Raw genomic sequence first — 72,089 nt, forward strand, 5'->3', positions numbered from 1 at the left:
CGGTGCAGTACTGGTCTTGAACCTCAGCCTTTCCAGAGCTGAACATTCTAGGTAAAATGCGTCCAGATGTGGTCCTTGGGGGGGGGGGGGCGGGGGGGACTAGGTGTGATACATTTGGCTCAGAATTACTGGCTGTAGCCGAATCGCTTTGCTAAAATGATTCCAAAAGCCAGTCCTCCTGGATTGTATCATGTAGGGGGTCCGTCTGGTTCTGAGTGAAATGCATTTTCTAAAAGAACTGCCATGTCCACAAACAAAGTGCTACCGATCTGTTCTGAACCCGAAAAAGTTTTGCACTTTTGTGGAGGTGCTTGATAAAGGGAGAAAAAAAAAAATCCTAATTTGATTCTGTTCAAGTGAAGCACGAGAATAGCCAGTTTCGGACCCCAAGCAGCTGAATAGTGGCGTCTCCGCTATAACTGATGTCTCTGCTCGTTAAGTCACGCTCTCCTTTGTACTCACGCCCGCACGTCGAATTGACACTGTTTTACCAGCGGCTGTGTAGTGACGTGGGAGAAGAGGAGCCGAAAACAGCACACGCCTTGCGCTCCACGTGCTTCTCGCGGAACAGCCCCATTAGTTCGACCCCTGCTCATTTGCATTGCAGCGCGAGAAACAACGTGGGCACGTGGCTCAGGCGCTGCACGAGCTCCCCCGCACACTGGGGGAGGCGGGCGACTCAAAGTGTAGAATTAAATTTGAGAAGAAGAAGAAGAAAAGACCAAAAAAAAAACTATTCAGTCAAAAATATGGGCTTTTTCTCGTGTTTTATAGGAAAGAGCGCATCCGGACTGCTCCAAATGAAGCGCAAGAAGTTGGTGAATTGCATTAAAAGTGTTTCTTCTGGCATTAAAAACATGATTTTTCGTGATCAAGTGATAACAGGTGAGGCGCTCTGTGGAGGAAATGACTGGTGTGACGTTCCTTTGTGTCCCCAAACCCCCCGCAGAATTTTGGGACGACAGAGGCCGAGTGCGAATAAAAATAATAATAAATAATTTCATCCTAACCCAAACAAAATAAATCCGTCTTCCAGGATAAATATATATATATATATATATATATATATATATATGCATATAAATAGAAAACAAGGATGAAAATAAATAAATACATATAAAAAGACTTGAAGGAGAACAATTTTTAAAGGAGGTTTGTAAGGTGGGGGGCGCGGTGGGTTGGATCGGGTCCTGCTCTCCAGTGGGTCTGGGGTTCGAGTCCCACTTGGGGTGCCTTGCGATGGACTGGTATCCCGTCCGGGGTAAGTCCCCCCCTCCCCCTTCAGCCTTACGACCTGTGTTGTCAGGTTAGGCTCCGGCTCCCCGGGACCCCATGTGGGACAAGAGGTTTCAGATGATGTGTGTGTGTGTGTGTGTTTTGTAACGTAATGTCTCGTGACCGTTGACCTGGAGAACGGTTGGGTTGCGCACAACTGTTATTAAATGAGGTTATTCATCACACAATTACCGCTATGTTTGGGGGCGCGTGGCAGCGGTAAAGGGTTAGGCGCGTCACGCGCTGGGCGATCAAAGGAGATTTGCGGATGAAAGAGATGAAGGAGGGAGGGGGAGGAGCCCTAAGTGACAAGGCTGCGGTGCTCAGATAAGCACAGTGGTGTGTGTGTGTGTGTGTGTGTGTGTGTGTGTGTATTTATTCTATAATGAGACTGCAATAAGGAAGGCATTATAAGTATTGTATTGTACCATCATTAATATTTGTATTATAAATTTACAGTTTACTGTTTTACAACATAAAATTATTTGTACAATTATTAAAAAAAAGCATAATTAAAAGAACGTCATATCATTTCTTTGAAAAATAAAAAAAAGCAATAATAAAAACATCATTGAGTGTTAAGGTTTATTTAAAATTTCATTTGCTACCACCTGATGCTGTGTCCCACACCACTCAGAAACGAACCAACACAGAGAAACATTGTAATATTTTCTAGGATCACTTCAGTATTACATTACACACACACACACACACACATTTTCAGAACCGCTTGTCCCATACGGGGTCACGGGGAACCGGAGCCTACCCGGTAACACAGGGCGTAAGGCCAGAACTTCATTTGTATTTTTTTCTTCAAATTAAAACAGGGGCTTTTGTCATTTTTTTCATTTAATTAAGAAGGTTTTTTTGTGTTTCAAAAGAGGGGGTTTTGCCTGGACCCCGTGTATATGGGGGGGGGGGGGTCGCAGGACGGCCCCAGTTTCTTAGTCGTGGACCCGATCGGAGTCCAGCTACCCGCCCACTTGTTTCACCTGTAGCCCGAGCCTTTACCTGTAGCTCGGCAAACCCTTCATTTGTGCCCATGTTTCCTACTTCCCTCCAGAAGTTTGGCTCAATCCCAGAATTCACCTGGTACCAGCAGACCCAGGAGAAACGTTTACCTTTTACACTTCGGTCGATTACGTTAAACAGGTGAATGCGCGTGACGCCCTGTGACGACATCCCCCATTAACCACGTGGTACCATAGTGCTTAGAGCTGCTGCCTTCGGACCCAGAGGTTACAGGTACGAATCCCATTTCCGGCTGTAGGACCCTTCAGCAAGGTACTTAACCTGGATTGCTCCAGTCAAACTACCTGGCTGTATAAATCGGGCGGCACAGCGAAAAGTGTTACTGTCTCACAACGCCTGGGTGGTGTGAGAGAACGTGGTTTTGATCCCCACTCAGTCTGTGTGGAGTTTGCATATCTCCGTGTGTCTGGGTGCTCTGGTTTCCTCCCACAGTCCAAAGACATGCTGTTCAGGTTTACCCATGGTGTGTGAGTGACAGAGAGAGTGTGTTCCACTGATGTATGGATGAGTGACCCAGTCTAAGTAGTATATCTAGCAGTGTAAGCCTTGTGGGTGCTCTGGTTTCCTCCCACACTCCAAAGACATGCTGTTTGGGTTCCCCCATAGTGTGTGAATGACAGAGAGTGTGTGTGTGTTCCACTGATGTATGGATGAGTGACGCAGTGTAAGTAGTGTATCTAGCAGTGTAAGTCACCGCGGTGAATAAGTTGTGTGGGCTGATAACACTACATAGAGTTCATTGGAAGTCGCTTTGGAGACAAGTGTCTGATAAATAAATAAATAAAATAACTGGAAAATATAAATAAATAAATAAAATAAAATGGAAAATAACTGTAAGTTGCTTTGGAAAAAAAGTGTTATATAAATGTAGATATGTGTGCTGTTTGAATGCTTTTAAAACATAAAGAAAAAAAACAGATTAAATGTCGAACTGCAGATTTAATCGAGCAAAGTGGGGCGAAGGCCTTTGTCATGATCGCAGACGGGAGGTAGGGTTTGGATCCAAGTGCAGGTGCTGATGTTTCAGGGTCAAAAACACGGGAACAATCAGAGACGGTGGTCGGGGACAGGCGAGGATCTTCCGAGGGACGAACGTCGTTTCGGGGCGAAGCAAAACTCAGGAAACCAGTGAAGAAGCCAAGGTCAAAAAAGCCAGGAGAAGCAGGATGTTACACGGAGAATAGGCTACTGGAAAAGAAGATGCTGACTGCACAAGCCAGCTGGCGGGCGTTGTAGATTCCACACCCGTTGCCGTGACGGCGCTGCCTTTATCCTGCGCCGTGCGAATCGGCAACAGGTGCTGTTGCTGAGCTTGTGGATGTGGGCGTGACAGCCTTTGACCCTTCCTCTGTGCTTATTGAGCCACTTTTGTCTCTGGTTTCTCCAGGCCCTTTAAATGCATCTTCCAGGAATGACCGTCGTTTTACAGGTGTGTTCGAAGGGCGGAATTCCACACGGGGAAACGTGTAAAGAGCTTAAATATCAAAGCAGACAATTTGTGTCGATCCCCAGGAGACCGCATGCAATAACCAGGGTACCCTCGCCAAGGCCAGAGATGCTGTTCCGGATATTTTTCCTTTGACCACGGTCACCGTTTTGGTTGAAACAATACAGAAATTGGTCGTCGAAACGTATCATTCATTTGCACTAGTAAGATCATTTCCTTTTTTTGTTTTGTTTCAGAGTTCCAGTGTTGAGTGACACACGGAACAAAAGAAATTCCATTGACGTGATTCTGGCATCGACGTGTCCCGGTTGTGTCCAGCAATCGCTGGATTTGCGAAAAATATAATGAGTGCAAGATGAGCTGCTCTGTGACGAAGTGTGACTTTCCCAGTCATTTTTCATAAGAAAAAGGACGTTCCCGTAATGTGCTCTTTCATCTTTTGCAGCGGACGCCCCCCAACCCTCCCACCTTACTTGTGCGGGAAGCTTACGCAGCAAAACCCCTTTAAGAATTTGCCATCCGAAGCAAAGGAAAACACAGAAAACATCTCCGCCGGTTTGTGTTCCACATGTGATCACAGGGTCCTTGCCTCCTTCAGCGAACCCCAGGGGGACACAATTTTGGAAAAGTGTAAAAGATCAGGAGGCGCGTTCCTTTTGCACATTTTCTGCTCGGACGCAGGAGGCTGCGGGAACGCGAAGCGATGCCGTCGCACCCCATCGTTGTGTGCATCTAGGGTCCCGAGAGCTTCGGCTTCGAATGTTTCGATCCACCCAATGCTGGGACGTTCCTTTCCGAGCAAGGTACTTTTTATCACTATATCATCCCCATCCCTAGCTTCATGTCGAAAGGAGTTGAGCGGAGCCGGAAGAGGGTCTGGGGGTAACTGGCACTTCGACGATCCAACGACTCAACGCAGGCTTGGTGACGCCCCTGTGTTTAAAGGACGGCTCTGTTGGCAAACATGTCAATTACATGTTGGCTACATTACAATTATTTACCCATTTATACAGCTGGGTTATTTTACTGGAGCAGTTTAGGGTAAGTACTTTGTTCAAGGGTACTAACAGCTTGAGGGGGGATTCGAACCCGTGACCTTTGGGTCCAAAGACAGCAACTCAAGACCGCCTGTCCGTGTTACAGTGTAACGGCGCCCACGATTTCCATTTCAGAACGAAAAGCCCTGTAGAACATGTGATATAAGGCAATTAAAAATTAAAGTGCAACAGAGGTACCAAGAGGCATCCAAACCTATGTATGTACATGGTATGTGTGGAAAGGCCCTCCAGTGTCCTGTAAGCATCGGGGACCCTGGGGACAGCTGATAGTGTAGTGGTTAGCGCTCCTGCCTTTAGACCCAGCGGTTGGAGGTTTGCGTTTCACCTCTGGATTGAGTACCTTTGACTAAGATATTTACTCTAAAATTGTTTTAGTAAAAAGGACCCAGCTGTATAAATGGGTAAGCAATTGTAAAAGTAGCTTAACACTGTAGATCACTTTTATATTTCCATTTATTTATTTATTTATTTAGACACTTGTCTCCAAAGCGACTTCCAATGAACTCTATGTAGTGTTATCAGCCCACACACCTTATTCACCGCGGTGACTTACACTGCTAGATACACTACTTACAATGGGTCACTTATCCATACATCATACTTTTGGAGGAAAGCATCCGCTAAATGAGTAAATTTAAACAACAGCCATACCTGTTTATTTACATTAATTTGACACTTTTCTCCAAAGCGACTGGTTAGGCTTCTTAGGCTGGATAATTATCCATCTGTGAAAATGAAAGTATAGCTAACAGATGATGATGATGATTCTGATGAATATGCCAGCAAGTCACCCCTAACTCATCGCAACCACTCATGTGGATTACAAAGCAAGGGAGGAATGGAACTGGTTTGTTAGCTGGCAGAAACATCCTCCAAGACATGTTTTTTTGGACTGGGGGACCAGAACAGTTGGAGGAAACTCATGCAAACTGCTCACTCAGGGAGGCTGGTTCAAACCCAGGTCCAAACCCAAAGATCAGGAATGACAGGCTCCACCATTACCTCTCTTATTATAGTGTTTTTACACATGATTTTCTGATTTGTATGATTTGTAGGCATGATTTAGGCATGATTTAGAAACCTAAGAAGGCAAGGTCCATATTTCTGTTTTTATAGCCCCCTCTCTGCATCCCACCTGTATTTCTGTGTGTGCTGGACTGAAAGAATTTAAAAGTTTTAAAGAAATAATTACACACACACAGTTTCTGAACCGCTTGTCCCATTTGGGGTCACGGGGAGCCAGAGCCTAACCTGGCCACGCAGGGCGTAAGGCTGAAGAGGACACACCCAGGACAGGACGCCCGTCTGTCACAAGGCACCCCAAGGGGGACTCGAACCCCAGACCCACAAGAGAGCAGGACCCAGTCCAACCCACTGCGCCACTGCGCCCCCCAAGAAATAATTATAATTAAAGAAAGTTAAATAGCTCTATAGTGGTGTAAGGGTAAAAGAAGGACATTTGTTACCTTTCTGGTCTCACAGCACCAAGAATTGATTTTGTTGTCCTGCAGCTGGACTGGCAGCTATTGGGAAATGAAAGTTTCAACTCTGGCGCCACCTACAGGAGAAACTTGAAACTTTTAAGAAGTTCAGGAGAAATTGCACACACACACACACACACACACACACACACACACACACACACACACACACACACGCATTGATACTAATTCAGGTATCAGTGTGCTACATTGTTTATTATTATCTGTTTATTTAGTTCTCTATTTTTTGTTCTATGTTTATTACCACATATATTACCACATTTAATTTTTTTTACATTTTACAAATCTTATGTTTTTCAAATCTTTTACAAATCTGGTCCACTTTCAAAGGGCTGGACCGACAAGTTTATGCAATCCTTCCCCTCATTGCCTGTAAGCCTGCCTAGCTCTTTACTGTATTTTAATGTATACTTTTGCTTTTATTTATTTTTTCTAACAAAACGTTGTGCGCAAAATTGTTCGGTCACTGCTTTGGAAGTACAACCATATGACATTTGTAATGCCAATAAAACAAAATGAGTTTGAGAGTGGATTTTGCATCAGTGGATTGTCCAGTGACCTAAACCTGAAGTTACACTGAATGAAATGCTGTCATTTTTATCCTGAAAGTTTCTAGTCGCAAGAAGGTACAATGAAAGCATGTCTCAAAGATGTTTTATATTGTAAACGTTCATTAATTTGGCTGACACTTTTCTTCAAAGAGAGTTAAAGTGTTAAGCTACAATTATTTACCCATTTGTACAGCTGGGTAATTTTACTGGAGCAATTCATGGTACATTTATTTATTTAGCAGACACTTTTCTCTGAAGCGACTTCCAATGAACTCTACGTAGTGTTATGATCCCACACACCTTATTCACCGCGGTGATTTACACTGCTAGATACACTACTTACACTGGGTCACTCATCCATACATCAGTGGAACACCCTCTGTCACACACACACTATGGGGGAACCTGAACAGCATGTCTTTGGACTGTGGGAGGAAACCAGAGCACCTAGAGGAAGCCCATGCAGACATGGGGAGAACATGCAAACTCCACAGGGATTGAACCCACATCCTCTCACACCACCCAGGTGCCTTGAGATAGCAGTACCACCACACCACCCCAATAAATGGTAAATACTCATACGGTAAATACCTTACTCAAGGATACTACAGCTAGAGGTGGGATTTGAACCTACGACCTTTGGGTCCCAGTACAGCAGCATTAACCCATTACACTACCAGCTATCTCACAATGCTTCTCTATAAAGATGTTCCTTTGCATGACGTTATATTGCCAAAGATATCAGTTTTTAATTGAAAAATGTTCCAACTGCTAGGGGGGTGTGGTGGTGCAGTGGGTTGGACCTGGTCCTGCTCTCCACTGGGTCCGGGGTTCAAGTCCTGGGTGTGTCCCCTCCCCCTCCGGCCTTACGCCCTGTGTTGCTGGGTAGGCTCCGGTTCCCTGTGACTCCGTATGGGACAAGCAGTTCCGAAAGAGTGCGTGCGTGTGCGTGTGTGTGTGTTTTCCAACTGCTTTGCACTCTGGTGGAATAAAGGCTCTTACTGTGTGTTTGCTGAATAAGTGACAGTGCTTGGGGTGGATGTTGTTCAGGATGTTACTGTTCTCCAGTACATGAGGGGGTGATTTTCGCAGAGGATGCTGCGGCAGATGGAAGTTATTTAGCTACGTTCCTGGCTTCTTGTCTGAATTATGCCGATGGTCCATCTGCTCCATCCAAGTTCTCCGAGCCAGAGCCGTACAGGAAAACCAGCTGGAAATGATTCTCAAGAGCTTTTTGTTGCCATCTATTCATTCTTTACCAATAGCTACGGTGCGGAATTATTTGCGGTTCAACCGTAAACCTGTTCGTTTTGTGATTTCGGGGCTAATGGGACAAACATCGCCGGATTTACTTTCAGATCTCCTAAGGTGCAAATACGGACGCACCTGGAACTTGTAAAGACTGCGTTTTCAAACTCCTGGTCTTATTAGCGAAGTGGTAAAATATCGAAAGTGTACTTAATACGAGAAGCTTTGATACGGTGCTGAAAGTGTAAAGTGACTAAATGGGCCATCAGCACCCCACTAAGCCCATAAAAGATGGTAACAATAAGACCAGCCTGTCTTCAAGGTGAATTTTACAGCGTAGAAGGTGATACTTTTGGTAAAGTACACGGTTGAGCAGCGACCGAAAGAATGCGCAGTGTACCGTTTCGGGGAAATGACGACTGTCGAGATACAGACATCGGGCATTCTGGACAGTTTGATTGCTGTGCTCCTGCTGCTGCCTCTGTCCAAAGGAGCTGCGTGCGATTCCCTTTGCCCACCAGCTCCACAGGAGGTGCGTTGAGCCCATTACACCGACCCCCACCGCCGGCACCGCGTCCTCGGCGAGTTCGCTGTGAGCGAGGCCTCGGATCGGCTGCATTTCCACACGTCTAATTTTCCCTTCATTTCTATACTGTACTGACGCGTTGTGCCTCTGTATATGTAACCAATCTAAACAAACATGTATAAGAGTCCACCTCTGTTATTTTCACATATGTTCCATTATTTTATAAATACCTTTCTGTATTATTACACATAAAGCGAGATGGTCGTTCAGGGTGCGGGGGGTTCTGGGCACGGGGGAGATCAGGCCCAGTTTGGCCCATTTCGGTGGGAATTTAAGATTACCTCCAATTAGCTATCGGGAATATACAGTATGCTATTACATCGTATTAGAAATAAATCACTGTTCACATTAATTTTCTCATGAAATTATTCATTAAAAAAAAAAAATCATTCTTGCTATTCCTGCAACTCTGCACCGGACTGTATGAAGGCCAGTAACCGGGAAGGTAACTGAGGCAGCTATTCCACCGTCTGCAGCTCACCGAGCAGCGGCTACGACCCCAATGTTTACTGTAGCACAAGTCTGGGGGATGGGTGGCAGGGACTGGAGGGGACAGAAGTGCCTACCCACACAGCAAGGTCATCTTCTTGACCCACCAGGGTTTAAGGATTCTCTGTCAGCCCCCTCGGGGGCTCTTTCCCAAGGTTCGGAGGAAGGACTACACAGCAATGGAGGACAGTCTTCGCAGGAACCAACCAAAACGAAGAGTAGTGCTTCAACCATGGAACTGCAGGGCATCTGAGAACTTCTGGAAAAGGGTTCCAAGCACCAAATATTCCAGTACCTTTTAGAATCTGATACTTTCTGGAATGTTCTAGTGCCTTTTATAATCTTCCAATGGCTGCAAGATTCTGTGGCTAAAGACTGAGCAAAAAAATAATAATTCGGTAAGCGATCATAATCAGCGCAAAAATTGACATAACTAAGGACTTTCACTTTTCAATGCTGGTGCCATTAGTGAAAGGATTGCGCGGTGTGTATGGTGACTTTTTAACTTTTCGTACCAGGCATCTCAAAAAAAGAAAGAGCAGATGGGTTTTCCAGAACATTCCATACCCCATGAGGGCTGAGGCTGCCAATCATTGGCTCACATAGGTTCCCCCAAGGTGCTGAAGAACAACTGGTATTTGACCGCGGTGTGAATTCAACCAGCCTCGAAGGGGCTGTGAGTCTCTGGTGGGGTGAGGGTCTGATCTGACTCATATGAGCCTTTGTAGCGCTTGAAATATCCATGCTATAGAGAAGCCAAGAGCTAATTGAATCTGTGAGAAAATTCTTGGCCTTTCTGGCCACAGGGGCTGTTGAGTTTTCCTGGAGACACAGAGTGACTTGGCTCCTTAGCCCTAGTATTTGATTTAATAAGTCAGTGCAGAGCCCATTGCCTTTAGACCCATCTTCCCAAAAGGTACCAGGCTCTTTGTACAGTTCTGGCTCAGGCTTTGCAGAAGCTGGCTTCTACTCCTATGATGTAGTCATTTTAATTTTTGGTTGTGGCTCTTAACGTTAACTTTGAATGCACTGGTCAGAGGTGTGTTTTTTTTTTTTTAAATACATATTTAAGTGTGCGCAGGACATTTACTACTAATCGATTTGTAAAAGCTGTGTCTTTCTACACATTTCTAGCAGAATGTAAATATGTGTCAGACCAAAACCATAGTAGAAATAAATGCAGTTTTTAAAAAAAAAAAAAAAGTTTTGACATGAGGCACATCATGAAATATTCATACCCTTACACACACCCCAGCTCCAGCCTGAACAGTACATGCAGTCAGCTCAAATATGCTTTTATTTTACAGCCAAAACTTTAAGAACCCAATCGTTAAAAGTATAAAATTAATAAATAACTCATTGTAGACATTGCTCCATCCATCCACCTCGCTGTTGAGGCTATTTGTGTAGTTGTGTTCTGTTACCACCGCGCACACACACCATGTCACTAACTAGGTGACAATATAATTATACACACCATCTTAAAGACATATTTTTAAAAAAAAAAAAAAAAAAAAAGTGATTCTAGAATCAATGACACTTGTAGCCTATAACCATTATTAATTAATATGCCTCAAACAACCCACATAAAACTAAATGGTTAAGTTCGGTTGTAACAGAATTCAGGCCCAAGGTTGGTAAACCTTACTCATGTGCATACATTACACAAAGGTATTAAGTGACTTTTTTTGCACCTGTGGTTAAGGAATGTCAGTCCCAGAACAGGCATGGAAGAACACTGTGGAGCACAATATTAAACTGTAGAACCAGAGTAAATAACTTAAGGAGGAAGATTTCCCATGCTAGCAACTCCAGTGTGCGGATAGAGCAGATTGTTCCAGGTCTTCTGTTGACTGGTTCCTGCTTCTATCAGGAAGGAATAAAATCATTTACAGAAACCATTCCGTGCTGTGGGGGTCATTTGTTCAACCAGTCTGAGGTTCGCGACCTTGTGGACCTCTTCTCACTCAGCTACAGTAGATCCCTCACCAGCTTTGAGTCATTCATCTTTAGAGATGCTACTCAACCCATGAGCACAGTCCAAGTTCAGAGAACTTTTTTTGAGCACTCTAGGGTCTGCACCTCCAAAAACACACCCCTTGAAAGCACCAGTGCAGAAGAAGGAAGTGAACTGTCCACTCGTGGTGACCACTGCCCCTCGGGTCATGAGATCCTGGTGCAGTTTTGCCTATTGGTTACTCCTATTTACTTTCAGATACCCAGAACATGACTTCCAGAGGGTTGATGGATCTGCAGAAATGCTGGTCATCACACCCAGCTCTCAGTGTCCTACCAAAGGGCTGAGGTCCCCCTGATGACTCTTGAGTTTCTTCTTGAAGAAGGAGATGGTTGATGGCCGATACAAAATGACCCACGGGTCAGAGGCTACATTTTGACCACAGGTGTCAGGCGCCTCGAGGGTGGGGTAAGCAGTGGACCTGAGGGAGGACCAATGGAAGGTCAGACACAGCTGAACTCCTGCATGAGTGTTCCTTTGCCTAGCAGTAACTGGCTTCACCAATAACTCTTAGCACATGCTAATGCAGTTCCATTATCATTAGACCTACATGTCTCAGTTGAGCTCAGTCAAAATGCCCCTCCAAACCACAAGGGCTGAAAAGCACTTACCTCATCACCACATGCAGCAAGAACTTTGTGACTGTTGCTATGACAACCAATGTCAGAAGGGCAGCCATGGCATACACAGTCCAGGCTGTAGGAAGAGGGAAATGAAGAATTTCATCATAGTACCAGCCAGATGTGTGTCCACGTGTCAAGAACATCAACCTACTCATTTCACCTTCACCACTGTGACAAAAGTATGCCATGAGCCCTTTCACCTTAGCTTGATAAAAGGTAAAAGTCTCCCGTCATCAAATTAGATTCTTGATCCTTGCATGAACACATTTTGAACGAAAAGTTTAAAACCCTCCACCAGATCTTACCCCAAATTCACAAAAACCAAAAACAATTGTGATATTATTCATATGGTGACGATGTAAGATTTATACACACTATGCACAATTATTTACCCATTTATACAGCCCGGTAATTTTTTTTTAACTGGAGCAATGGAGGGCAAGTACTATGCTCAGGGGTACAACAAGATGCGATTCAAATCCAGCTCTTCCAACTACAAGGCAATAGCTCAATCCACTACATCACCTGCTGGCCTCATATAATAACATAGTGCGCTTGCTAAGCCGCTGCACACTCCCAGCATATTACCAGCCAGCCAAAATGGCACAAATCACTGACCTGGGACTTTGCGGTCCACTTCACTGGGTGTGGAGGTGATGACGTAGAGGACCTGGTTGGAATTCTGGCTCAGGCTGTCATTGGACCACTCTGTGGTGGCCTCCAGGTCCGATTCAGGTTCAGACTCAGGGTCAGTCGCGCTACTGTCCTCCTCTGGCTCCTCTTCTGTGGGCTGCCCTACAAAACTGCCTCCTGCACTTTTCAGTGCTGAGGTGTCGATAAAGAGAACACAGCTAAGAACTGGGGAAAAAACAACGTGAGTCTACATGACAGATTCTGTACACACATACAAATAAATGTTCAATTAAGTGGATAAATTATACAGATGACACAATCATGGAGTTTTTAAATTTCATTTGATTTGCATGGCAACCCTATTGGACCGTGGAATAGTTCCTCCTCTGGAAGTTATTAAAAAAGCCCTGAATGATCATACCTGTGATATACTGTAACATTCTGACAGGGAGCCCTTGCTCTATATGTAGTCATGTCTGCATTTTGTCGGGGACAGTAGGTGTAGGGGTTACAGCTGCTGTCCAAAGGCTCAAATCTACCTCTGGCTGCAGTACCCTTCAGCAAGGTACTTGCCCTAAATTGTACCAGTAAAATTAGCCAGCTGTATATATGGGTAAATAAGTGTAGGGAGATTAACACTGCAAGTCGCTTTGGAGAAAAAGCATCAGCTATACAAATAAATGTAATGTGAACGTCGGCGTACAGTTTCCATCTGTATACTGCTATTACCCTGTGCTGTTTACAAATCAATTTTAAAAAAGTGGGAAGATTACTTTAAAAAAAGAGATGACAGATTTAATACAAAACATTAATCCAATTTAAATATGAACATCAGGTCTACTGTATTAATTAAAACTACTTTGCAGCAAGACTCATTTAACACACTCTCCTCAACGCATCCAACATCCCAGCAGCCCACTGCCCCACCCCTGTACAGCGTTTTTTCGCTTAACTTTTGTCATCTCACAACGTGTCCTTGCTTTTGTGACGCAGCAGCACAGATGTTGTTTACAAGGGATTAAGCTGCGAGGGTCTCGTGGGAGGACCACAATGGGTTCTTAAGTATCCGCAGCGCAGCTGATGGTGGCTGGCTTTCTTCTGCGCCGCAGCACAGATACAGTAAAAATGTGTAAGCAATTTGACGTGGGATGAGAGCAGTCATTATGCGTACGCAATTTAACACGAGATGAGAGAACAGAGTCGTTCGTCAAGCGCGGAGACGTTTGTTTTCGCAGTTCTCCCTGCAGCATGGGGTTCTTAGCAACAGGAGGTCCACATCTGCCTGGGAAAGTGACCCGCAGTTCCCATGACAGCACGTGTGTGTGTGCATAATTTGATCTGGAGGCCTGAATTTTCCCATCATACATCACACTCATGCTTCATTGTTTCAGCAATGTGCTACTGCACACTGGTTTGACACCATATGCAGGTCCAGTTCCATGCCTTGGGGGTGTCCAGTATTTTCTGAACCCCAGAGTTCTCCATAAGTAGTCTTATCTGTGGTTTCTACACATAAATTTTGTCAAGTGACCATCTGCTGTATTCTTCTATACTTATAGAAAACTTGATTCCAAATGAGACTAAATGAATACTAAAGTTGTGTCATACCTTGGTACCGAACAGCGAAGCCACGAGCCTCATTGGTTCGGTCTGAATAGAAGTAGAGGATTGCGAAATCGGTGGTGACATTAACCGTGTTCCCAGGTGGGTTACCCCCATCGAAGCGGGCTACCACCTGGTTGGTGTAGCCATCCAGCAGCTCTACCATATCTGCCCAGTCTGGGACATCAAATATGGTAAAGTCAAAGAGTATGGCTGTCGCTCCGTGCACCTGGATGGTCCAGTAGCAAACTCGGCCCGGACCATAGCGATCTGGGTAGTCTGGAGAGTACAGAACTCCTGATGGAGAGGTATAGTTACCCCCACAGGATCCAACCCGTGCTGAAGGTCAAACACAGGACACATATTAGTACCACGAGGCACAAAAGTAACATCAGCATGATTGGTGAAAGGAGACTGTAGATCCTTTCATACAGAACACGGAAGACATTAGGTCTCAGGAATGCCCATCAATATCCTCTATAGCAGGACCCAAGAGTGTCAGCAGGAAACGCTTCAGTGCTACTTTTGGTCACCGGAAGTGGCTTCAACAGGCATGTTCACTCACTGTCAAATATGACAATGCGTCCGTCTCCCCCGCAGGGCTGGGTGTGGTCGCCAAAGCAGACGTGGTTGCACTCGGTGCTGGGAGACTGCCCATGGAGGCTGTGATCAAGGTGGTTACCGCAGAAACAGGCATAACCTGCCTCCATCCCTGCAAGCTAAGGGTGGAACAATGAGGTTGTATCTGTGGTAAGGCTGTCTTGTCATCTAAGGCAGACAGTGAGAAGTGCTCTTTCTGGCTCATTTTTAGTCATTTCAAGAAAGAGCTTGATTTTGTAAATATAGAATGTTAAAATCTATAGCAAGTCCAGCCACTGTTAAACCACGTCACTGACACCCCGGTCACTCCATGAACCCAAAAGTCCCGGCGTGTCACAATATCACAATTTAAAACATTATACTAGACACGGCAGAATACAGGAAAACCAGTAATGAGCACAGACCTGCTAAATGACCACAAGTCAACATGGCTGCAGAATGCCACTTGAAGGGTGTACTACAGCTTACTTTGTTCAGTTTTACATGTATTTCCTGAACATTTACATTTATTCACTTAGCAGACGCTTTTGTCCAAAGCGACTTACAACAGATACTATGTAGTGTTACTAGTCCACACCTTATTCACCAAGGTGACTACACTGCAAGATACACTACTTACAAGGGGTTACTCATCCATGCATCAGTGAAACACACTCACTCTGCGACACACACACACACACACACACACACACACAGTATGGGGGAACCTGAACAGCATGTCTTTGGACTGTGGGAGGAAACCCACGCAGACACAGGGAGAATATGCAAACTCCACACAGACTGAGCAGGGATCGAGCCCATGTTTTCTCACACCACCCAGGCGCTGCAAGACAGCAGCGCTACTCGCTGTGCCACTGTGCCGCCCATGAACCTGATTGTAAGGTTGAAGTGCATGCGAGCAATGAACTCAAGCGATAAACATATACCCTACATTGCTGCATATTTTATTCTATAATATTGAGAAAATCGGTAAGTACAGTTTTCACATATTTAAGGCTGCAAAACATGTACAGAAGTGAAGGTCACCACATTTCTGAACATGGCCATAAGGTGACAGGAGTGGGGGTTACCTGGTACCTCCGTTCTCTGCAATAGCTGATGCAACGCTCAATGGTCAGCCTGTTCGAGGTCTCGCTGCTGCCAGTCAGAGTAGGAGGGTCGCCCGTGTCCATGAAGCAGCCAAGGTTCCCGGGCACTAGCAGGGGAATAGGGTAAGCACTGCAAGTTTGAAACTGGAGCCACAGACATTTGGGACTGTATAATGTACGGCTGCTCCACAAGATAAGGGCAGCAGGCCTGCTAAACTATAAAGGGGCAGATGAAATATCCACTTTGGTATTAAGAGCACAAGTCAGCTTTCCATGAGCTCAGCCAGTATGCAATGCCTCACACACACACTTTAAAATTAAATTTCCACATCTATTGCAGACATGGATTTAAATTAAATCTGAATTAAGGGAGATGGGACACAAAAAAAAAAAAAATTGGTCAGCATAAACTATTTTCTTGGTTATGCTGATAGAGCAAATACAGTCTACTTTCTAGGGGAAGAGAGGAAAAACTGTTGATACATTTCCTGAAATGCAGCCTTAAAAAAACCTTTATAATCTTCAAGTAAATACACATTGCCAGCTGATGAGCAGCAGGGGCAGGTTGGACAAATGGAAAGTACATATACAAAATACTTTTTAAAAAAAAAAAGTTTAACAAAGACAAACTCAACTGGACACGATTTCCAGCAATGAAACGCAGCTCTAAGATCACAACTGTGACATACACGTAACAGGCTGTACGATGCAAATCATGTTCCTTGTTTTTCCCTCAACTCTCTTTAAAGATTATCAATGCAAAACATGAGGAAGGTCTTCAAAGAGCCAACAAGCTTTTGAAATGTAAAATTGTAAATCACGCTGCACGAGCAGCAAAACAAGCTGAAAAGTTAAGTGACTGCTTTTAAGATTTAGCAACACAAATATGGGATTTAAAAAGAAAGTTCAATTTTGTTTCAGTTCAATATTATTTTATTGGCAGATTATTTTATTCAAGAGGCTCTTTGGCAAAGCAGCTCTTATCTACAGATTTTAACCTTTCAAGCAATTTTAACAAAAACAATACATCTGTACAGATACCTTCGTTGTGGTTCCCTGTCATTAAAACCAACATGACCCATGCTGAGACTGTTTAGGGCAGATGGCTTGAGGCTTTGAACTGAAAGGTGACCAACAAGAAGGAAGTGAACACTCAAGTGGGTTGTACCCTTTTTCCCCAGGGGTTTGCTTTCCTTTCATGCAGGTATGTAAAAAGGAGAGCAGGGCCTTTCAGAGGTCAAGAGCAAGGGAGGGATCACACTATAATGAACATCATATAGAGAGTGATGGAACTGCGCCTAAAAAAAAAAAAAAAACACCCCCAACATGGCACCACAAAGTGGCAGAAGTCCAGGCAGTAAAAGTAGAAAAGATCACAAAGCACAGCACAGGCAGCTTCATCTCCTTGGACCGTGATAAAGCGAAGTTTCATCTCAGCAGATCAATGTTTCCACCTCAGGCTTTAAGAAAGTCAGTGAAATGGTCTAATTAAAGGAGTTTGCTGGGAGGAGGGTTTCCCCCACTGCTTTTTGGTCCACCAGGTGTGGATTCTACACCACCTGGCCAAAAAAAAAGAAAAAAGAAAAAGCAAAATAGAACAGTTCTCAAATTAAAAACAAGATTTTTTAACGATATTACTGAATAATAATAATAAAAAAAAAAACCTTGTAACCCACGTTACAAACATCTGAGTTAGACATTGTCAAATTATTCTGCATTAATAATAACTATTGATTATTGCATTATCAAATTACAGATTGTCACATAGTGGATGGACTTACAAATCATTAAAATACCCTTTAGGGTCTAAACTGTACTTGTAGGAAAGGCATTTCTCTTTTACCTCAATTTACATCTGTCAAAAAAGAATTTTAGGAATTTTTCACATGCCATTGTAAAAGGAATAATAGTCACTTTGAGACACAAACAGCCATCTGTTTCATTATGCATCCTAAGGCAGCAACCTTGCAGGAATGACCCAGCTCAATCACAATGAACCATTTGGACCTGGTGGCAGGAATAATGAATTCAATACATTATATTTTTTCCCCATGAATACCACTATATTCACAGACAATCTGCAGCTGTGTGCGCCTCTAAAATGCCCAGAGGTGCATTGAAGTCCTGTGGAGTGAAGAAAAAGCCTCATGGAGGTTCCTCTTTGCCTTTCAATTAGTCATTTGCTGAGCCCCGCTCAGACAAGAGCCCTTTGTTTATCGTTATGTGCTGTCACTTCCCATGCTAGACACTGATTCTCCATCACACAGTACACTGCTGACGAATCACACTGTAATCGTGATGTACTACATACGTACATGTAGAACAATAACCCCTCATTGGGCAATATTCCTGGAAGACCCTGTGAGTCAATGTACAAGAAATTCTACCAATTGAAGACATAAAAAGACTGGATGGACTGGCCTCCAATCCAGGGTGTACCTCCCCCACTCCACCGCTTTGCACCCTGAGATTCTAGGATAGGCTTTGGACTGCCCCGACCCTGACAGGAAAAGCGGTTTACGAAAGCCAATGAGGCAGATACATGGCAGACTGGACAGTGCGAGCTGCACGCAGTCACACACCAACACGATTTCATAGCTTTAGTTCAAGAGTGCATAACAAATGCTGTTGTAGAACTAGTTGACCTACCAAAATCAATATGCTTGTGAGAATCTTTGGAATGACATGAATGGGTATGCCATGTGGGAGACTGTCCAGTCTACTTACTCCTGCATGTAGGGACATCACAGTACTTCCAGTAGACCCCATCCTCATGGTCATCGACGTAGCACCAAGGTCCAACGTCACCATCTGGGTTCCTTCAAATATGCATCATAACACTATCATCATCCATAAAACCAGTTGCACAAGCAGAGTCAGCACTGTTCCAGCTTTGGGCTGGAAGTTTCCAGGTTTTGAATCCCAGACATATCCTTTGAAGGAAGAGCTGAATCTGTACCACCGCATTCCAAGACCAATTGTAAAACACAAGTAAGGAGGTAAAGGTATGGATCCAACAAGTAGGGAAGGTTTTGTTTCCAGTCTGGAGATTTGCATTGCTGCTTCATTGATTTTTCTCTGGAAGACAAAAATTTCTCTTTATGCTTTAATTCTGAAACTGGGTCCTGCTGAAGGAAGAAGAAGAAAGGAAAAAAAAAAAAAAAAAAAAAAAAAAGCAGATACTTTTAAATGTGTAGCTTCTCTATTTTCCCTCTTTTGAAAAGATGAGACAAGGTGGTTTAATTTGGTCATAAGCATCTATTAAGGGCAGCGGGATAATCTTCTTCTGAAAAGCAGTGAGAATCTTTTGATCATCGTCCCCCAGTCTCGTGACAAGTCTCTTTGATAACGACCACTCACCTTGTCCCTCAACCACAACTTTGGATCCTCACCTCTGTTCAGTTTGTCGACCAACCATTTGCCCGTCCCTGACCACGAGCACACGTCTAGTCCTTTGATTCTGAATAAACGATCCTGCACTTGGGTCCAGCCTCCTCTGTATCCCCTGCTTATCATGACAGCAGTAACATTTATACTGTACATTGCTACATCTATCATTACATTGTATATTGTTACTGTATTGTTGCATTAAAGGCGGGGACATGGTGGTGCGGCAGAGCTGGGGTTCGAGCCCTGCAATGGATTGGCGTTCCGTCCCGGGTGTGTCCTCCTCCCCCTTTGGCCTTGTGCCCTGCGTTGCCAGGTAGGCGCCAGTTTGCCATGACCCCGCTTAGGGCAAGCGGTTGTTGACAATGGATGGATGGATGTTATATTAAAGATGTTTTAGTGTATCCAGATATATGTTTTTTATGCATAGAAAGTATATCATGTACTTAAGACAAACATTTGAGTAACTGAGACACAAACCGTACCTAACTGTTCCGACTTGCATACAGAACCGACTTAGACTGAGGAATGCAACTTGTTCGTAATCCGGAGACTGCCTATAAATACCTTTTAACAAAGCATCCTTTTAGTCCCCCCCCAGCAGAACTCAGCTCCAGAATTAATAAAGCATTACAAGAAACATTCCTCTTCCAGAGGGAATCAATGGAGCAGCAATGCAAACGTCCAGACTGGAAATAAAACCCTCCCTCATTGGTCACTTTTGTTTAATGTAGCCTTGAATGACCAGCACTTCTGCTCCATATTCAGAAGTCAATATCGCCAGTAAAAACAGTTATATAACAGGAAGCCAGTAAAAACAGATCTGGAACAGTAGGCATAGTTCAGCCCCATCCAGCCAACCCTCAGGTTTGGCGTTGGTCTCACCTGCAGTAGTTGTGTGGGCCTAGCCCTCTCTCCCCATTGGGAAATTTCAGGGTGTTATAGGGGTGCTGGAGAGTTTCGTTCCAGTAGAGACAGGGCAGGCCTCCCCGAAGACTGGTCTGGTTCTGGCGCCCTCGGTAGTCCTCCCCATTGGCTGAATAGCATTCTGAAATAAAAAGCATCTTTAAAATCTGGGTCCCCCTGCAGTCATCCAGCAAAAACCCCAAGACTAGAATCAAACTCAACTCTGGTCGGTCATTTTTCTCCACACACACTTTACCATTACAAGAGCCATGGGCTTGTCATGAGATCGTCCACCACAAAGAAACTAAAGAGAGGCTACTTGAGTGAAACATACAAAGTCATCTGGGGTTGACTCAATGGGGTTGAAGCTGATGCTTCTGTTGGCTCACATCATTTCCAAGCAGAAGAGGAAATGAAACACAACCAGGCTTCAAAGATTGCCCTGTTAAACTCAATCAAATCAGCGAGCGCATCGCCCAACATCTGCCTGCATTTTTGGCCACTTTATTGAGGGTCTTGGTGCCCTGGACTTTTGGCACCTGAAGGCAAGTTGAGGCCAAGCCGGCTAAGAGAATGTTGAAAAAACAGGAAGTGTAAAACTACTGAAAAACCACAAGCCAGGACCTCAGAGCAGATGTGGTCTGTCTGTGAGAGCAGCGAGAAGAGAAGAGGGACGAGATGGAGGACGTCAGACAGACAAGGAAACTGGATGAAGATCAGATCTGTGCATGCTCTTCAAAGGCTGGCTTCCTGGAAGTTGCACTGAGGCTGTCCCAGAGACCATGCAAATGAGGCTTTTTTTCGCACCCGGTCAGTGACTGTGCCACCTCCCCCCACCTCCCCTCCAAACATTCCCACTGGTCACAATTTGACAGCTTTATTGTGGTTTCATGAGAAGCCCTTATTGAAACCACAGCTCGAGGGCCCACAGGACTGCTTTGATGAGCTCGTACAACTGAAATGGAAAACAAAGCTGTGGTTCAAAACTCAGACGTGTATTATTATATTGAGTATGAACGCTCCATGGCAGAATACCGCAAAGGTCAAGTCCCAGAAAGGCACCTAAACTGTGTGGACAATAGTTCCATGTGGATAAATGCTTTGCTGCGGACAGCACGACATTATAGAGTCTGCTATCCCACCCATAGAAAGAAAGAAAGAAAGAAAGAAGAAAAAAAAAAAAACCCTACAACACAACTTCTCCAAGGAACAAGCTGTGTGGAACTTCAGGACACACCATGGCAACCACACCCTACACAGTTTACGACACAGTACAGAGTGCAAGATACTTCCAAAAAATGAGCCAAGACACCTGTTCTCCACTAAGGACTGGAGCCTTTTTTTTTTTTTCCTTTTTAAATTAAAAACAAGACTTTTCTGCTTCATAGTCCAACACGTGGCTGAACAACACTGCCTACAAGGGGAAAAATGGAAGCACTCTCTTGGTCATCTGCCCTGGGTTTGACGGCATGAGAGGAACGTTAATGAGTTTGTGGTTCGGAGCAAGTGCACCACACATTGCGGGGAGGGGGCAAAAGGGTGGTTCCCAATGAAGGGCCTTCAGAGACCCTGTGTAGAAAAGGTCCAAGGACCAGTCATAACCAAACCCCTTCAGAAGAGTGGAGAAGGTTTTCAATACTTCCACTTCTGAGAATGAAATTCACAACAGCAACATCACCGGTCACTGCAGAAAACAACTTCATACAAATACACTATTAGCAAAAAATCTATTACAGAAGAGAAAGACAAACGTAAAAGTTGGAGGCACTCCAAGGAAAATTCTTTAAAGTTATTTTGTCTTTCGCAAGACAGAATCTTCAGCAAGGGCCAACATAAATCACCCACAATGAGGCTTGTTAGGGAACAGGGAACACGAGAGAAAGTAAACAGTTTTTGCAGTTTCTTAAAGTGAATTTCAGTAGTTTCTTTAAAAACAACTACCCTGAATTGTTGAGTGACAGTGTGTGGAGGTTTCAATCTACTCCAGCACCTACACTAACAGATTAGCCAGTACAAACTGATTTCACCTTCCTGCTGGATTCTAAGCTTGGTAAAGAGCTGGAGAACCAGCATACACTACGGTTCATTAGCAGCAGAGGTAAAAAATGTGTGTTCATGGCAGATTCAGTTCCGCACCAGCCTCAATGTGGGGATGAGCGTGCAAGAGAACCCTGCGGGTGACCTGTGCCTTCCATCGCAACTGCATTAGCCTGTGGACTCGCTGACCAGCAGCCTGCCCGTGGTGCCAAGGAAAACTAAGATCCTACGGCTACACAATTACAGGCTTGCGTAAAGATTTAAATGTAGGACTCATTTAACAAACTTGGAAAACAATTTTCATCCTTGTTTAGATGACGGTCCTGGACGCTCTGAAACATTTAAAATATACACAGTGTTTCAAAAAAATTAAATTACTGCAAGCAACTGCAAAAATATACATTTGTGGTTACAAGCTTTTTTTTTTTTCCCCCTCTTTTAAATTTTTTTCCGCTCTCAAAAGGATGCTGTAAGTTTAACCACAACCGCTAAACCATTTCGGGGGGGGTGGGGGATCTTTGAAAGGTCTTCAAAGGGCAACGTGACTCTAAGAAGCCTGTACTTCACTTCCCCGACTACTCAGAGTTTTCCAGGGTCGAGATGCCCTCCGCAAGAAGGGCCAGGCTTAGAGTATATGTCTAGAAGGAAGCTTTGACAGCCACGTCACTCCTTTTCTAAACTGAGCCTTGGGAGACCATTTATTTGGACATGGACACATTCATGTGGTGGACATCCTACACATGCATGAAACTAAAGGACAGTCATGCTGGTAGATGGTTGAACTGATCTCTTCTGAAGTCATGGACTCTGCATTTACACAGACAGACACACACACACTTTTTTGAATAGCTTAGATGATTTGTGATCATTTGCAAACTTAGAATACCACTTTAGTCACGTTTGCTGCACCTTTGAACAAGGTGCTTTAACTCTAGAGGTTCTACACAGTCTCCTCTAACTTCACAGAATGCAGGAAGTCCACTAACAAAATCCTTTTGTTGGGACAACCAATCCCAGCAGTGAAAAGAGGTGTTTGAGGTGCAACTCCTAAGTATCTCACCGTCTGATTCAGTGTGTGTGTGAAAGCCATGGACTGTGGACCACTGCAAGACTGCGTCAGACATGCAGTTATGAATGGATGGATTGTAAAGATTTTCCCTCCACAAAGTTTACAAATAAAACTAAAGGATCCAAGTGAAATTCTTGCAAGAAGGAGCTCTAAGCTGAGTTCTCTGTCAGGGACCTCAACCTGGACACAATCCATGGCGCACAGTCCACTGCTTCACAAGCACCAACACCGTGACACTCGGGGAAAAGAAGTAATTTGCTAACGAAAGCCACTGGCTGGTTTTTCTGCTTAAAAGAGGGTTATGGAATGATGTATGAAGAAATGGGGGGGAGAACCTGCTTCTCTTTATTTCAAAAACTTTGTTTTTCTACTGTGCTGGCAGAAAGCACAGACCAGTGGTGCATATCCCCAGTTCACAAAAATAGGTCTTGTGCCACAGGCCGGAACCTTACAGGATGGTTTTTTTTTTTTTTTAAATTCTGTTTTTCTATTATTCCATTTAATGCCACAAAATGTGTGGCATTGTTTTGATTTTTATGAGGAATTTAGAAATTAAGTAATGGTAAACAGTAGAAGTGATCCAAAATCTGTCACCAGTTTTCCATTGTGCAAAACATTTAAGAAAATCCGGGGAAGGAATTTCACTTAACACAATGGGAGCACAGAAATACATAAGCTTATGATTCTTTACAGACCTAAAATATTCTTTGTTTCTGACTCCCCCCCCCCCCCCCCCCCCCAACCTAAATGTTCTCTCCTGTAAACTGAAGGTTCCCTTTTCTCTGCCCTGCCTAACTGGCCAAACTAGAACACCAACCATGGTTAAAGGTGTTGAGAAGTGCTCTCCATAGAACAGGTGCAGAACACCCTTGCCTGTTTGCATGTGACTGGGCTCGTCCCCGGTTCAGTTCCCTCAGGATCTGAACAAAATGCAAAATTTTTCCTACATAGTCCATACGAGGGTCCACATAACTCCTCCGCCTCAAAACTATGAGCTGCATGAAGTTTAACCACCTGAAAAAAATGCATAATTACTGGAATAGCTCCACCCCTTTTAACTGAAAAATTTCAACAGTAAATCTACTGCCACAAAACAGTCGGCAGTCAAACGAAACAAATGACAAAACAGCTGATTTAAGGAGTTTAACCTGGGAAATAAGAGTTTAATATTTTCGTCCTTGTCAGATGAAATGGCAAAAGCAACAACGATTGGGCTTTCTTTCCCTGCCATCTGTCACGCTCTTAAACTTCCAAAAATGAAACAAGGGGCCAAGATCCAACATCCGTCTTTAGGAAGCATTCGGCAACAGACGTGCCTTTCATCCCGAATCCAAAACGCAGCCTCTCAGAATGCCATCGGTCCACTTTTGTCCTTGCTCGGAATTAAAGCCTTTCAGCTCAAACTCCCCCCCCCCCCAGTGCTGAAATTATACGACAGGCATGGACACACAACAGCCTGCATTGTGACCCCAGCAGTTTACTCTGAGCAGATGAACGGAGAATGCACTACTGAAGCACATCTCCAGCATCACTCACCAGGCCTTGACCAGACGATGCAGAGTGTGCACAGGGATTTAGCCAAAACTACAGCCAAAAACTGGTGAAAACACCCCACGTGTACCTGATGTTAAAATCCCTGTGAAAGGCACTGCAAGGTTATTTCCCCACAAAAAGTGACTGCCTTAAGAATTACTGACCCTTCGTTAGGTCTGGTAGATTGTACCAAGAACCTGGTAAATGGAGGAGCGACTCATTCTAAATCATCTTGGATGAATAAGGTGTGTGGGCTGGTAACACTATATAGTGTTCACTGGAAGTTGCTTTGGAGAAAAGCATCTGCAAAATAAGTAAACATAGGTCAGCGGCAAAAGTTGTATACCTTGTTGATCCTCAGTATAAGGGTCAGCAGACTTTTTTGAGCCAGGGGTCTGTAGTGGGTGTAGCATCTTGGTTCCAGCCCAGCTTGTACGATTCCAGTTCATATCCAAGTTTCTCTAATGCCCACTGAAATCTGACAAATCCTGACATGTCCTTTAACGAAAGTTCAGTTTTGATTAATAATATTTCTATCATAGTCTGTGTGTCTTGGTCACCCTGCACTCATTTCAAAGCTACATATTAATCAAATTCATCTTCAAGGAAAAAGAAAAGCAAAAAGTAAACTATTCTGGGCAAAAATTAGCATCCAAAGGAGCTCTCATTTTCAGGCTTTAACAGATGTGACAGCTAGATTAGTATTTTGTAAAAGCTCAGCCATGTCTATTAACTGAAAGATTGGTTGGAACAAAAGCCAGCATAAACAGTGGGTCCCTGGGACCAAGTTTCAAAATTGGCCGTCATCTTAAATTTCAGGCAGTCGAAATGCTTTCGACACCACAGAGGAGCCTGTGAACTGCAGCGTGACGGGAGTGTGCGACAACCGACCTGCCCGGTGAAACTTCAAAAAAAAAAAAAAAAAAAAAAAAAGGTGCTAATGACTGGGATGCTTGGAATGCCCGATTTTTTGTCGCGCACTTTGATGTTGCCTCGGAACGGTTTAAACACGCACATCTGGAAAGCCGTTTACAACGAGCATCTGCTGTGCAAAAATACACAGCCATGTTCCACGTTTCTTTTTGTTTGAAATGAAACTTGGAACGTCCCGCGCGTGGCCTCACAGAGAGCAGCTAACAAGAGACAGGAGCAGGGCACTTCTTCGCAAATCGTTAGGTTGTAAATGATGCGCTTTTAAAAGTAACGGCCACTGATGGGACCCTGGAGCGAGAGTTTAAAGCTCCACGCTAGAACTTCATCTCCAACATCAGGCTACGTCCGAGCTACAGAATGACATCGGGACACACGTCCGTTTCCAGCTCAACCAGTATCAAGTGTCATTTGGGTGGATGCCTGAGAAATCAGAGGGAATGTCATCAGTGAAACTTGTCAAATACAGTGAACGCACTTATTCCATGTAGGGTACAACGTATTTAACCATTTCTACAGTTTGAGATTTAAATCTTTTTCAAGATACTGTCATTTCTACATTAAAACTGGAGAAACAAATGCATCTCATTAAAAAAACCAATATAAATCCCTACATGTCTTAAAAGACACAAAACCAAATGCATGTTATAAAGGTCTGTCATAAAGGTCTCATGAAATTTCATTTATTGATCTTTCAAGAAAAAGTACAAGTCAACAATTAGAGTTGAATTCCTCTTGAATTAGGCCTCAACTTATCCCTTAACTGTTATGCCAAGAACAACTGTTGTACTAACTCTTTAAATTGGTGAAAGTTACAACTCATTTTCAAAGGGAAAAAACAGTGACATCTGCGCTCACGTTAAAGTGAATTTATTGCCATTATCTGTAACTGATTTAATCATTTGATTAAAAAAACTGCACCGAACACATCCGAGGATAAATTTTGTTAATCAGTGCATAAAGTGTAAAGAAACATACTAGGTTTACTTAATCAAATGTCTGCAACTATGTATTTCTCCTACTGTAATGTACAAATTGTATTTTCTCTGAAATGTATGTCGCTTTGGAGAAAACCATCTGCTAAATGAATAAATGTAAATCAGTTGCCAGGGATAAGAGAACTGATCAAAACAAGGTAATATCCAATAACCAACTGATTGAAGCGAAACTGAATGAGACTTGAGGAGGTGAAAACTTATTCGAAATGTGAACCTATGCATTTATGTATTCATCACTGAGAGAATGTCGTCTACAGTAAATGCTCGGCTAAGAACAGGCTACGTACGTGTGTCCCGCTATACGTTCATATCATTTGCTCTAAAGCACCGTTTCCCCGTCAGCATGGAGTGCGTATGGCAGGGATCATCTCTACAGTGCTTGGAAATGTCACTGCAGGAGTAACACTAACATCACTTCTTTCACAGCTCAGATGTTCAGGATGTCTCGGAAAACCTGGGAGCAGGTCACACCCACCTACCCACCGTGCAGGCCTATCTGGAAAATATAATGTTTCACATGTCATTTTCTAATGGAGATATTCTATCACTGTGACACACCTAATGATCTTCAGTAGTAAGATTAATGTTCCTTTCTTGACACCATTTCCAGATGCCCTATAATGTTAGAAGAACAGCTTTCCAGTTATTTACATATTTATACAGCAAGGTATTTCACTGTCTGTGATGGACTGGCATCCCTTGCAGGGTGTACCCCGCTCAGCTTCATGCCCAATGACTGGGACAGGCTCTGGATGACCATAACCCTGCTTAGGACAGGTGGTTACTGAAATTGGATAGATGGATGGTATTTCATTCCAATTATTCCAGTTAAGCATTTTGATCATGACTAATCAAAAAAGCTTCAGTTAAGAAGACACTTCTAATTATGTACAACACCGCTGAACATTTGTTTATGTTCATTTATCTAACACATTTCTCCAAAGTGACTTAGAATGATATTTATATAGCAGGCTGAAGGGTACTAATGCTCGGGGTGGGATTCAAACCTACGACCTCAGAGTCCAGAGGTGGTCATAACCACTATGCCTCTTTTCTCCAAGCAACATACAAGGTTAAGTGACATTGATTTTTACATTAATACCAAAGTAACGCAAACATACCAGTTGTAAGGCACCCTCAAGCATAGCTGTGCAGGAATACATAAGGAACAAAATTCAGTATACATTGTCTTTGACATTAGGAATTAAATGTCTAAAATATGAGTTATTCTATAGTATTGTTTTCCACATATTCACTAAATTAAACCTTTTCTCCAAAGTGACTTAATGTTAAGCTAACTACTGTATTACAGCTAGGTGATTTTTACCAGAACAATTTAGGCTAAGTACCTTGCTCAAGGGGGGGGGGGGGGGGGGGGGGTGATGGGGTGCAGTGGCACAGTGGGCTTCGCCTGTGCCTGCTGTTCGAATCCCGCTTGGGGTGTCTTGTGATGGACTGGCGTCCCATACTGGGTGTGTGCGCGCCCCCTCCCCCAGCCCCACGCCCTGTGTTTTCAGGTTTGACTCTGCTCGCGGCGATCATGATTCAAGGTGTACCTTGCTTGCTCAAGGCTACTAAAGGTGGAGGTGGGATTCGAACCTGCCACCGTTCGGATCAGGGAGTAGCTGTAACCGCTACGATACCAGCATAATTGTTGCACACTACATGGTTGCCTCAAGTATCGGTTTACAGCAAGAAACAGCACTCTCTGTGTGTGTGTGTGTGTGTGTGTGTGTGTGTGTGTGTGTGTGTGTGCGTGCGCGCTCGCTCGCTCGCTCACGCATCTTCCTCGGGTTCCAGTTTCCCGTGGCGATTTTCGTTTACAACATGTTCCTGCACGATGACGCCAAATAGAAAACACATTTGAGCGCCGCGGGAGGACATGGAGTCGCGTCAGAAACACGCAACGCGTCATTCCCGACCTCGAACGCATCCAGCGATGATCCAGCAGCGGGATTTCACGTGTCACATAAATCACGGAGCACAGCGCGCGAACAGAGTCGCTCGAGCGGTGCGCGCGCGCCTCCCGCTCCCGCCCCGGTGGGAAACCTGACGAGGCGGCTCGAGCCCATTGCGGCGTGCAGGCACATTGACGAGGGACTAAAACTAAAAGGAATGTAATTACAGTTTTGCCACTGCGTGACAATATCGTCGTGGTATAATATTTTTGCTTGCTTTGTTGCGGAAGATGATTAAGAAGTATATTTCTGGCGCTGGCAACGAAAAATACCTGTCTCTGACAAGCACGCGAAACAAAACTGTAATTTAACATTAATAAAATAGACAAGTCTGGCTGAAATCGGACAGAAGAAAAACAGCTCAGCACGGAAAATTAAGCTAAAACTGGAACAAAACAGTTTCATTAGTCGGTGTGTATGGTTTTTAGAATGTATTTTCGGGCAATGAAATACGTTCCTGTCTCTTCTGTACTGCCTCAGTCAGTGTCGTATGACTCCACGACAGACCAGTGCAGTGCAGTGTTTTACCATGGTCCATGATCACGGTAAGTAAGTTAACACGGCCGCGGCAGGCGCTGCGAAGCGAGGCGCTGACAGGTCCCAGATCTTCCCTTCAAGTGTTTAAAAACTTATCTAACACGGCCGGGAACAGCAATTGTTTATGGCGATACTGCGAACTAGAAGTGACGAGGGAAGATCAAGATGTACAGAGTTGAACTTGAAAAACGCGCCTCGGCGTCGCCGCTCGATTCACTGTTTTTCCGCACACGGGCGACAACATACATAGACTAATGATTAGTTCGTCCACGCGCATTAAAAATCACTTCAAGTGGGAGGGTAAATAATTATCGCCACCACTTACCTGTCGCCGAGTGAGAGGAACTTGTTCGAAACAGAAACCCAGCAACGAGCAGCGCAGCAGTTGAGAAAGAATCCATCTTCAACTTGAACTTGAAGGGTGAGGGGGGGATTAAAAAAAATTAATTTTTAAAATAAATAAATAAGAAAAAAAATCAGAAACTAGTTGTCCGCGGAACTCGAGAGCGGACCGGTTGCAGGTGCGTGGCGTTAGAACTGGCACATGTCATGAGAGCAGCTCCAAATCCCCAGAGAACCCCGGGAGGCTCCGCGCTAAGTGCCTGCGGTCCGTCCTGCTTTCGGGCTCATATGAGCCACACGGACTGGGGCGGCTGCACGAGCGGGATCCTATTTCAAATCACGTGACAGGAAACCGGTCCAATCACTTCAACCTGTCAGGGTGCGCGCAGCGCGCGTGGACGGGCCGCTTGGCGGCAGGTTGGAATTAGCGGGCAGGTCCCGCCGAGCGCGCTGCACACGAGCGGAGGGATAATTCTCTCAAAACATCAATAAATCTAATTCTCTGACAAGTACAAGAAAAAAAAAAAAAACTGGCAAAATAATTCTTAACTAGGTTTTCTGCGGATGAAAATCAATCAGTGAAATACTGTATCTGAAATGATCCCGTCGGCTGGACATGATCATCATGTGGTAAAAACAGCGTAGCGGGGATAATTTTACCTTAAGAAATATACTGTGAAACGCCGTTGCGGAGCCAAGTGACACAATTAAATAAATAACACACATACCCGTTGAAGTTCTCATCTTTTTTGCTGAAGGCAAATCCTTGGGATTAATAAACATAAAAATGGCAATCAATCGCAGTGGATAAATAAATCTAAACTGGAAAAAAAATGCGAAGCAAGACAGTAGGAGTTGTATTCTCCTAACTGCAGAAAACACAGTATTGTACCTGTGACTTTACCCTTCCTTTTTTTGAAAAGTGAATGCTCTATATTTTGTATTAATTTTTTAAATATATTTTTTTATTTACTATCACTTTAAGTGCTCTCTCTCTCTCACTTAGTGGGCGGGAAAGCCTTGTCTGCTAGTTTTACAAAACACCTTTTATAACAAAACAAAATACACACACACACATTTTCAGAACCGCTTGTTCCATACGGGGTCGCGGGGAACCGGAGCCTACCCGGTAACACAAGGCGTAAGGCCGATAAAATAAATACAATAAACAGTTAACAAATTTAACAACACACCTATTTTGCTTTTTGTCACTGGTCATTTTTGGTTTAGTTAAGTTACTTCCTTTTTGCTGTTATAGCAACACTTCTGAGGGATGTAACAGCAAAAAAAAAAAATGTTTTTACCATTGTTGTGTTACTTCTGTGTGGAATAATCTCTCAGTCCCTTTTATCTGCTGAATCGCTCACATCATTCAAGAAGGGTCTGGAAACATCTCTTTCGAACCCCTTTCTGATGAGAAAAAATGGTTTCTACCTATCTATCTATCTATCTATTGTACAAATTAAATGTGGTTCAAGAATCACATGTCCCTGTCTATATTGCTCTGTCTATTGGAGAAATGCACTTTTGATGACTCTGAGCTGTCGTTTTAGAGAAAAGTGTCTGCCACATGAATAAATGTGAATGTAAATGTAAATTGTCAGTACAAACAGGTAAAAAAAAAGACACACACACACACACACACACACACACACACACACACACACACACACACAGAGGCTGAAACCAGTTGTCCCGAGTGGGCAACACAGGGTGCAAGGCTGAAGGGGACACACGGGACACCAGTCTATCGCAAGGCATGCGAAGCAGGACTCAAACCCCAGACCCACTGTGCCACCGCACAGAGAGCAGGACCTGGCCAAACCCACTGTGCCACCGCACCCATTTGTAACCAGGTTATCATCCTACTGAAAATGTAAAACAACCCACTATGGAGAACATATACATAGACTGTATTTTTACATTTATTTATTTAGCAGACACTTTTGTCCAAAGCAAATTCCAATGAACTCTATGTAGCGTTATCAGCCCACACACCTTATTCACCATGGTGAACTACACTGCTAGATACACTACTTACGCTCGGTCACTCATCCATACATCAGTGGAACGCACTCTCTCTCTGTCACTCGCATACTATGGGGGAACCTGAACAGCATGTCTTTGGAGTGTGGGAGGAAACCAGAGCACTGGGAGAACATGCAAACTCCACACACACACTGAACAGGGAATCAAACCTATGTCCTCTTGTACTACCCAGGCACTGTAAGACAGCAGCACTACTCATTGTGCCACCATGCCACCCATTTTCAGTTCAACCTTACTGTCAAGTCTTCAAGGCTAGTGGTTATTACTCACTGAAATAGTGTCCTAGCGTAAATGGAACATTAATGTTTTATTTTTACCCCCCAGTTTGTTGTTGGTGATATTACCAGCAGCAGAACCTCACAGGAAGCCTTGTGTCTTGTGTCTTAATGGCATCTAGTTCAAAGGCATTAAGTATGATCTGCAATAGCAACAGAGTCAACTAAGATCTAAAGGGTTCAGACTTTGAGGAACACATCTCCCATCTTAGCTCTCATTCTGAGCGTGTAACAGCTTTTAGAGACCTGGAAAAAACAGGAATTTGGTGAGGGTGTGTTGGTAACCCCCCCCAAGAAAAAAAATAAAAAATTACACGACACCTATTATCGGATTCTGCGGGGGTTTGCGAGTCGGGGTAGGATTATGGGACATTACAATCAAAGCGCAAATGATTTGGTCTTAAATTTCAATAATAAATGCAAGGCAGTTTGATCATTTGTTGTGACTTGCCAACATCTTGACTTTAAGTCTTGTTCATTAAGTTAAAAGGAGTCTTGTATGTAGTAGTCCACAAAGAGTCACGTAATTTAAACAGATTCCAAGAATTAGTTATATATCAAACAGTGATTATTTATTGTTTAACATATATAAACTAAATATATATTTTTATGTATATTTATTTTATATACATTTATTATGTCATATATACATATATATCTGTGTTTGTGTGGAATTATTTTCATTATAAATATGACCTTTAATAGACATAAATATGACCTTTTAGGACGACAGTCATTTTACTGAAAGCAAAGCAAGTTATATTTTCACCTGCTTTTGCAAAATGTATCTCATTCCAGTTTACTTCTATTTATTTGGTGCCTTTTCCAAGGCAGCTCACAATGTTAAACAAGCAATTTTACAAGGATTACAAGGATTTATCTATTTGTAACACAGGGTATTTTAACTAAAGCTGTTCAGCACTGCCGTCCTCAGCAGATGCCAGGATTTGAAGCGGAGACTTTAAGAATGAAAGACGACAACTTTAACCACCTGTGGCCTTGACAGTCGCAGTTCGGTACCTTACTCAGGGCTACAGAAGTAAGTCCCACCCAACATCAGCATCTGATTTTTCCAATCAGGATCGCGGCGAGCCAGCGCCTTACCCAGCAACACAGGGCGTATGGCCGGGGACACACCCAGGACGGGGACACACCCAGGACGGGACGGGACGCCAGTCCACCACAAGGCACCCCAAGCGGGACTCGAACCCCAGACCCACCAAAGAGCGGGACTTGGTCCGACCCACTGCGCCACCGTGCCCCCCGGCCCAGTAAACATTTAAACCAAATCAGACAATAATTCACAGCAAAACTCCAGTTTCCTCATATGGACACTGCTGGGAAGAGTTACACGCCATCTGCGACTGCGCGGCACCCTTCCTGCGTTCAGCGGGTAATGGGATGGTGAAGAAGACACGCTTGTAACCCTAAGGTTCAATGCGTTGGGAGACCCCGGTGTAGTACCTTTGAGCAAAGCCCTTAACCGCGATTTTGCTCTAGTGAAACAACACACTCCGTGAATTTGGAAACTGCTTTGAATAAATCTGAGAAACAAAGTGATCGCTGTTCTTCTTTTAAAGCATTTCTTGCGCTCGCTAATGGCACTGTTGTGATGTTCTTTTGTCACGTCTTAACAATCCAAGACATCAAATAACAGAGCAAAATAGACTTCATTGAAGCTGGCAAAGTTTGGGCACAATATTCCAGAGCTCAGAAACAAAGCTTTGCTTAAACCCACTCCACGAACCACATTAATCCGCCCTCTATGAAGAGATGAAACTGATTTTTATCGGAAATTCCCCGCAGAGAAGACAGGCTGTTGCGAAACATTGAACGCTAATGAGCATTTGAGCTGAATTACGCTAATTGCTTGTGGGGTTGTGGGGGGGGGGGGGGTGAGATAAGTGCAAGTAAACATTACAGCTAAGAACAAGCGCCGGCAATGAGATTAAAATTGCTCTTTCATCTTCGAGCGATCAACCAGAACGGGGCATATGTGCCTCTTCTCGGCGGATAAACCCTCGCAGATTATGGAAGTTAATTTCCCATGTGTGATGGCAGCCACAAGAAAGGAGTGTGAGAGCCTGCTAGGGCCGACGCGCTGGGGGGCCTCACCTGTGATCTCCAGCACGCATGGAACGTGGAGGGAGGGGTGGGGGGCAGGCCTTTTGGGTGCGGCGGGGGGGGGGGGGGGGGGGGTTCTTGCTGACTGACATATCTCCAGCACAGAAAGGCAAGTTACCATCACTGGTGACTTTTAACAGATTGTTCATAAACATCTGTGCTAAACACTGCAAAACTATGCAAATGAGCAGGACAGGACGTGTACTGTAACCTGAAAGGTCCACCCCTGCTAGCCCAAAGGCCCCCTCTCAAACCCAGAGGATTTTTACATTTATTTATTTAGCAGATGCTTTTCTCCAAAGCAGCTCCCAATGAACTCTATGTAGTGTTATCAGTCCACACACCTTATTCACCATGCTGACTTACACTGCTAGATACACTACTTACTATGGGTAACTCATCCGTACATCAGTGGAACACACACACACTCTCTCTGTCTCTCACGCACTATGGGTGAACCTGAAAAGCATGTCTTTGGATTGTGGGAGGAAACCAGAGCACCCCACACAGACAACGGGAGAACACGCAAACTCCACACAGACGGAGCAGGGATCAAACCCACATCCTCTCACATCACCCAGGTGCTGGGAGACAGCAATGCTACTCACTGTGCCACCATGCTGCCCAAACATGTTAAAGAGTGTGTAAATGTAATCGACTGAGCGAGTTAGTCCTGTCTCATTGAACTACACTACAAGTCAAAGTAAAACCTATGAACCACTTTTTTTTTTTTTGCGTGGATATGTGAAGTTACCTTGTTTAAACAATTTTTTTGTTCGTTTTTTGTGTGTTTTTTTTTTTAAGGCTGGTTGTTTTTCCCATATATATATATTTTAGTTTTTAAACAGCCTTTTCCTGATTTTATAGTAAAGAGTAAAGTTTACATTTTTAATAACGTTTACTTCCCTTTACTTGCAATTTGTGTCAATGTCATCATTTTACATTACTTTGAAGAAAAGTTACTGTTCCGTTAGTTTACGTGACACTTTTTTCCAAGGCAACTTACAATTATTTAGCCATTTATACAGCTAGGTCATTTTACTGGAGCTATTTAGGGTATGTACCATGCTCAAGGGTACAAGAAAAGTAGATGAGAATTGAACTGGCAAGCTTTTGACCCAAAGACAACAGCTCAACCTGCTACCCTTATGTTACATAAACCTCATTTTTGTTCATTGTGTTCCTCATAATGTGTGATTTTTTTTCAGTCCGTATTCCAATGGCTGGGAGAGAGGAAGACCAGAGTCAAGTTATGGCTGGTGTGTAAAGGACCGTTTCTTTTCTTCCTTTTCCCACCTCCCGTAAACTCAAAAAGGAAAACATTAGCTGTTGTTGCAGGTTCTTTCTGGGGATTCTAAGGCATGTTAATAAATCCGCTACTTGAAAAAGTCCAACTAAGTTATTATTAGAGTTATTATATGAAGTGCCTTCAATGTCTGTCCTAATGTTTTTTAGGTGGGTACTGGACATGTCAAAGTCAAACATGGTGAAGTTTGTCAATAAACTAAAAAAAAAAGGTGATATTAATTTATTAATGAAAATAAAAAAACGTTAATTACATTTACTGCTTAACTTTTTCTCGTTTCTATTCATTGCTTTTATTGCCGTGTTGTTTTGGAACATAAGCCATAACCTTGTGTTATATAATGGAAAAAAACAACAACAAATGCATCAGTTGAGCGGCATCAGACAAAAACAAATACCAAAATAAGAGTGTTTTCTGGAGGAGAGATTGGCGGTGTAATGCTTTGCTATTTTCAGTCGGTGAGGTCTGTGTGTAATTGAGTCAAGTGCAGCCATTCAAGCTGAATTTGTAAGGAAAACCCCATTATGTACCATCATCAACATTAATTTGCTGAAAAAAAAAAAAAACTTTTTCATCTGAAAATGAAGGAAAACATGCTGTTACTGAATCTAAAAAAAAACTCCCGCACTTTTTTCATGTGCACAGAAAACATGCTCTAAAAAGCAACGTTAGAAGAAAAAAAATCAGCGCTGGGTCAATGTGGTGCAGAACACATGTGGGCTCTTTCAGCTCAGCTTGCTTTGTTTCAGCCCATTATCCCTCCGTGTTTTTCCATTATGTGCTGGATCGCTTCCCTGCGCTCTTTTACATAACTGTTAACAGCTGGCTTATATAATATCACAGCAATATTTTCACTGTTTTTAATGATCCAGTGCATTTGGTCAAGAACTCAACTCATCTTAAAGAGTCAGCTCCCCGTCCGCCCAAGACGTCGTCCAGCATTTCCGTGCTCCGTATTGACCCACCACGTGTTCCATTTAAACCAGAATTGTTTAATTTGTTACGACAACACAACAGCACACGATTTGCATTTGTAAAAGCGATCACTGTCAAATTACAGGAAGATGTGCTCTTTCAGAAATGGCTAAAAATTTACTGAGGAGGTTACATTATTTATGAAGGTGAAGCCATATCATTCCTGGTGCTTCTTTTTGTCCGAACTTCCAGGGGATTAAAAGGGTCGCCATCACCGCGGCGTCGTGTGCATCCGTCATCCGTCCTGGCTGCGGCTGGTAGCGAGGTGTGGGGTGCATCGGGGTGGGCCCGGGGCGGGCCTGGGGCTTTTCATTGACAGCGGTCAAATATCGTCTGTCTCTGCCACCTCTGCCGCTCTCCTGAAAGGGAGTTCAGACACGATCCTTGCTCACGCTCCAGGATGGTAAGGGGGAGGTGTGGTAAGATGAAAAGGAACGAGAGATAAAAGCTGGAAAATGAACTCATTCGCCGAAACACCTGACACCGGTGGCGAGCCCCGCCGGGGAATTTCCCAGGTGAGCATCGGCCGACCTCGGAGGTGCCCGCGCGGCGAGGAATGAGCTCCCCCTTCTCCCTGAACGTCGGGGAGATGCGCTAACGGCGGAGAGCGGAGCCCCGCTCGAGGAGACCAGGGCCCGCCTTTGATCTACCAAGGAGTGTGAGCGGCATAGTGTTGCCTGGAGCCTTGCAGACTTCCTTCCTCCATGACAAAACAGTAAGATTAATTCCCAGGAGGGTATCCTCGCATGGGTGTTAACCGCATGTACGAATGTGCGAACGAAAGTATGTGCGTGCGCATCCAGAAATGCGTGCAAGGCTGTGTATGCAGACGCGTGTACGCTTGTGTGTGTATCTGTGTGTATCTGTGTGCATATGTAAAAATACACAAATTCCAAAGTTACAGATACATTTGGGACCGGACGTCTGTTCGTAACTCGATTTGTTTGTAAATCCGAAGTCGCTTTTACTGCTATCTCACAATGTATTGCCATCTGGCCGGCGCTACAGAGCACCGAGCACCAGGACAGCCAGGCGCAAGAAAAGTTTCTTTCCTCAGGCCATCTACCTCGTGAACAGCTAAATCCCCCCTAGAGAGTAAACCAGTGCAATACACAACACTATTTATATTTATATCTATTTATCGCATCATATGTCTTACTCACACTCCCTTGCATTTGTATAGAACATACCTGTACATACATATAATGTCTAGTGACTATTTTTTCTATGTTGTGTACTTTATATTTTTTATATATTTTTTATCCTTTATTCACATATTTTATCTTCTCATCTGTCTTGTCACTGTCATTCTGTCTGTGCTGTGGAAGTTTCTGTCATCAAGACAAATTCCTTGTACGTGTAACATACTTGGCAATAAAGCTCGTTCTCGTTCTATATATATGAACTTAATGATACAGAGGTCTCTAAAATTATTTATCGGTTAGGTTCTATAAAAATCTCACATAAAACTATAATTTAATTTTTTTTAATTATTATTATTATTATTATTATTATTATTCAAAATGAAAAATACATAATCTCCGTACCTCCCTGTTCAGTGCTGATTGATGACATTCATTATGTAAGCGTGTGCAGAATTGGCTTCTGATCATTTTCAGCTTTCTTTATCTGAACAGTTACAATGTTGCAAATGCGCACGTCCCATGGCAGCTTTAGGTTCTGTAAACAATATAATATGCTGCAAGACATTTAAATATTTGTATGCATTTTGTGCTACATTAAAATGAAACATAACACAAAGCGACTGAAAATTGAAATGCTGTTTTTTTTTTTTTTTTTTTTGTATTCTTTGCCGACTATTGGCCGATTCAGGCCACAAACAAACGCGACACTCCTCGTCTTGTTACTGGTTACCAGCATTCAGAAACTCCAGACACAAGCTGGAAACACAGTGGAAGCCAGTTGAATTCATCTCATTTTTTCTTGGTACTCTTTACTGCCAACTAATGGCTTCATATGAAATGCAATACAGTAATACCTCGCCCTACGTCGTTAACTGGTTCCAAAGGGCGCGACTTAAGTCGAAAAACGACGGAAAACTAAATAACCGCTAAAAAATCGATTTAGACCCCCATAAACCCCTAATAAGCATTCCGCTTAAGTGTATACACTTCAATTAATGCTAAAATAAAGCAAAAACAAAAAAAACTCAACGTTATCGGCGCTGAACGGCAGGTAAATAAGACAATTTTTTTTTTGTTGTTCTTTCAAAGCTTTTAATTGATTTTATAGATTACAATATATTATTTTATATATTTTAATGTTTATTTTTATCTGATTTTACACTTTTTTTATTGTTTTTAAGTGATTTATAAGTCTTTAAGAATTTTTTATATTTTCTGCTGACCGACGTAAAGTCTCATCAGCCGACTGAAGACGAATTGTATTTTTCCATATATTTAACAAAAAACCGACGTAAAGTCGAAATCGAGTCGACGCAACACGAAACGACAGGCCGAGGTATTACTGTGCGATATCAAATAAATCAAGAGAAAAATTATCTTCAAAAATCTGTAATTTGGGCACACATAACATGATGGGCCGGTGTGTGTCTGCATTCATGAACGCACACACACAGCTGACCCTTGAACAACACGGGTTTGGACCGCGCGGGTCCACGCGCACGCAGATTTTTTTCCAATAAATGTATTGGAAAATTTTTCGGAGATTTGCGACAATTTCAAAAAAAAACTCAGGCGGACCGCGTAGCCTCGAAATATCGACAGAATTAAGAAAAAGCTAGTTAAGAATCATGAATGCGTAAAATCATATGTAGATACTAGTCTACTTTATAATTTACTACAATAATATGCACAAATCTATTAGAAGAAGTCAAAATTTATCCAAACATACGTGCGCAAACACACAAGTTATAGACTGTACATGGAGTCATTTGCAGTCGAGAAAAATGTTAACAAACGTAAAGAAGCGCTATGAAATCATAACTGCATTAACTCTCAGTTATTAATAAATGCATGCAAAAAGATATGCAGATACTGTATACACACACACACACACATGATGTTGACTGTCTCAGTATGTGAGCACATGTAAATGTGTGCCAGTATCTGTATGTGGAGGTGAATGTGTTCAAACAGAAATATATATTATAATAGTGGCACTTTACGAACTATACGTAAGTATACAAAAAAGCAAATGTGAGATAGTTACTCGAAGCCGCACGTGCGGGTCATGCAAGGGCGTAGCACAGTGCTCTGAAACAGTAAAACAAGGTGAATTTCCTTCAGAAGATGAAAGGCGGTGAGGCCTCCGAGCATCGCCGAGGGTCGAGACGAAGACGCGTCGATATTGCCGGGCCGTGTTCTCGCAAAGGAGCTCATTTGCACTTTATAACCCCTCTCAGTTTTAGTGCCCCCCAAAGCTACTGCTCCTCTGTGACTGTCCACAGGGCAGGGTCACCGTGAGGCTCTAATAAACCTTCAGCAACAGCTGTGCACGGAGAGGAAAAGGGGAATTTCTGCCTTTGATCGGTAAAAAGATGAATGCTGGAAAAATGTGCAGGTGCAGGTTTTTGATCGCTTTCAACATTGGTAATTATCTGACAGTTCGAAAATGCACCACGTTCTGAAAGAACATTCTCTATTCTGCAGGAGCGTTTAATAATTGAGAGAGGCCTCTCTGTCCAACACCTGACACGACTTCCCTGTGGTTGTAGCCCACACTGAGGGAAATGTCATTTTTACCGCGATTACCACGGTTTTATTTAACGTGGATAAAGGCAGTGGACGGGATCGTGGGTTGCTAAATGTTCCCATATGACCCCCCCCCCCAACTCTGTCCATTGGCTTCCTGCAGCTGCCATCAAATTCAACCTGCTGGTCGCTGCCTAATAACCATCAATAGATCTTCTCTCCAGTATCTTCAAGGTCTGAAGACTCGTACACCCCAACCAGACTGCTACGCTCCTCCGCTTCTGCCCGCGTGGTGGTCCCACACACAAAAGGTCCAAAGTCAAAAACAAGAAGGTTTTCGGTTCTGCCTCCAACGTGGTGGAATGACCTCCCCCTGTCCCTCAGAACTGCTGAATCCCTCTCAATGTTCACGAGGGATCTGAAAGCACATCTCTTTTAGACTCACCTCTCCCCTCATCTCCTACATGCTCAATAAACATGCACTGTATTATCTGTTTGATCATTAAAAAAAAAACCCATGTGCAGCTACTTGTGTAATATAGACTGGTTCATACACTGGTTTGTGACAAACTGGCTGTACTCAAAAATCACATGCCTGCATCCATATCTCTCCATCTCTTGAAATAATGCATTTTTTTGCATTGTCCCCAGTGTGTGTGTGTGTGTGTGAGACACGAATAATTCAAAATGTAAATGACATGGAAAAAGCAAACACATAAGCGGAGCTCTCAAAGATATGCAGAGAAAGTATGATTGCAGTTATGATATTAAAATTCAGCCGTGCGTTTTTTTCTTCCGCTTTGCTGCCCAGTGTGTTAAAGTCACTTAGAAATATGATTGCAAACCCTGAACAACACTGATGCACACAACATAAGGTGCACTACCGCACATAGCAGTTCTGGGTTAAAGGCAGTTCCTTCCTCTTCCAGGATCTTTCCAGCACTGAATGCGGTATAAATGAAAATTGAACGCAGTATAAAAAAAATTAAACCCACCTCTCCTGTCTTCTGCTGTGGAGCACGACAGCTGCTATCAAGGTGACCAGCGTGATGGCCCCAAACACACTGCCAAGCACGATTCCCAGGACATTATCTGAAAGCATAGATCGCGCTTTCCGCATGAGCTCAGGATACGGACCGTGCGCCAAAATATCAATGTTATTCATATTTATTACATTATTACAAAAAAAATCATTTTGATTTCTTGCATCTCAGCGAGACCTGCTGCAGTTCGTGCCAGAAGCACTAGGTGGAAGTAATCTACTCTTCATCTGAAGAAGATGACAGCATCCAGAGAGCTGCTCCCAAGTACGTTTATTCTTAGGTCAGGATTTATTTTTACTGACTAAAATCAATGCTGAAAATGTGGTAGCCCAGTATGCATATCTTCTTCATTTTTTACACTCAGATCACATCTCATCTGGCTCTACTATTCGATTATTGCCTTTTTCTTCGTTTCCTTCACTCTTTGTCTGTTTCGGGGTATTTTATGACTTTTTTTATGACTTTTTTTTTAAGGAGGCAGTTGGTAGTGTAGTGGTTAGAGCTGCTACCTTTGGACCCAATGGCTGCAGGTTTGAATCCCACCTCCAGCTGTAGTGCCCTTGAGAAAAGTACTTATCCTAAATTGCTCCAGTAAAATTACACAGCTGTATGAATGGGAAAATAGCTGTAAGAAGCTTAGGAGAAAGGGATCAACTAAATACATTGCATGTGAACTTGGACTTTCACAATCAACCATCTCAAAGGCAAAAAAGCAACAATGTTTGGTAAGTAAGGTATATTAAATGCATCTTTGACTTAAGATTGGTTTATTGGAAAGTAAGTCAGGAACCACCTGTAATGAATTTAAGAACGTGAGAAGCTGATGATTTGCGCTAACGCTGAAGAGTTCACGTACCTTGGACGCAATGAGTAGCGTCCCCAGACCACTGGCCGTTGGCTAGACAGGTGCGTTCTGCCGACCCCGAAAGGACGTAGCCAGAATTACACGAGAACTTGACGACCGCCCCCTGCAGGTACCTCGTTCCCTCCTTTTGGCCATTACTAGGTGGGGCCAACCACCCGCAGGAGACCACTGGGGGGGGGCAAAGAAAGGGGTTTCTCATTTCGGCCTCAATTTCGGAATTGATCCATTGAAATCCCGTGTTCGCCTCGAGCGAAGCACATCGCTTAGCGTGACCCGACCTACCGGGCTCCAGATCCGCCACCGCGGCCGCGTGCGCGCGGAACGTGGCGCGCGTGGCATTGCCCACCTCGAGGCTGCGGGACACCAACGTGTCGTAGCGGCACAGCGCGAAGCCTTCGCCGGAGCAGAGCGCGGTCATCGGGCCCTGCAGGGGGTCTTCGGGACCGTCCTCCACGGAAAAGGCGGGCACGAAATCTGGGTCGTGCTTGGGCGCGAAGAAGTAGGTGTCGAGCAAGTGATCGGAGTCATACGTGAAGAGGGACGTCTCGTTGGAGATGAGCCCTGAGGAACGGCCAGACAGTTACGTTAACGCTGTACTGGATCATTCCTTTCTGCTTAACTGGCGCTTGTCATATCATTTCCCTCCGTATCTAATGACAGATATCGTCCGAAGACCATTGAAGCTTCATGTGCCTCTCTTAAGGGTTCTAAAAGACTTTTCGTGGGCTGTCAACAGACTCCTGATCCTTAACCATCATACTAGCTCCACTCAACTATATTAAACTGATTTTTTTCATAAAAATATTGTATGTTCATAAACAGGTTGCATGTTTTCTATACATAAAAAATAAATGCCATCTTAATTAATTATACTTGTCTTTTTTATGGCTCCTGAAAGGTTTGTCGTGGGCTTTCAGCTGGCGGTCTTCACACTAAATGTCCTGATCCTTATCCATTATACTAGCTCCACCCATCTATACAGTATATATGGAGTATATAAATACTGTATATTTATAATTGGGTTCCATAATCTTGTACACAAATACACATCTCTCACACACACATCATCTGAAACTGCTTGTCCCATTTGGGGTCGCAGGGAGCCGGAGCCTAACCCGGCAACACAGGGCACAAGGCCGGAGGGGGAGGGGACACACCCAGGACGGGACGCCAGTCCATCGCAAGGCACCCCAAGCGGGACTTGAACCCTAAACCCACCGAAGAGAAGGACCCGGTCCAACCCACTGCGCCACCCCCCCTACACAAATAATAAATGCAATTTTAATTAATAATTTTGTACTTGTCTGTCTACTGGGAAATTGATTTTACTCACCAAGTTTTCCATTAATTCTAAATTAATCCTAATTTCACACAAAAGCCTGCGGTTTGTGTGCTTTTTTTTTTTTTTTGGTTTGGATGGATAATATTACAAGATCAGCACCTGGGAGCGCAAACTAGAGCGCTGAAAAGGAGAAGCGTCGTCGCACGGTCCATGACGGGGCGACAAGAACCGCCACTGACACGATCCGTTTGTGCTCTCGGTTAACATGACGAGTGTCCGACTCCAAACTCCACTTCTGTCACCTGTATCAGGTTTTATTGCTATTATTACGTGTTGCCAAACTAAATACCAAAGGTGCATCAGTTATCTCAGCACGGCGGTTTAAAGTCCACCCCTTGGGCCTAAATTTGTCTCTCGCATTTCCTTCTGCGCAGATGACGTCGGAAATGGTTACAGCTTCAGTGCGTGGAGTTGGACAGACTCAAGCTTCTTTGTCTCTATAATCTAGTAATCTAATAATTGCAATTTCTTCTATAGGATACAGAAATATGCCTGTAAGTGAATATAGACAATGAGAGATTTATGAGTTAAGAAACAAGCCTTTTCCAGTAGGTTTATTTCTCATTTGTGCAATTTATCCCCAAGAAAATGTGGCAAATGTGTAGTTGTGATTTTTTTTTCTGGAATTTTCAGTGAACTTAGAGCTTTAAAAAAGATCAGACAGTATTTTCTCATTCTACAACTAAAGCTTCTACTGATAATATGGACCATATACTTTGTAGAATTTATATATTCAGTGTGTATTGAATGTGTAGAATTCAGTATGTAACACTAAGCTTTACATGTCAACATTGTTTATAATTTGTTATGATTTACAGGGGCCATGTTGGCGCAGCGGGTAACACTTCTGCCTTGTGATACCTGGGCTGTTTGGTTGTAGGTTTTAATCCAGCTCAGTCAGTGTGCAGTTTGAATGTTCTCCCCATGGGTCTACATGGGTTTCCTCTGGGTGCTCTGGTTTCCTCCCACAGTCCAAAAGCATGCAGCCCAGGTGAATTGAAGACTTTAAATTGCCCCTTGTGTGTGTGTGTGTGCGCGCGCACATTGACCCTGCAGCGGACTGGGACCCTGGGTGTGTTCAGGGTGCATCCCCCTAGCCTTGTGCCCAGTGATTACAGGATAGGCTCCGGACCACTGTGACCCCGATCAGAAAAAGTGATTAACGGAAGTGAGTTAGAAATAAATCCTAATTTAAAAAGTCTTTTAAAATTATTAATTGCCATCATACTGTATGTTCTGTACAGGACTACAAGAAGGAAATGCAATATATTAAACCTAAATGCACTAAAATCTAGTGTTTAACGGATAATATGAACACTTTTGATACTGCTGTTCCGCAGAATATTGTTACCAAAGCTTGCTTTTATTTCAGTTCTGTGGTCGTACGGGTAACTTTGCTCCAAGTGAATGAAATGGCATGTGGAGGCAAGGAAAGCAGCGAGGCATAACTGGAAGCTTACAGCCAGCTCCGAAGTGGAACAAGTCCTCCGCGCTGCTCTGCTCCGAGGAGATGACCTGTCCGTCGCTGGACACGAGGTCATCAGCTGCGTCGCCGTTCATCCGTCCCAGCAGGCCAAGCGTGTCATTGAAGAACTCCGCCGGGAGGAGCACGGTGGCCGCCAGGGTGTCCCCCCGACCCCGGGCTTCGATGCCAGCACCGGAGGGGAACATCACGGTCACGTTCTGGGGGATTGGGGAGAACACGAACACACCTGGCAACGAGCAAGAAGCGCAAAAAAAAATGAGAAACATCAATGCTTTAGTGTCATAATATTCCACTCTTCCACACATCGTGTAAGTATTTTTGTCCAAAATTTCACTAAAACGCCTTTGTCCCTTTGTTCTCCTTACATTTTTTAAATAAATCTTCTTTAGAGGTTTTTTCATATACAGTATAACAATCATAACAATAGACATGTAGACATATATAGACATACATACATATGCATGCGCAATCAGGCAACCCCTAACAGAATTCTGGGAGAGGGAAAACACTGGTCAATGGGACGGTGTGGTTAAAACTAAGCACAACTAAATAAAGAAAAGTATTCCATGCAATATCCCTAAATAAATAAAATTAATACAAGTGAAGGTAAAGTCACACATTATCCAGTGCACAAGGTCATTGCGACACAGCAGGGCTTCAGTTGAGTTTAAACGAGTCCAAGGCTCCACCATCGTTCGGGAAACAGATTTTCTAAGGCATCGGTGTTTTATAAGGGGACCCAAGCAGGAGTAAAAATGATTCACAGAAACCTCACAAGGTGAATTTAACTTTTTCTGAGTTCTAGGAAAGACAACGTGTGGGAGGAAGAGGGCACATGGGGAGATTTCTACCTTAACGGTGCTGTCAGCATAGCTGTCATTTACATTTATTTATTTATCAGACGCTTTTCTCCAAAGCAGCTTCCAATGAACTCCATGCAGTGTTATCAGCCCACACACCTTATTCACCACGGTGATTTACACTGCTAGATACACTACTTACACTGGCTCACTCATCCATACATCAGTGGAACACACACACACTCTCTCTCCCTCACTCATACACTATGGGGGAACCTGAACAGCATGCCTTTGGAGTGTGGGAGGAAACCAGAGCACCCAGAGAACATGCAGACTCCACACAGACTGAGTGGGGATCAAACCCATCTCCTCTCGCGCCACCCAGGTGCTGTGGGACAGCAACGCTACTCACTGTGCTACCGTGCTGCCCAGAGAGGTAAAGCAACAGTGCTGGACTGCCTGGATGCCAGGAGAGAAAGGTTTTCAGGAATAACAGATACCACTAAAAACGGGCACGGTTGTAACTCAATACATTTACAGTAAATCATTTAACCGACACTTTCCTCCGAAGCGCCTTACAGTCTTAACCTACCTATGATTACAGCGCTGCTCGAAAGAATGCGAAGCCCTTGTGTCCCTTGATTTTACCTCGAAATGGTCTTTAAATGACAAGTACTCTTTCCCATCGCACATAATAGGCGTGTGATGATCAATTCCATACGTTGCTTTAGAGGAAATCATGTGTGTAGTAGAAACACACAAGCAGCGCAGGTGTAAAAATAAGTGAAGCCCAAGTTGTACTGATTAAACCAAGTAGGTGAATAGAATCAGGTGTGTAAATCACAGTCATTTATTCCTTTTATACGTTTGTACGAAGACTTAGATATACAAGAGTAACGAGCACCCCAGTAGAGTTCACATACTTTCAAGCAGCACTATTTCACCCGTTCAGGCAGTTGAGTAGTTTCTGTAACTGGACCAATTTCAGGGTAAGTACCTTGCTCAAGGTCACCATGGCAACAGGTGAAAACAGAACGTGTGGCCTTTGCGATCAAAAGCAGCAGCTTTAACCGCTACACCGCTAGACAAGTATTGGCGGCGCTGCTGAAACAAAAGCGCAAACCGTGTAAAGTTTTGGACAAGCCCGAAAAAGTGCGTCTTTGCACGATGCGGGGAATAAACGCCGCTGTCCATGTTTTCGTAAACATCCGCTGTTTTGGCCTTGCTGAAATCAGCGCTGTGTTTTTCAGCATTCAGTCCCTTTTCGTATTTAATTGTCTTGATTTCTTGCACCTCTTGCTGATGCGACGCCTTATCGCGAATGGAATGGAGCAGGGGCGCTGAGTTCAAGCGCAGACTGGATCGGCGTTGGCTCCCGACCCAAGACACACCTAATATCATAAACTCATAGGAATTCTTCTGAAAGACACTATTTTATATTTAGACGCCGATAACACAGTTACACAATATTTATTATTTACCCTTCACCGTATCTTAGAAGTACAAGATTTATCTCTTATGGTGATCATTCCATAATCCACTTGTCACAGCTCAGTTGAAACAGCGAAGAAATTGAAGCAGGAGGTGGATCACGATGGCGGCGAGGTGGAAGGCTTTGCTACTTTTGGGTCAACGAGCGAACAAGGAGACAGAAGGCCTGACCTGACAGGTCCATCCAGCTCTGCTCGGAGAAGGAGAGGACCTGCTCGTTCCTTAGCACCTCCAGGTGGTTCTGCCGGTTTCCCAGGCGTACCTCGATGACGTCGGAGCCCTTCTCCATCATGGCTACAGATGACAGTCTGGTGGCCTTTGCCAAGGTGCCTAGAAGATTTATTCCAGAATCAGGACGTCCGTGTGTATGAAGAGACCGGTGTGGACGGTCAAGAAGGTTTTCCGCATAACCATGTCAGAATCACAGCGTAAATGAAACTTCATCAGGAGGAAATCTCAAATCCATACCAGTCACTTCAGCACAAAGAGGGAAGTGCATTTATTTATTTATCAGACACTTTTCTCCAAAGCAACTTCCAATAAACTCTATGTAGTGTTATCAGCCCACACACCTTATTCACCATGGTGACTTACACTGCTAGATACACTACTTACACTGGGTCACTCATCCCTACATCAGTGGAACACACTCTCTCTCTCTGTCATTCATACACTATGGGTGAACAGCATGTCTTTGGACTGTGAGAGGAAACCAGAGCACCCAGAAACAAGGAGAACATACAAACTCCACACAGACTGAGTGGAGATCAAACCCCCATCCTCTCGCACCACCCAGGCATTATGAGACAGCAGCACTACTTGCTGTGCCACCTTGCTGCCCGAAGTACGCTCCTCACAATTTGAAGGCAACAAAGGGACGTTCTTACCGTTCTCCATCTTGACCCGTTCTGTTCGGCCCTGGATGGTCAGGTTGTTGCTGGGCGACCGTACGAGGTAGTACTCCCCCTGTCCGTTGAAGGTGTAGGTGGTTCCATCGAATGTGATGATGTGCGGGTCACCAAAAACAACTCCTTGGAAGAAAAAAACATACCCACCCAGGTTCGAAGAAGGTGCCGTCGGCTTATAGCAAAGTCGCATTTTTACGTTTTTACACAACAACAGCTTCCTTGGTGCAAATCATTATAGATCTATAACAAAGGGGGAATGATGGTCTAAAAACAGAACCGTTTGAGTGGTTGCCTGGTTCACTGAATTAATGACTGTGACCGCCCCTCCCCCCTCACTCCCACCTGCTTTAGGTGCTCTGTAGGTCCTGCAGTCGCTGGAGGGCCGGTGTGCGAAGTAATAGCGGCAGTTGTCGGACCACAAGCAGCAGTAGTAGAAGCTGATCACATCGTACACCCAGTGGGAGGCTCCGGGGACCCTGGGGGGCCGCTTGTAGGGAGGTGACCCCCAGTCATGCCCCCGGTCAGGGGTGCTACCCCCGATGGAGTCAGCAGTTAGAACTTGGGTGCCCGTGCTGTCGTAGCAACACTGCTGGCCTGCAGCATACATGGGGCTGTTGGGGAACACAAATGGAAATCGTCTCTTATCTATTATTTTGCAGACACACACACATATATATATATATATATATATATGTGTGTGTGTGTGTGTATGTATATATATATACACATATGTATATACTGTATATATAATATATGCTTTATCTAATATATAGGAGGGATGCGGTGGCACAGTGGGTTGGACTGGGTCCTGCTTTCCGGTGGGTCTGGGGTTCGAGTCCCGCTTGGGGCGTCTTGCGACGGACTGGCGTCCCGTCCTGGGTGTGTCCTTTCCCTTTTTGGCCTTACGCCCTGTGTTGCAGAGTTAGTCTCTGGCTTGCCGCAACCCAGTATGGGACAAGCGCTTTCAGATGGTGTGTGTGTATATATAAAATATTACATGATTATGTATATAGAGAGAGAGAGACAATTATCAGACTGGGCCTTTGAAGTATCAATTCAGATAATTATACGAAACACTAGTTTTTCATCTCACAGGTATTCAGGTTATGAGTTTTCAAAGTTAAAAAGATTTTTCTGTTTATCTTTAATTTATTGATTGTGACACACTGACTGGATTCACAAACTGAGCTATGAGCACACTTCCAGCTCCAGATGTGTTCATAAGAAGAGGATGCAATGCCTATATCAACATAATTTTTTCATAATGACTTTTCAGACTTGATCATTACACTGGAACACAATACATCCATCATCAGTAACCACTTGTCCTGAGCAGGGTTGTGGTGATCAGGAGCCTATCCCAGAAGGACTGGACACAAGACTTGGTGGGGTACACCCTGGACAGGACCCCACTCCATCGGAGGGCAAGTACACACACACTGAGGCAATTCGGAGTGATCTGAACTGCGTCTCTTTGAAATGTGGGAGGAAACCAGAGCACCCAAAGAAACCCACACCGAACATGCAAACTCCACACAGACTGAGAGGGAGAAAACCCACATTTCCTCACACCGCCCAAGCACTAAGAGATGGCAATGCTACCCGCTGTGCCACCGTACCACGGTACAATACAATTTAATGAAGAGGTTGTAATTGTAATAAACTGCGATTTAATAAACGATAACAAACGGCAAATGACTGACCAACACATACAACACAGATCGGAAAGATGTGAATTTGATGCGCTATATGATGAGAGAGTGTTGAGGGCTCTGATGAATAAGAGGCCACCGGGCGCATGTGGTCACGTGCGGTCATGGAGGAGGAAGCGGGGCCGCACACCTCGCTTGTATGGCTCGCACGCAGTGGACGCTGCCGGGGTGGTACGTGCACACGCTGCCCTTCTCCATGTCACAGCCGTAGTCTGTCTGAGGGAACAACAGCGCGACAAAAGAGAGAGGCCCGGGACACTCAGAACGGCGCACGAGACCTGCGAGCGCTTCTTGGTAGCGCACTTCCCGAAAACACGGTTAAAGATTTGCTGGAACCTTCCAGCAAAAGCGCGAAACCTCATCGCTACTTGGCTGGTGCAGATTTCAGGAGCCGCTCGTGTGTGGCTGGCGCGGACTTCGAGACTCATTCCTCATTAGTTAGTGTTTGAGGTCCATTCATGGCCATCGAGCGTGGGGTCAAATGGACACGCGGCGGGTGTGGGATCGAGGGCCCGGTAGCTCACGTGGAAGCGGCCCGTGTCGGCTCGGGCTTGGGCCAGCGTGCAGGGGCAGTCGGGCGTCTCGCTGAGGAAGTCGGGCAGGCTGCGCTCCAGCGCGTCCCACGACGCGCACTTGTCCCGCGCCCAGGAGGCCGAGTCTCGCCGGAAGCTTCCGTCCAGGTGCCAGGCCAACGCGTGGTCCTCGCTCCACACGGCGTGAACGTTCCTGCCGAACACGTGACCGCGGTTTCGAGATCTTTCGCGAACATAAGCAGGACGTGCTGAAGAACATAGGTAACATTTACACAACATAATCGTTCGCTCTGTAATATCGCTTTCAAAGACACGGACATGTAGAGCAGAACATCAGTTAATAATTATTATAATTAACGAATTATGTTACATTTAGAAATTATAATAATAAACTATGCATTACGATAACAGAGAGCAGACCATCAGCTGATAATAATTTTAATTATAAGGATACTCTGCGTAATTAGCTGATCGTCCGCTCTCTCATACTTACCATTATATTTATTATTGAAAAAATTATTGTAATCATATGTACCTGAAGCTTTTCTCCAAAGCAACTCAATTATTTACCCATTTGTACAGCTGGGTCATTTTACTGGAGTAATTTAGGGTAAGCACCTTGCTCAAGGGCACTATAGCTGAAGGTGGGGCTCAAACTCATAACCGTTCGGTCTAAAACAAACAGCTCCAGCCGCTACGCTAACAGTTGCCCCACTATATAATATATGATATATTATAATGAAATATAAATTATATATAAATTATTATACATACTATAAATATACAGAATATATAAATTGTAACACTGTATGTACTATACTGTATATTATCATAATAAGAGGTTGTAGATTCTTAGATCCACATCCCTGGATTTTATCCATATGATTTATCACTTTTTCTCCATGTATTCAGCAGGAATTCCGGAAGAAAATTCCTGGGAAAGGAGGTGTGGGCTGCACCGCGCTCCTTCTCGCTCCGGCTGAGAGCGCATCGGCCGCGGCCTTGCCCGAGCTTGACGACGGGAGGTTCTTACTGCGCCCCGTCGGCGTGAGAGGCGGCGCCGACCCGGATCGCCCCGAGCTCCCAGTCGGAGAAGGGCTTCTCGGCAGGTTGGGGCAGGAAGCCGAAGCTGCCGTTGTTGGGGAGCTTCCTACCCAGGGAGTACAGGTACTGCCAGCTACCAGTCCAGGAGTCTGAGTAAGGTTTCCCTGGGGGGGGAGAAAATGTGACATCATTACAGGGTTGAACCGATAATTAGCAATATATAATTTATTTCGAAACAATAATTTATTCATTAAATAAATAAATAATTTATTCGGGGCGTGGTGGCGCAGCGGGTTCGACCGGGTCCTGCTCTCCGGTGGGTCTGGGGTTCGAGTCCCACTTGGGGTGCCTTGCAATGGACTGGCGTCCCGTCCTGGGTGTGTCCCCTCCCCCTCCGGCCTTACGCCCTGTGTTGCCGAGTTAGGCTCCGGCTCGCCGTGACCCCGTATGGGACAAGCGGTGCGTGCGTGTCTAATTTATTTATTAAATAAATAATTTATTGCCATATCGATCCATATGGGCTCAGCTCTCGATTACCTACATTAATTCATTTAGCTGATACTTTTCTTCAAAACAACTTACCATGTTAAGCTACTCAAACAATTTGCCCGTTTACACAGCTGAGTCATTTTACTCCATCTTAATATTTTATTATGTCTTAATATATTATTCTATCTTAAATTATAAATGTAATATTTTAGTTTCAACTTTAATCTAGAGAAAGTACGCTGCTTAAGGGCGCTACTACTGGCAGTGGGATTCAAACCTGCAACCTTCCGGTCCCCTGGCGAGCAGCTGCGATCAGTGCCCCACCGCTGCGTCTTCCTCATTTTGCTCCGCATCGGCCCTCGGAGATCGTGACCCACCTAGTTCCACGCGGCCGCAGCCCGAGGGATCCACCCACCTGTCTCGCTGTAACCCCAGAGCTCCACGTTGACCGTGTCCGCTCTGACCTGAGACGGGTCCCACGACAAGCTCAGGACCCCGCCCACCCCAGGTGTACCGTAGTACTGCCATTGCGTGGAATTGCCCAGCGCCACTTTAAAGCGCGCGTCCAGTTTTCCGGAATGAACTGCGGAAAGAGGGGAGACCAGTGAGGATTTGCCCTTGAAACGTCCCGAAGTGCTGTTTGTTTGTCGCCCCGTTGCATGCTGGGAAAGAGCAGGACCTGACAGCCATGTGCCCTGTCTGTCGAACATCAGCCCGCCGTCCGCTGATATTTGAAACGTGATCCAGCCTGTCTCGTACAGCAAAGGGGAGATGCAGTGACCGTGTCCATCGCTGTCCACGTAGCCCTCGGTGTCCGTCTCGCCATTAAACCTGCCGTGGGAACAGAGGATACACCGTTTTTACTACTGTTTTACACCGCCGGCTTCCAGAAGCGCAACGCACGAGGACCAGATCATTTTTCCACTTGGATTTGCGCAGTCCCGAGTACCGACAAACGAGCTGGGAATCCTGGGTAAACGTGGCGTTGAGGACCAGGAAGTCGGTCCCTCCGAACGCTGTCCCGGAGTAGGGCGACGTGTCCGGGCAAAACTCTCTGTAGTCCGCACAGCAGCTCTGGAGGGACACGCAGGTGGGCCGGCAGGAACAGGAAGCCAGATTTTGTCCGCAGTGTCCTGCACAGGTCAGCGCTGGAAGACAAAGGAACTGCGTGATGAACGCTGGTGTGACACTCGGTCCGAAGGGTCCCTGCTATGGCATGATGGACAGGCAGTCAGACAGGCAGTCAGACACACACACACACACTGTCTGAAACCGCTTGTCCCAAGCAGGGTCACGGCGAACCGGAGCCGAACTTGGCAGCAGAGGGTGCAAGGCCGGAGGGGGGAGGGGACGCACCCGGGAAGGGACACACCCGGGACGGGACGCCAGTCCATCGCAAGGCACCCCAAGCGGGACTCGAACCCCGGACCTACTAGAGAGCGGGACCCGGCCAAACCCGCTGCGCTGCTGCGCTGCAGCGCCCCCCCTTGACTGACAGACAGACAGACAAATAAATAGATAGACAGACAGACGGACAGGGGGACAGACAGATATATCAATAGAAAGAGAGACAGAGAGACAGAGAGACAGGCAAAATGATAGGAAGATAAATGGATAGACGGAAGACAGACAGATTCACAGGAAGCAATGCAGACCGACGGATAGACGGATGGGTGGACGGCCAGACAAACCGATGGACAGACCGACAGCTGGATAGACAGAAGGACAGATAGGCAGACGGAGATGCAGATAGATAGATAGATAGATAGATAGATAGATAGATACACGCACCTGTCACTGTACACGCACACAGCAGCAGTGCGCTGAGGCCCAGCAGAGAACTCCGTTCGATACTCTTCATGCTGCAGAGTCGCTCGCTTCGCTCCTCAGCTGCCGTGCGCCCTGTGAGAAGGAGCACTTTGGCCCTCGCTCATACACGCCTAGCGTGCCGTCTCGTGGCGTCGCTTTCCGCGCGAGCAACGGGGCCAAAGGTCTTTTCGACGGCACGCTCCCGGCCACGTTCCTCCGGGGCTTCTCGCTCCGTCTGGAGGTCGTGTTGTTGTTTCCATCGAGATATAACATGACTCATTTTTCAGATGAGATGCTTGCGTGTGTGTATCTTTTTTTTTCCACAAGAAACGAGCCTAACTTTTGCGGATTTATTTGGTTCCCACACAACGGTACCGCAGTACAGTACCTGACTAAGTGCGTGGCACAGCAGGCAGCGTTACTGTCTCGTAGCACCTGGGTGGTGTGACAGAACCTAGGTTCGATCCCCACTCAGTCTGTGTGGAGTTTGCATGTTCCTCCGGGTGCTCAGGTTTCCTCCCACACTCCAAAGACATGCTGTTCAGGTTCATCCAGAGTGTGAAAGTGACAGAGAGAATTTGTTCCACTGATGTATGGATGAGTGACCCAGTGTAAGTAGTGTATCTAGCAGTGTAAGTCACCGTGGTGAATAAGGGGTGTGGGCTCATAACACCACATAGATGTCTGATAAATAAATGTGAAGCGTATTTCCTGGTGTCAAACTGAAATTGCGGCAATGCAACAAACTGCCACTAGGGGGCGATGGAGAAACGCGAGAAAAAATATGAAACGCTGCTGGTGCCGTAAATTAACTGTTTCCATTAAATTTGTTAAATTTTTAAAAATCTCTTTTAAACAACACCTGAAATGCACGCCTTCATTTGAAATAAAAACTGAGGCTTTTGAAGCTCAAAAGTTTCCATCACTGCAGTTTTTGAGGGGACCGTTAAATACCACGGTATAGAAAAATACAGCCAGCTGCGTAAACGACACCGAAACGTCAATGTTTAATAAACCAGACCAGGGGATTCTTTTAAGTTCCCAGAGCTGGATGTCAAATCAGATAGCAAATTTAATTTTATCTTCATTAAATATTGAAGTTTGGGAATTACTGCAGGCCTCTCTCCGCAGGACAGCCTCCCGCGACAAAAATGGAGCGGAGACACGCAGAGCAATCGGAGCTGATCATGTTCACCTGCAGTATTCCTGTCTCAGCCACTCAGCGTTAAAAAAAAAAAAAGAAAAACCTTTGTTCGGGGCCCGGGACCGAAAACTCGGCAGAGTCGGGGAACCAGATCTGCACGTAAAGAGTGTTTTGGGCCCAGAAGAAACCTGGATCTCAGACCTTCTCAGACCTTCTCAGACCACAGACCATCTGAGACCTCCTGTGCTGCTGAACATCGGGAGGAATTTGGAGTTTTAAAAAATGTTGACCATTCAGAGACATCGGCTAGTCTGAAGAGGGAGGGGGGAGTCCTGCAGTGCTGGAATTTCTCTGATCGTTTTCACATCGTCTCCAGCCGAATACCTCAACAGCCTCAGCAACGAATACGCAGCCGTGTACATTAATATTTATTTATCTATCTGACACTTTTCCCTAAAGTGACCTGGAATGTTAAGCTTCTTATTATTATTCGCCAATTTATACAGCTGGGTAGTTTTACTGGAGCAATTAGGGTAAGAACCTTGCTGAAGGGATTCGAACCTACGACCTTTGGGTCCAAAAGAAGCAGCAGCTCTGACCACTAAGTTACCCAACTTCTCCTTAACTTTCCTCTCCATAGAAAAGGGGCAGGAGTCCATATAAAGAGACTGTTTTACATACAGCTTATTCACTCTTGTTAAAATTAAATATGATTTAAAAAGATCAGTATGAAGAAAGACTCGCACTTTGGCGCGGAAACCCTCCCAGTTTATCACAGATCAGTTACCGAAGGGGGGAATCGACTCCCTCGCTTCCGGTAGTCCTTTACTACGGTAAAAAACTACACAACGCAACGAAATGTTTCAAACTGCTTAGTTATGGCTTTTTTTTTTTTTGTTCATTAGAATTAAAGTTGACTGATTATAAAAATGCCACTAATTCTTCTAGATTGCCAGTTTTAGTTTGGTGCTTTACAGCCATTGGAAGATTCTAGAAGGCACCAGAGCCTGAAAGGTATTGGAATATTCAGTGACTGGAGCATTTCTCTAAAAGCTGACATATAGTACAAACTAATGCCAAAAGTATTAATCTAACAAAACTGAATGGAAAATCCAAAAATTTATGTTACATTGTGTAATTATTTTAATTGAAATAACTGTATTGATCTAAAAAATAATGAAATCATTTTTATAGCCTGGTTTTTGTTTATTCATTTATTTTTTTACCAAGGAATTCCAATAATTCTGGAGGGTGCCGCACGTGAAAAGTCCATTTCATTTAACCTTCCTTAATTTTCGCTCTAAAATATAATTGTGCTTTCTAGGGACGGCTCTTCGAACAGTAACCCCATCCTTGAATAATGATGCGGTTCCAATTGTTGAAGAAACGGAGGCCCCGCCGTGCGCTGGAAGCCGTTTCGCTGGCTTTGGGAACCTGCGTGAAGCATAAAAATAAAAAAATAAAAATTTTAAAAAAAAAAAATTAATTAAATAAAATGATTAGACAAAAAGTTGCGTAAACTTTCACAGTTCAGTCGTCCGCGTGAGTCTGGTCCTGGAGCTCGCGGTCCGCGTCGGTCCCTCGGGGGGGGGGATCCGTGTTTGGGAATAAACCCAAAATAACGCAGCACCGCCATGTAATTATGCTGCAATCCTGTGAAAACAATTGTTTCATAAAACTGCGTTCGAGTCATTGACTTACGTCCCATGATTTTCAGCGACGCACCTTAGCAACACAACAATTTTCCCAGCATCCCTACGACACGCAGAAGATGAGCAGAAAGAATGGAGAAGCCAATCTGTGCCCATCATTACAGAACCAGCAGAGCATCTGCCATGAATGTGTGTGTGTGCGCGTGTGTCAGTGTGTATAATTACTGTAATCACCGTAAACAAGCAGTTATACAGATCTTTTTTATCGAGCCAAAAAGTGTATATAAGTGATGAGCAGAACCTGCAGCCCCTGCATGGCACATTGGCACGGTGCCTGGGTGGTGAGAGAGGATGTGGGTTCGATCCCCACTGAGTCTGCGTGGAGTTTGCATGTGTTTGCATCGGTTTCCTCTGGGTGCTCTGGTTTCCTCCCACACTGAAAAACCTGCAATTCAGGTGGATTTGGGAATTGACTGCAGTGAGTGCGTGTAGCTGCCCTGTGATGGACTAGCATACCATCCACGATGTGGTGGCACAGTGAGTAGTACTCCTGTCTCACAGCACCTGGGTGGTGTGAGGAGTTTGCATGCTCTCCCCGTGTCTGTGTGGGTTTCCTCCGGGTGCTCTGGTTTCCTCCCACACTCCAAAGACATGCTGTTTGGGTTCCCCCATAGTGTGTGAATGACAGAGAGTGTGTGTGTGTTCCACTGATGTATGGATGAGTGACCCAGTCTAAATAGTGTATCTAGCAGTGTAAGTCACCACGGTGAATAAGGTGTGTGGGCTCATAACACTACGTAGAGTTCATTGGAAGTCGCTTTGGAGAAAAGTGTCTGGTAAGTGAAATACTGTAAAACACACATCTCAAATCTCCTTTACGTGTCGTTAATGTCACCGGATGTGGGCCGCCTGTACCTCCCTGCCAACGCACTCCGCGGCCCACGGAGAAGCCGAACACGCGGACGAACACGGAAAGGGACCTTTACTGGCTGAGGAGCGACAGCAACCGAAAGTGCGGAAGTACACCTTTCGCTGGCAGAGAACAGGTTTGCCCCCGACTCTCAACATACACACACACAAGCGCACGAGAGAGTAAAAGGACACCAGTGTAAAAATAGTGTTTCATAGGTAATTATCCTGTTCAGACTGATGTGGCAGCGGCTTTATGTGTGTTAAAAATAACTAGTCATCCTCACCCACATCCCCCTCATTTTTGACACATAATCCTTATATTGTATAATCCATGTTTTTTTGTATGTGTGTGTGTGTGTGTGTGTGCGTGAGGCAAATGACCCAGCGGTCACCATCACCTAGATTAACCATTTCCTGCTCAGTTTTCCTAACTGACCCACATACTGAATCCACGGTCAAGAATGGCTGTTACCATGGTAACCTCTTAATCACAGTTCCTGGTTCCCGTTCACTGTGTGAAACTGTGTAGTCAAACTGGTTACCTTTTATGTTAGATTGACTACACTTTTATACTTTTTCGCCAAAAAAAATGCAGAGAAAAGTATTTTAACTCTTATGGGGGAGGATATATCAAATTATACCCGTTCGTGCGAACGCTGGCAGGTCTTGAGAGTTTCACGTGATGCAATTCGGTTAAGCGAACGGGATTTTATCGGGAAATACAAGCCCCCCGATTGACCCCCTGATGACAGGTGTTCCTACGCAGGGAGTCAGGCCTATCCCAGCATGCCAAGAAAGTCACAGCAATTTTCTGCCTCGGTGAGCAAGGTGCACTGTGGGTAATCGGGACACCGGGCTTTTAAATCTGCCAACAAACAGAGTTAAAACCCGAACTGCCTTTGATAGATGTTTCCTTCACGCTGTGTGCCCTGGCAGGTGGGCAACGCCAAGCTCCTCGCCGCAGTACTTTGTACCATTTCGCTCTTTTGACGGACAGACCCGTGATTTAAAAATCACATGATAGATAGATAGATATTCACACACACACACACATATATATCGTTCACAGCGTGATTTTTTTGCATCTTTGCCATTTTTTTCGAAAGGAGGCCCACACAATAAGCGATAATCCGTACAACGAAAACCGAAGGAGGTTGCATCGCTGGTGGTGTTTCGCTTGACCAAGAGATGCGTTTTATGTAACCAGCCGTATTGCGCTCAGCAATCTGTCCTAATTCCATCTCATTTCTCTATCTGACCTCCATATCGCCTGGCAGCTGACGAAACAGCAGCGACGCGTTTCGTTCGCGATCGGAAGGCACGGTTTCAGCCACGCCGCCGTACCGCGGTCTTTTATTACATTTATTCATTTAGCTGACGCTTTTCTCCGAAGCGACTTGCAACGTTAAGCTACCGACAATTACGTATCCATTTATACGGCTGGGTAACATTACTGGAGCACTTTAGGGAAAGTACCTTGCTCAAGTGTACTACAGCTGGAAGTGGGATTCAAACCTGTGACCATTGGGTACAAAGGTAGCAGCTCTAACCACTGCACTACCCCACTTAATTATATATTATAGTCATCATCCACAGAGACCACCCACACGGTTCTCAAGGCAAGGGAGGAACAGAAACGGGTTGTCGGGTCCTTCTCCTGCATGTTGGGGAGGCACACGCAGGGGAAAGACACAGAACTGCTGCACACCCAAAGCAGGACTCGAACCCCAGACCCACCGAACCCCATATATTATGGTAACACATCTAATTATTTGTATGAGCTGAGCTTCATTCCTTTCCTTACTAATCACTACTAAAATATGACACGAAAGTGTATTTGTTAAAGTAACATTCATGAGTCATGAGTCAATGGGCTTTAGTTCAAACCTGTACCGCGGTACCATAGATCAAGGTATGTCGCCGCTCGTATTTTGGTGTGGGGCAAACAAACGTCTTCCGGATCTTTTCTTTCATCATCGGTAAAACGCAAAACCCCTTTTTAGTGCCAAACGTGTTCCCACTGGGAGCGCTGGACTCGTGGGGGGGGGAGAAGACAAGTCAGCACACACCACTTTTCACAGCGTTAGCCGTCCGTCCGCGTTGTGGTTTCTTCTACTCCGCTGAAGTGCTCAATTTTCCTGCTTTTGCCGATTGGCGCCCTAGCGGTTGAGGGGTCGGCCTTTGCTCCCCGCAACGTCTGCTGAAGGAGCTCTGTGGTCAACCCTCATTGATCCAGCAATCCAAGCCTGGATGAGAACATTTTTTGAGAAACGCCAGGAGGAGACGCCTCTCTGAGCTGTTTCAAACCAACCAACCCTCTTGATCCCGTGGAAACCGGAATGACGTCCCTTGGACCTTCCTTCTAAGAGGTGTAGACGTATAACACCTACATAACATCTGCAGGATTCGCTCTTATCTCTCAACACTCCACCCACCTTGTGGTCCAGGCCATGGTGACCTCCCACCTGGACTCTGTGTTCGACTTAACAAAGCGTTCCCATGTACACCTCCCCTCTCCATTAGCTTCCTGTAGCTGCCATCAGATTCAACCCTCTGGTTACTGCCTACAAAACCATCAACAGATCTTCTCCCCAATATCTACAAGACCTAAACACGTGTACACCTCAATCAAACTGCTACACTCCTCCACCTCTGTCCGCTTGGTGGTCCCGCTTATGAAAGGTCCAAACTGAAAAGTATAGTTTTTTGGGTCTGGCTCTCATGAGGTGGAATGACCGCCTCTTGTCCCTCAGAACTGCTGAATCCCACTCAGCATTCAAGAAGGGACACCATTCTCACCTGATCTCCTATGTGTTCGATAACATGGTATGTTTATCTGTTCAAAAATCAAAAAGAAAAACCCTATATATAGCTACTCGTGTGATGTACACTGGTTTACACAGTTCTATGTGACAAATGTACCTTTACCTCAAGAATCATGTGTCTGCATTCAAATCTCTCCTCCTGTCGCTGTAATGTACTTTTAGTATTGTTTATGAAAATGTATGTCGCTATGAGAATTTATCCATCCATCGTCAATAACCGCTCGTCCCGAGCCAGAGCCTAACCCGGCAACACAGGGCGCAACGCTGAAGGGGGAGGGAACACTCCCAGGACGGGACGCCAAGCCGTTGCAGGGCACCCCCAAGCGGGACTCGAACCCCAGACCCGCCACACGGTGGGCATCGGCTGAACCTGCCGCACGCTATGGAGAAGTGTCTGCTAAACGAACAAAGTAAATGTATATTTTACTAGGTGTGGACCAGGCAACGGCCACATCAGTTTTCATCTGCTTGTCTTTTGACTGTGGGAGGAAACCAGAGCACCTGGCAGAAACCCACACAAACTCAGGAAGAACATGCAAAGTCAACAGGCTGAAGCGGGGATCGAACCCATCTCCTCTCGCACCAGTATTTTTTACATCTCCAAGTTCCATGTCTCCCTTTTCCACCGGCTCTGAGAGAGAAGCAGAACCATCTGCCAAAGCACCGAACACGTCGCGGCCGTCGATTCCCTCCACACCCTTTGCTGCTCTTCATGTTCAGTCCTGCAGAACTTTGCTCTGCTGAGCATCACTCTCTCCGCATGTCTTGGCACCACACTGACGTCAGCATTTCACTCTTGATCCCAAGGAATACTGTGATTTTGCGGTACTGGTGCAGCCATCACGTCTCTGGAGATGAGCATTAACCCTATAGGGGGAAGTGTATTCTGAGGATCTAGTTCTCTCAGAACGAAGAGAACCTGTTTCTACACACAGTCCCTCTAAGTCCACATGTAGCAATTACTTTTGTCATAAAGCTGGTAAGACATGTGGTGTTTGGGACAGTTACCTCGTAGGGTGAAGATCCCTGGTTCAAATCCTGCCCTATGATCTACACTCATTCATTCAGCTGATTTCAAGTCAACTTGCAATTATTTACCCATCTATACAGTAGGGTAATTTAGGAGAGGTACCTTGATCAAGAGAACAACAGCAGGAGGGGGGATTTGAACCTATGACCACAGAGTGTAGAGGCAAGAGCTCAAAGCACCATGCTCTTACTTATCCCTAGCTGTATCCTTGACCAGGTTCTTACCTTGACCTGAACGGAGGTTAATGGAAAACCATGTAAGCAGGTTCCTTTGTCCAAGGTGCTTTACCCTGCTAAATACTCTAACTTACAAATACTTTCGCCTTCGTGCAGGAGGGTGTTTTTACTGGGGTGATTCATGGTAAACACTTCGCTCAGCGGTGCTGCAGTGGGAGCAGGGCTCGACGTGGGGACCCCGAGACCGCAAGGCTCTCGGATCGGACTGTTCGTGTCGTTCTCTCAGTTCAGCCTTTCTTTTTCCCAACGTATAAATAGTAAATTGTGGGCGAGAAATTACTCGAAAGGGTCAAAGTTCCTCATTTAGCCGATACTTTTCTCCAGCTGAACTTAGCGTTAAGACACGCAGTAACTTGCACATTTACACAGGTGTGTAACTTTTAGCGGAGCAATTTAGAGTAAATGCCTTGCTGAGGAGCACGACAGGGAAAAGTGGGATTTGCACCTACAACCAGCGACTCCAGAAGTAACCACTATCCTACTTGTTACCCAGAAGGATGTTAGCTTAATATGTTATTATTTATTTAATAAATGAATAATTTTTTAGAAATATTTTTTAGAAATATATATTCATATTTTCTTAAACGTAAATGGCATTTCTGCAAAGCTGACACCCTTTACCTTCTGGCCAAATTTTGTTGTTTTTTTTTTTTTATATTGGATAAATCGGATTACGTGTCCTACTCAAAGGTACGACGACAGAGCTTCTGCTGGGACTCAAGCTGGTCGTCTTTGGCTCGCGTGCCCATTACCTGCACCCCCTGCTTCTTTGTGTTTTCAAGTATCTTTGAAAATTTAAAAAATTTTACTCCGCAAACTTCGTGTTGCTCAGTTTCCCCAGGTATTGCATCATCTCCCTTTATTCTAGAGTGTTCCCAAAATATGAATTGAACAGTAATAGTTATTCTTTTCGTCATCAATAATTAATGGATTTGTTAAAGGAGGAAAAATTCCAACATGCAGGTATTTTTTTTTTTTTTTTGCGAACATTAAAAAGGCCTATATTTTTTTCTTGCTTACATATGGGAGACGGTTTCCTCTATTTATAACTGTAATTACATTACAATCACTAAACGCTACTTTTTCGTGTCGATCGGAGGCTGAAAATGGGTGTTCAGTGCGTAAACATGTTCCTGTAATTGTTCTATTCTCCTGCATCCAGGCAACCCCCCCAACCCCCCTTTTTTGCCAAATCTGTGTTTTCCTCTCTCCGCCACCACAGCTCTGTGTCTGTATTCCTCCACTTTCCTCTAAGTCCAGACGAACCCCCCACCCGCCGCCTACCTTTGCCCACGTGGGATCCGTCTCAGATAAAATTATCGCCGGCGAGACGACGGGAACCAACGAAATGAAGAAAAATCGTACGTAAATTGGGAAAAGAAAATATAATTACAGCTGCCTGACTTTCAAAGAAATTAGATTTATTGAATAGTTGAAACTGTATCCGTTTATGCTCAATATTTTAAGAGAATAACAGTGCTTCACCTTGGACAATATGATCTTCTGGGTCATACTGGAATGTATTTATGACCCACTGAGCACTGGCAATAGCTCAAAGTGATCCACATGAAATGTTAAGAGAGACAGTAAAAGATGGCCTGTTACATACAGTACGCCACGGTAAATATCGGGGGTGGGAGCAGCCTTAAAGCGAAGACATTCTGGATGTAGCGTATTAATTTGTGGGATTCTGCCAGCAGGGGGAGGAGGACCACTTTAACATGCAGCTGTAGGAAATATAAAATTGTAACCCCGTGTAAATACATAATGAATAACTTCGAACATAGAAACGGGCCCCCCCCCCCCCCCCCCCGGAAGGAGGAAGAAGCCATCCAGAATCCAGAATCTGTGTCCAGGTTCAGAAATTGTCCATTTATTGTGTTCAAAAATCAGTCTAATCATGATGCAACTTGTGAAAATTAGGCTCACCCCCCCCCCCCACCCCCACCCCCATTTAATTTGCATTTGCTGTCAGACATTTTCCAAATGACAATTAGTCTGAAAACAGAGGAGACAAGACGGAGTAATAACCGCTCTCTACTGCTAATACAAACTATTAAAAATAAGTGCCTTGCAACTTTCTCCTTGCAGAGATTTACTTTGTTTCACTGGATTAGTATTATTTCTGAATGAACCAATAGCTGGAGTCACACTTGCTCTGATTATTTGCCATATATAATTTTACAGGTAATATCACATGACATAAAACATCTCCTTTTTATTTTTTGTAACCTACATTTGTTCATCTGATGCTTTTCTCCAAAACGACTCAAAACGTTAAGGTGCTTACAGTTATTTCTCATAACAATTATTACTGCTGCTCTATTTTTCCAGATAGAAAGCTACACCGAATACAAATTAAACGGGCAAACTCATATAGATGCACGACACATAATTCTCCACCGTAAAAGGATTATTCTTGCATTATTAATAACATCGAAATGAATTAATTATTAATAATTGCATTGTTACATTTGTGAACAAGTGTGGACGTGCGGAAGCATATTCACTGTTGACAGTATTCGGAGAGCAAACAGTCACCGCGCTGAGGAATTACATTCCCATTTACATTTATTCATGCACGTTTATTCCCTTTTCTCCAAAGCAACCTACATCTGAGAGAAGAATACAATGAGTGAATTACATGAACAGAAGGAGACACTTTCTATCTGAATTGTAATGAACTGATATTAGAGGGAGCTCTTCGAAAAAGAGGTATAATAAGGAAGAATTTGATACTCGAGGAACCTCTTTGCTATGGTTATTATCCATCGTAGCTAATTATCGTTATTGCCGTTGCTTGTTCGTTTTTACCATGATATCCACAGTCAGAATGTTGTATTTTATGCATCTGTATCGTTTCCACCGATAGAGCCCTTCTTATGATTTGAAGTAGAAAACATCTGGTTACTAGTTAACATCCTTAACTGCTAATGCCCCTCCTGTACTGGACACATCTTACTGCGAGCTTAAGGTGTATTAAATAAAAAAAGACATTTATCTCTTAACATTTTGTTGGAACCGTATCGTTATTTTCGGGCGAAAAATTGAATCTGGAAATTTGGCTTTTAGAAGTAAATCTTGTTAAAGAAAAACTGTCCTTGCATTCGCTAACAAGGAGAAAGTGAGGTATAAAAATATAATCTGCTTCTGCTCTACCTTCCAGAGTAGCTTTTTGTTTCTACATGAAAAAAAAGTTTATTACAGTATGTATATAAATAAATAACCTCATGAATGCAAATGCTATTAAAACCTAGTGTTTGGAATTTGTAAATAAACCCCCAGTATTAACAGCTCAGGAAGTCTTGTCGCTGATCTACTGGGTACTTTATATTTTTCTACGGTGGTGAAGGATACCCCCAGCTGTCACTGGCGTGCCCGATGACCACGCGCCTTACAACTGCATGCCGGACGACCACCACAACCCCCCCGCGATGACCCCAGAGACGCGGTATAGCAGCACCCACTCCGACGCACCTTGAGGCAGAACCTCAAACTGAGGAACGTTCTCCTCGACGCCAAGACGCAGTCCACCAGGTCCCCTAGTACGTGATTGACAAACATCTGGAACTGTGAGGGTGCGTTAGATAAACCGAAAGGTATGACCAAATATTCATAGTGGCCCAGGGTGTTGTTAAAAGCGGTCTTCCGCTCGTCCCCCTCCCTGATCCGGACCGGATTGCATGCGCTCCAGAGGTCCGAGTTCGTGAGAATCCTTGTGTCATGTATTCGTTCTAATGCTGCAGTGATCAAGGGTAAAGGATGGGGATATTCCACCGTAATAGTATTCAAACCTTCATTCACCGTGACACCAACTGTCACAATGCAAGTGAACTTATTTCCTTAATTCTTTCAAAAATGAAAATGAAATTCAAGGTTCAAGTGAACCCACTTCTAGGTTACATCTTAAAATCTGACAGGGGGAGCATGTCGATTTGGTTTTTATTTCGAAATATACACTTTCTTATGACAGTACTGCGTGCATATGTAGAAAACTGTATTTTCATGAAAGAAGAAGCTGGGAAACATCCAGGTCATGGAGAGGTGTGAGGAGCTATTCATCCAAGTCTGAAGAAGCACGGTCCACACTGCGGTTCATTGAGCGAGGGCTTTGATGGAGGTCTCGTGGACGTTGCGCACCATATGTTCGGCATAACATCAGTCCCCCTCGAGCCCTCGCACTCCTCACCTTTGTCTGTTTGCTGAGCAGCAGAATGGTCCCTCTGGCTCCTGGAAGCGTGACCTGACACATGGCAAACATCACCCAGCTAGTAAGCAGGAGACCAGAACATATTCTCAATCTTGTGGTGACAAAATCGGTCTCCCTTGCGCAAAAAAAGAAAAAAAAAAAAATGGCATGGATGGCATCTGCTTACATTGTCCTCCACCTTCATGTGGGTGTTTATTAACATTCTACATCTTTCCTGGACAGAACAATGTATTTGAGCCAGAATAGCTTCTGGACTAGGTGCTGGTTTTCTGCATTACAGTGATTTTTCAATCGTTTTAAAGAACTAGTTCAATTTGTTCTATTGTTACAGTGTCAAATTTGATTGAATTAATTTATTGGAATATTTAGCAATGCCACCATGATTTGCATTGCTTCTTGATATTGATCTTTCTTGCACAGAGCATCGTTTTTTTCTTTTTTTTCCCATCCTACTGCACAAAGGCAACGCACTTTTTTCGTTTCCTATTCTTCCCTGTCAGTTATTATGCCTGTTCACCCTGTTAACAGAGAAAAAAATTCTTGTGTCTCACATGACAGCTGGAATCCTGTTGCTATTTCCTCTTAAGATGGGGGGGGGGGGGGGGGTTGATGTACGAAACCCACATCAACAAACAATTCCATCTCCAGAAAGTGCTTTGAGAAATAGTTTCATTTCAGCATGTTTAACCATCCCAGCTAGACACGGTGTTCACGTGGAAGATTACTAGTTTCCATAAAAAAGAAAATATAATATTTTCTGCAGCAATGCGATCACAACCAACTGAAGATAGGAGAAATTACATTTACATTTATTCATTTAAGAGACGCTTTTCTCCAGAGCGGTGTGCAACCCAGAGTAATTGAAAGAGCATTTTGCCAATAGATGGCAAGATATGGACGCAGACAGACAATTCTTAAAGTCAGTCAGTTTAATGCCATTACTTAAACAGCACGTTACCCAAGAAGCTGCAAACAGAATTGGTAGAGTCCAGTTTTATTTCTTTTCAACAATGCAGTAGAGTGGATAACAGGAGAGAAATGGGATGGAAAGAGATGTGTTTTGAGACCAAGGATTCAGCACTGCTGAGGGAAAGTGGGAGGAGCCAGAAATGAGGACTTCTGGGATTATGATTTTGGACCACTTGTGCACAGGAGCATCAAGCAGGCAGAGGTCGAGGAATGTTGCAGTCTGGTTGGGACGTAGCGAGCGATTAGGGCTTATAGGTATCAGGGAGCAGATCCGCTGATGGTCTTGCAGGCCATTACCAGTCTTGAACTTAATCTGGGCAACTATAGCCAGCAAATGGAGAGAGATAAGGAAGGGAAATGCATCTCAAGACTTTGGCAGGTAAAAGAGGAAGGAAGTTGATAGCATAGTGGTTAGAGCTATTGTCTTTGGACCTAAAGGTTGTGGGTTTGATTCCCCCCCCCCTGGCTGTAGTACCCTTGAGTAAGGTACTTACCCTGAACTGCTCTGGTAAAATTACCCAGCTGTATAAATTAATCAGGATGTATCTGCAGGACCAGGTTATGGCATCAGTGTACATGGGATCCATGAATGTGAGTTGACTGTTCCTCCTAGGCTCTTAACCAGTGAAGCAACTAAAATGAGATATTTCTTAGAGATTCTGCAACAACTGGATCCATCTTGTGGAAAGGATGAGTTGTAAATCCTGATAAGTCATTCAAGCAGGGATGTTTGAGAGTCAGGCAGCAATATGTGAGATTGCAGGGGGGAAAGAGAAGGCCTTGGTATCCTCAGCATAGTAGTAACAGGAGAATTGGTGAGAAATGATGGAAAAAAACCAAGGGAAGAGGTGCAGGGGGACCGAACACTGAGCCCTGCGGAACACCATTAGAGAGAGAGGCTGAGGGGAAAACAAGTAGCCGCTCCAGACGATGCGATTGATCGACCTGGTAGGTACATCTGTTTCATGGCCATTCCTTTGCTATCAAGATGTCCAAGAAAGGAAGACGGAATCCAGTGTTTGGCTGTGTCGGATGCTGCAGACGGGTCAAGGGCAATTATACAGATGCTCCTCGACTTACGATGGTTTCACGTATGATTTTTCAACTTTAAAATGGTGAGCTGGCGACAGACATTCGGTAGAAACCGTACTTCGAATTTTGAATTTCGATTTTTTTTCCCAGGCAAACGATATGCGGTTCGATACTCCCTCGCGATGCTGGGCAGCGGCAGCGATCCGCATCTCCCAGTCTGTCACGCGGTCGTGATACTCCACAGCGTTCTGTGTTTCCGGCGTTTTTCTCGATACCCCCCCGTATCTACGTTGTGTTTTTTGCATCCATCATGTGTACGAAACGCCCATATGTGTCTCCTGCTACTGGCGAGAAGAAGAAGAGGAGGGAGATTACTCTTGAGGAGAAACTCTAATCAGTATGTTTATATCTATAGTATTTATTATTGTGTTATAATATCTCCTGATTTTTACTCTGTTTATTGTTTTTGTTTAGTAATTACGGTCCTGTCTTGTGCTGTTTCTATGTAGCACCACGGTCCTGGAGGAACGTTGTTTCCTTTCACTGTACCAGCTGCGTATAGTTGAAACGACAGTAAAGCCACTTTGACTTTTATGAGGCCGACAAGCCCGTAATGGCCATCGCACGTGAACGTGGACTTTCGCAATCGACGATCTCGACCACCTTAAAGGAAAGGAAGAGATGACGTTCGGCAGGTTAGGCGTATTAAATGCATCTTCGACTCACGATATTTTCGACTTAAGATGGGTTTATCGGAACGTAGCCTCTTCGTAAGTCGGGGACCATCTGTATTTATGGAAAGCGGGGCCGCTCTGGTCAAATGGAAATCATTTGCCATTGTAATAAATGAATAGAATGCAATGCGCAAAAACAGATTATTTAGATAAAAACGCGTACCAACACAGAAGAAGTACGTGCACAATGTTAACAGCAGCAAAAAAAAATAAATAAAATAAACTGTCACTTGACCGGGGTGAAATTGCAACTCTCCAACACAATGTTATGCGCTCTGAGCTCAGCAGCTGGACTGAGTGTTATTTTTGCAAAGGCGAGACAAAGGTTGAAAATGTCTGTCGGCACATTTGTATTGATAGCGACGTCTTAAGTATGGATTAATAAATAAAAATAAACGTAGAGAGAAGCACCATGTATGGAACAGCAGGGACTGCTTTCAGAGGAGAACGGACAGTGAAGCAGAGATGATGCCCCTTACAGGATAAGCAGTATACTTATATTTATTCATTTAGCAGACACTTTTCTCCAAAGCGACTTCCAATGAACTCTATGTAGTGTTATCAGCCCACACACCTTATTCACCGCGGTAACTGACACTGATGGATACACCACTTACACTGGGTCACTCATCCATACATCAGTGGAACACACTCTGTCACTCACACACACACTATGGGCGAACCTGAACAGCATGTCTTTGGAGTGTGGGAGGAAACCAGAGCAGCCAAAGGAAACCCACACAGACACAGGGAAAACATGCAACTCCAAACACACTGAATGGGGAATCGAACCCACGTCCTTTTGCGCCACCCAGGTGCTGTGGGACAGCAGCACTACTCGCGCCACTTTACTATATTTGTATGAGATAAAAATTACCGAGAACAGCTGCATGCCATCAGCTGGGGGGGTGTGATCTTTAGCCGAGAAGCCTTGCGACCGAGCGTCCCAAATGACAAAACATTAAAAAAACTCAACAAAACTGCATAAAAAACTTTTAGGTCTGTGATTCTACTCCGTGATGAAAGTACAATTAAATCGTGCATGATACTACCTAGAGTTTTGGGGGATTTTCATTCCTGGAGCAATCCTGACATCTGAGGCAGCTTTGATATCTCGTTTTATGCCCCTAAATGTCTCCATACCCAGATCTGACACACTGATGAAAGTGAAAAATCAATATTATTCAACATGGTCTGTTTGCCTTGATGCAGGGACAACTCTCAAGAGGAGCTGGAAAGAAATGTGATAAATGATTGTGCACCTGAATCACGTTTTGCACCTGCGACCCTTTTGTTGTTCCGGTGTGGACCAGAAAGAGTACGTTTACTGGGTCGCTGAACAGACTAATTGTCACTGAATACATACTGTAGGCACATTCTTCCATGTATCAGTCAGTAAAACATGGTGAAAACAACTCTAAGGGAAGATGATCATGAAGGAATCCAAGGACTGTACCATAATGTACCTTGATTTTAGGGCCCAGCAAGTAGCCCAGGAGTTTAGTGCAAAAAAAGACTCTGGTTTAAATCTCAGCTGGGATCCAGCTGTTGTGTAAGTTTACATACGCATTGTCTGAACCGCTTGTCCCATATGATACGGGGCCGCGTGGAGCCGGAGCCTAACCCGGCAACACAGGGCGTAAGGCCGGAGGAGGAGGGGACACACCCAGGACGGGACGCCAGTCCGTCGCAAGGCACCCCAAGCGGGCTTGAACCCCAGACCCACCGGAGAGCAGGACCTGGTCCAACCCACTGCACCCCCGTTGTGCGAGTTTAACTTCAATTATTTTTTACTATGTCAAGCATCAATGTAAGCTGCTTATTTCTCTCCTTGGTATTCGTGGTTGTTGGGTGGCACAGCAAGTAGTACTGCTTTATCACAATGCCTTAGGGGTGTGAGAGGACATGGGTTTGATCCCCACTCAGTCTGTGTGGAGTTTGCATGTTCTCCCCATGTCTGTGTGGGTTTCCTCCAGGTGCTCTGGTTTCCTCCCACACTCCAAAGACATGCTGTTCAATTTCCCCCATAGTGTGTGAGTGACAGAGAGTGTGTGTGTGTTCTACTGATGTATGGAGGAGTGACCCAGTGTAAGTAGTGTATCTAGCAGTGTAAGTCACCGTGGTGAATAATGTGTGTGGGATCATAACACTACACAGAGTTTGTTGGAAGTCACTTCGGAGGAAAGCATCTGCAAAATAAGTAAATGTTGAGCAACCACCATGTGACTCTAAAGAAGCACATTACACATCACACGGTGTGTTAAATGACCATTACAACCAAAACACAGGCATTTTTCCACATTCAGACGGCCACTGCGAGACTAATTCTTTTCTTCAGAAACATGCGAGCATCTAACGGCAAAAAGGTGTGAATGCAGACGAAATTACTCCTATTAATCACCAAATGCTTTGCGGAGTTGAAAAATAATCACAGGTCTTTCTGTTCAACCTCTGTCTAAAGAAATTATGTCTGGATTACATTTTTTCCACTAAATTAATTTCTCCATCTTACCTGTCAACAGTCGTTACGCCTCTACATGTCACAATGAAGGTTTCATATGAAAAATTAATCATGCAAAAAGATTGAAATGAACTAGTTCTCGGTGAATATAAGCAATAAGCCTTCGATGAATTAATATGATCTTGGATGGAAGTAATAAGTGAATTCTGGATTTCGTCATATTTCTGCTTTGAAATGCTGGACACCGTTGGACGTAATATCTCTGCTAAGCGACCAGGGGAAATGATGAGAACCTAACAAAAACAGCTCCCTAACAGCAGCTCCCAAGACGGAGTGATGAAACTTCAGCCTCGCTGACACCGCTGGAGATTTCTTAAATAGAACTGTCATCCCATGTACTTTACCGTCACCTGCCATTTCGATGGTTTAAATCGTCCGGGTTTCGATTTGTTGTCCCGTCACGGCTTCTTCTACAACATTCATGCTTACGGAAATCCATCACGCTCTGCTCCACCCACACGCACATAAGTACATGCATAGAGCTGGTAGACACAACGGAATGGATCAGATGCGAAACGTGACACTTCAAAAACCTTGAACGATGCATATATGAAATATAAATAAATATAATTCATTCTTGTTGCTTTCATCGGGGTTTTGGATGTGCCGGGTGGCTAGAGGTGCAGCCGTTCAAAGACACGACAGATGAGATGGGGAGGACCATGATGGATGGCTCTGTACAGCACACCCATGGCTGTCCAACGTAATGAAGGCAAGCTGCTGAATGTTAAGAGACCATCAGCGTGGACGTTTAAGGCAGCTGGTCTGAGGACTTGAGAGTCTCAGGGACAATAGGAAGGTTGTGGTGGTTGGCCAGGGTTTTGGTTTGTGGTGGTAGTTTCCAATCATCTGCTTGACTTGATTTATTTTTTTTTTTTTTTTTTGGATTATCCTTCACAAGGACCATATCCCCAATATGTTTGTAGTATGTTTCATAATAGCCTTTGTTTTTATGGGTGGGGGGACTGCTGTCTTTGGCCTTTCTTCTGCCCCATGTGACCATCTCCACCCCACAATCACCAGATATCCATTAAGTTTCTGCATTCAGCTGTTTAATGGCAAGATTTTGCTCTTCTTTTAGTTGACACTAACGGGAAATATATCCACACTATTTCTCCTTTTGCTATTGGGCCAGTATGTTCATTCAGGTGACAGAGAGATGGCATGATTGGGAATCAACAAGGGAACAAAACTGCCGAACCCGCTTGGAACGTCTACGATGGGTGACCGTTTCATAACAGAAACCTTCACTGCAAACATTTGCTTGACTTGCAGTCCCTATATTGGATGCAGCCAACCCTGGTTGTGGAGGGAAATAGCATACCCAGGTTTTTCAATCTCAGCTTTAAATTGCTTTGTTGTAGAAATTATTCACATTGTGACACAACTGAACTGGGACTTTGCAGGTAAAGGAGGAATTCCACAAAGTGGAATCTGCAAGATGGAATGGA

At 44.4% G+C, this 72,089-nt stretch overlaps 2 protein-coding genes across 2 annotated transcripts; both read right to left on the minus strand.

The window, feature by feature from the left end:
• Nucleotides 1-10,469: 10,469 nt before the first annotated feature.
• Nucleotides 10,470-29,737, minus strand: LOC108932444 (kremen protein 1-like). Its single transcript, XM_018748871.2, has 9 exons — nucleotides 29,432-29,737; nucleotides 20,024-20,186; nucleotides 18,479-18,570; nucleotides 15,734-15,858; nucleotides 14,629-14,782; nucleotides 14,070-14,402; nucleotides 12,447-12,653; nucleotides 11,817-11,901; nucleotides 10,470-11,626 (listed from the first exon to the last, which is right to left on the minus strand). Exons 1-9 carry the CDS (start codon nucleotides 29,505-29,507, stop codon nucleotides 11,470-11,472), a joined length of 1,392 nt encoding a protein of 463 aa, XP_018604387.2. The 5' UTR covers nucleotides 29,508-29,737; the 3' UTR covers nucleotides 10,470-11,469.
• Nucleotides 29,738-36,413: 6,676 nt separating this feature from the next.
• On the minus strand, nucleotides 36,414-53,425 carry LOC108933148 (sushi domain-containing protein 2). The gene is made up of 15 exons (XM_029253091.1): nucleotides 53,356-53,425; nucleotides 52,514-52,712; nucleotides 52,244-52,395; nucleotides 51,980-52,147; nucleotides 51,065-51,239; nucleotides 50,023-50,224; nucleotides 49,629-49,714; nucleotides 48,129-48,397; nucleotides 47,766-47,909; nucleotides 47,050-47,208; nucleotides 44,562-44,813; nucleotides 42,042-42,320; nucleotides 41,751-41,927; nucleotides 40,847-40,943; nucleotides 36,414-36,536 (listed from the first exon to the last, which is right to left on the minus strand). The coding sequence occupies exons 1-15, from the start codon at nucleotides 53,423-53,425 to the stop codon at nucleotides 36,500-36,502; spliced, it is 2,466 nt and encodes an 821-aa protein (XP_029108924.1). The 3' UTR covers nucleotides 36,414-36,499.
• Between the last annotated feature and the right edge of the window lie 18,664 nt (nucleotides 53,426-72,089).

Source organism: Scleropages formosus, chromosome 6 (genome assembly GCF_900964775.1).
Source record: "Scleropages formosus chromosome 6, fSclFor1.1, whole genome shotgun sequence".
Classification (NCBI taxonomy): domain Eukaryota; kingdom Metazoa; phylum Chordata; class Actinopteri; order Osteoglossiformes; family Osteoglossidae; genus Scleropages; species Scleropages formosus.

What these genes read in the sequence shown, in the direction of transcription:
- LOC108932444 (XM_018748871.2), bottom strand. Translation starts at nt 29,507, where the DNA reads ATGGATTCTTTCTCAACTGCTGCGCTGCTCGTTGCTGGGTTTCTGTTT. An exon ending in TGATGTCCCTACATGCAGGA is followed by an intron (nt 15,859 to 18,478) that starts GTAAGTAGACTG and finishes TTCCCCTGCTAG; the next exon opens with TGCCCGGGAACCTTGGCTGC. An exon ending in AGTGGACCGCAAAGTCCCAG is followed by an intron (nt 11,902 to 12,446) that starts GTCAGTGATTTG and finishes CTCTTCCTACAG; the next exon opens with CCTGGACTGTGTATGCCATG.
- LOC108933148 (XM_029253091.1), bottom strand. Translation starts at nt 53,425, where the DNA reads ATGAAGAGTATCGAACGGAGTTCTCTGCTGGGCCTCAGCGCACTGCTG. An exon ending in GATTCCCAGCTCGTTTGTCG is followed by an intron (nt 52,396 to 52,513) that starts GTACTCGGGACT and finishes TTCCCACGGCAG; the next exon opens with GTTTAATGGCGAGACGGACA. An exon ending in GAGCTGGATGGACCTGTCAG is followed by an intron (nt 44,814 to 47,049) that starts GTCAGGCCTTCT and finishes GCTCGTTGCCAG; the next exon opens with GTGTGTTCGTGTTCTCCCCA.